At 50.3% G+C, this 70,115-nt stretch overlaps 2 protein-coding genes across 2 annotated transcripts; one reads left to right on the top strand and one right to left on the bottom strand.

Moving 5' to 3' along the window:
* The first annotated feature begins 168 nt into the window (after window positions 1-168).
* On the top strand, window positions 169-9,008 carry ELK4 (ETS transcription factor ELK4). Its single transcript, XM_011223635.3, has 4 exons — window positions 169-1,745; window positions 3,073-3,951; window positions 5,221-5,337; window positions 6,712-9,008. Exons 1-4 carry the CDS (start codon window positions 1,539-1,541, stop codon window positions 6,808-6,810), a joined length of 1,302 nt encoding a protein of 433 aa, XP_011221937.1. The 5' UTR covers window positions 169-1,538; the 3' UTR covers window positions 6,811-9,008.
* Window positions 9,009-17,459: 8,451 nt separating this feature from the next.
* Window positions 17,460-47,823, bottom strand: MFSD4A (major facilitator superfamily domain containing 4A). Its single transcript, XM_002918209.4, has 10 exons — window positions 47,525-47,823; window positions 36,989-37,187; window positions 36,064-36,324; window positions 32,815-32,983; window positions 32,261-32,376; window positions 30,840-31,013; window positions 26,323-26,470; window positions 22,670-22,740; window positions 21,319-21,439; window positions 17,460-20,169 (listed from the first exon to the last, which is right to left on the bottom strand). The coding sequence occupies exons 1-10, from the start codon at window positions 47,821-47,823 to the stop codon at window positions 20,114-20,116; spliced, it is 1,614 nt and encodes a 537-aa protein (XP_002918255.2). The 3' UTR covers window positions 17,460-20,113.
* Between the last annotated feature and the right edge of the window lie 22,292 nt (window positions 47,824-70,115).

Raw genomic sequence — 70,115 nt, 5'->3', positions numbered from 1 at the left:
GATCCCAGGGTCTTTGGATCGAGCCCCACGTTGGGCTTCCTGCTCAGCAGGGAGCCTGCTTCTCTCTCTCCCTCTGCCTGCCCCTCCTGTTGCTTGTGCGTGCTCTCTCTGTCAAATAAATAAATAAATTCTTTTAAAAAATTCCTTTATATATTTCTGATGCAAGTCCCTTGTTTGAAAATATTTTCTCCCATTGTGAATATTGCTTCTTACTTGATGGTATTGTTTGCAGCAGAGAAGTTTTAAATTTTGTTGTAGCCCAACTTACCTATTTCTGTAGTATTTTAATGGAATTGATTTAATTTGTTTCCAAGTCCTGTTCTGGTCCATTGAGATCTCATTCCTAGATAAAGAAAGGAAGGTTTTTCAGTTTTTATGTGTCTATAGTTCAGTTATAGGCTTCTTAGGATGTTCTTTTATATATTTGGCCAGAGTTTCTGCCCTAGAGAATTCTTCCTAATAAATGGGGTATGGTTTTGAAGTTTTATAAGGAAAATAACTTTGTGAGAGCATTTCTTTGCTGCTCCGTTGCCTAAACCAATGGTTATCAACTGGGATGATTTTGTCTCACAGGAGAACATTTGGCAACGTCTAGAGACATGTTTGATTGTCATGACCAGGCAGGAGGGGCTACCGGAATCTAGGGGATCAAAGCAGCTACGGTGCACAGGATAGCTTCCAGGAACAAAGAATTCTCTGGCCCAAAATGTCAATAGAGCCAAAATTGAGAAACTCTGGCTTAAACAGGGAGATCCTAAAACCCGAGATCTTGAATGATTTTTCATTTCATGTCTTGATAATCAAATAAAGGCCACTAATCAAATAAAGAAGGATCTATGGGGGCATCTGGCTGGTTCAGTCGGTAGAGCATGTGACTCTAGATCTCAGTATTGTGAGTTCAAGCTGAGCCTCCTTTTAAGAAAAAATTTAAAAAGGAGTAACCCTGTGGGCAGAATGGTGACAGAACTTGTAAATTAAATCAGGGAGCATTTTCTGAATTTTCAGTGCTGCCAATTTAAATGTAAATTAATTTATGAGAACGGAAACGATTTGGAGGAGAAATACCCATGGAGCAAAAGTAGATTATTTCCTACATCTTCGGGCCACCATGAGACACACACATACTCCTGGCAAATAAACCAAGTTGCTTGATTTAAATGCTGGTCTATGAGGAAAACTCAGTAAAAGCGGTACACTCTGGTGATCAGCAATCATCAGACTGCTCCTGTGACTAACTTTATCTCCCAGCAAGACTTTTCTTAAGCAGTGCAGCTTGCTTAAGAGTTTGGACTCTGGGTCTAGATTGCCTGGATTTAAATGTCAGCTCCACCATTTACTTGCTTGGCCTCAGACAAGTGACTTAACTCTTTTCTGAATCAGTTTTTTCAAATGTGAAATGAGGCCTCAGCGGCGTCTGTTTTGTAGGATTGCTGTGGGAATGAAATGAAGGTAGAATTTGTTTGGAGCACAGTGCCCGGCATGTGGTGTCCTGTGAGTGTTGGCTGTTAATACTGTTGTATGTCTTTCAGCTCATTGCTATGGACAGTGCTATCACCCTGTGGCAGTTCCTCCTTCAGCTCCTACAGGAGCCTCAGAACAAGCACATGATCAGCTGGACCTCTAATGATGGGGAGTTCAAGCTTTTGCAGGCAGAAGAGGTGGCTCGGCTCTGGGGGATTCGTAAAAACAAGCCTAATATGAATTACGACAAACTCAGCCGCGCCCTCAGATACTATTACGTGAAGGTAATACTCGTCCACCTCAAAACAAGAATTGTTCCTGTCTTCTGTTGAGGTTATAAGATACTAATATCCTGGTTTATTTTTAAACCTTTTTTAATGAAGTATGATTATTAGTTTTGGGCGTACAACATAATGATTTGATATTTGTGTCCATTGCAAAATGATCACTGTCCTGGTTGATTTTGGGTTTTTTTGGGTTTTTTTTGTTTTTTTTTTTTTTTTTAAAGATTTTATTTATTTATTTAACAGAGATAGACACAGCCAGCGAGAGAGGGAACACAAGCAGGGGGAGTGGGAGAGGAAGAAGCAGGCTCACAGCAGAAGAGCCTGACGTGGGGCGATCCCATAACGCCGGGATCACGCCCTGAGCCGAAGGCAGACGCTTAACCGCTGTGCCACCCAGGCGCCCCTGTCCTGGTTGATTTTGATCCGGTTTATTTCGTCACTTCAGCAGTTGGAAATTAGGATGAAACATGTAAATGTTCCAGCCCTATTTCTGCAGGCCCACTCCTCATGCATGTGGTGTTCCTAATTGCAGTTGTCTTTAAAGAAAAAGTGAATATAGGGTTGGAATAAGGAAAAGAGAATTTGAGATTCTTGAGGATGAAATAAAACATTCTCGTGTATATGGTAATTGAAAAGTTGTCATATATATGCTTGTTTTTTAGGTTTACTTTTTACTTTTTAATTTTACCCAGAGAACACAAACTAAGGCTTTAAAGAATAGCTGTTAATACACAGATTTGATTCCTTAATTAAAATTTATTTTTTAATTTCTTTTTATTTTGGATACATTCTTGGGCTCTGAGGTAAAATGAATGGCTCCAATGGATAGAATGAGAATGAGAAGCTGAGATCTTAATTTCTTTCACCTTTAAGTGATGGGTCTTATCAGTTTTCCCGTATGGGGGTGTGAGGTAAGAAAGAACTGGAACTTTGGAAGCAAGTAGAAGGCCCAGCAGAAGTAATGTTCTCTTCTTTTGTGCTTACTGAGGATGCGAATGGCTGGTACCTTTGGAATAGTTTGAGACTGGAGTTCAGTGATCTTTGCCTTAATACAGATAATTCGGTTGAGGATGTTAGGCAATTGAAACCTCTCTTTTATGTAACATGACATTGCAGCTGTTCCTAACACATTTAAATATGCTCAACTTATGCTCCGTAGTGCTAGGACCTGGGTTTGGCATGGCTAGATAAATGTAGGTGATTTTGAAGCTCTTAGAAGTAAACCCCTTGCCAAATAGAGACCCGTATCGGGTCAGCGTCTTCATGGGCTGTGGGAGGTACGTTTACGAGAAAGTATAAGCATGCTTATTTTATTTATCTACAGAATATCATTAAAAAGGTGAATGGTCAGAAGTTTGTGTACAAGTTTGTGTCTTATCCAGAGATTCTGAAAATGGACCCACTGACCGTGGGCAGGACTGAGGGAGACTGTGAAGCCGTGGGCTGCGGGGAAGGGGGCAGCAGCTCCAGGGACCCCGAGAACGGGGGCAGAGAGAGGCCCCCGCAGCCCGGGGCCCGGGCCTCCAGCCGCAATGACTACATACACTCCGGCTTGTATTCTTCCTTCACTCTCAACTCTTTGAACTCCTCCAATAAGAAGCTCTTCAAACCTATAAAGATCGAGAGTCCAGCTGAGAAGCTGGCGGAGAAGAAGCTGCCTCAGGAGCCAACACCATCTGTCATCAGATTCGTCACAACACCTTCCAAAAAGCTGCCCGTCGAACCTGTTGCCGCCGCCCTGTCGGCCGGCCCAAGCATTTCTCCGTCTTCAGATGAAACTCTGCAAGCGCTGGAGACTTTGGCCTCCCCCAGACTGCCTTCCCTGGAAGCCCCGGCCTCTGCGGCCAGCGTCGCCCCCGTGTTTGCTGCGCCCCCCATCCCGTCCACCTCCCCTTCTGGGCAGGAGCCCCCCACCCCCAGGACACCTTCGCCGCCGCTGAGTCCTAACCCTGACCTCGACACCGACATCGAGTCAGTGGCCTCGCAGCCCATGGAACTTCCAGAGAACTTGTCACTGGAGCCGAAAGACCAGGATTCAGCTTTGCTGGAAAAGGACAAAACAAGTAATTCCTCAAGATCCAAGAAACCCAAAGGATTAGAGCTGGCACCCATCCTCGTGATCACGGGCAGTGACCCGAGCCCACTGGGAATCCTGAGCCCGTCTCTCCCCACGGCTTCTCTTACGCCAGCCCTGTTCTCACAGGTAACCACCTCTTGCTTTCTGGTGCCGCCGATGGTTGCGCTGACGCATCTTTAAAACAAATCCCGAAACGATAACCTCCCGTCCTCCTGTGGCTGCTTCGGTCTGTCTGAGAAAGGCGGGCTGTGACCCTGTGAAAGGAATCCAGTTCTGCACCCGATGAGAACTGTGGCCGCGCGAGGCTGGAGGAGCGTGGGCTGCACAAGAGCTCATGGGCTCTGCAAGCCAGAAGTAGTTGTCCGCTTCCTCCTAAAGCAACTATTCTCTCTCCTCTTTTTTTTTGGCGGGGGGGGGGGTCTTATAAAACTCACTGGTATCTTATAAAAAAAATAGTGATAATGTCAAAAGCTAGAAAACAGTAAGTCCTGAGAACCTTAAGAAAACCAACTGGTGTGATGTTAACAAGTTTGTAGTTACATTAGCTATTTCTTAACTTGCTCACCTATAACATTTATTTATTTATTTAAGAGAGGGAGAGGGGGGTGGGGAGGGAGAGGAAGAGAGAGAATCTTTTTTTTTTTTTTAAGATTTTATTTTTTTTATTTGAGAGAGAGAGAGTGAGCATGAGCCGGGCGGGGGGGGGGCACAGGCAGAAGGAGAGGGAGAAGCAGACTCTGCACTGAGCACAGAGCCCAACGTGGGGCTCGATCCCAGGACCCTGAGATCATGACCTGAGCCGAAATCCAGAGTCCGAGGCTTAACCGACTGAGTCACCCAGGCGCCTCCCCTGTAACATTTAAATAGATGGCTCCCAGACCTCCCATTACTAAGGAGAACTGTGTGTGTGACTTCAGTTACCCATTATTTCTCTGCACTTGACCAGGTTGGTTTCTCTATTTGGGAAAGACCCTATAAAACACAGGTTAGAAAATACTTCACCCTTTATCTTTCTTAGGGTTATAAAAATAATTTCTGAGCTTTTCCTTATGATAAAATTTCAGACATACTTAGCAGAGAAGAGGACGCTACTTGGGTTCAGGGTTGGGGTGCCTGGGTGGCTCAGTCGGTTAAGCGTCTGCCTTCAGCTCAGGTCATGATCCTGGAGTCCTGGGATTGAGCCCCGCATGGGGCTCTGTGTTCAGCACGGAGTCTGCTTCTCCCTCTCCCTCAGCCCCTAACTTTCCCCACTCGTGTGCATGTTCTCGCTGTCTCTGTCTCTCAAATAAATTAAAAAAAAATATTTGGGTTCAGGGCTATTGGTGTAGTATTATAATGTGGAAACATAACTCCTGGTGAGTCACTTAGTGACCGTTTTTGTTTTGCGTACTGCAGACGCCCATCTTACTGACGCCGAGCCCCTTGCTCTCCAGCATCCACTTCTGGAGTACTCTGAGCCCGGTCGCTCCCCTGAGTCCAGCCAGACTGCAAGGTGCTAACACACTCTTCCAGGTAAGGCACCTACCAGCCTGTCTCTTGCAACTGGGGCCTGGCACATGAAGAAAGAGGCCAAAGGCAGTGTCTTCACTCCTCAGTCTCATCATCATAAAACTTTGGTTTAATAAATGTGCTTTCTGAGGCTTAATTTGCCAGGCGGCAAACAACTGACGGATATTCACAGCCGTGCTTCCCTTTCATTCTTTACTGTTAGACACATTTCAGTTACACCAAGAATTGTTCAGGACTGTAGTAGATTTTGAACCCACCCAATTTCTTTGTCATTTTAAATGCTAGAAATCCTCTTTTTTTGTGTTCTTTTTCTTTTTGGAAAAAAGGAAAATAGTGTGTGGGAAAATTTGTGGGAAAATCTGCACATATATCTCCTCTTTTACCTGAGGATTTTTAAAAAAAGAGAAAACTTTTGGGAATGTTCTGTCAGATACTCCTGTTTCTCACTCATTTAGAATTGAGACTTATCAACATTTAAAATATATATTTTAAAAAGTGGATATTGTAGTATCCCTTAACTGAGATCATAGGAAAGGTCTCATAGCTTTTAACCATTCTTTTTCCCCAAGCATCTAGACTTTATAACTTACAGAGTTTATTTTGGTTGATTCATTCACTTACTCAGGGGTGACTCACTGGGAGATTTTCTTGTATTTTGCAATTTAACTTTTCGTTTTTTCTTTTGAAAATGAAACGACAAGGATAAAAGAAAATTAAGTCCTTCTATGTTTGTTTGTTTTTTGCAAAAAGTTCTAAATTATTGAATAGAAAGAGTGTTGAGAATGTTTCATATTTTATTTTTACATTTTTCTTTGCCTCTCACAGATAATTGAGTTCTAGAGTGATCTGAGACCTTAAGCAAAGCCACAGTGCTCACACAGTTTCAGCTTGGACTCTCCCTGTGGAACTGGTCTTAGAATACAAGACGGGGAGCTCTGTTCTAGGATGAACACCCTATAACTATTTGCATTGGTTATAAATAGAGTTCATAGATGGGCATCTCTTTCTGGACCTCTTTTTTTGACGGTCTGTGATTTGCTTTGTAATTGAATTATACTCTAGTTCATGAACTTTGTAAAACCTTTGTGTGAAGTTAAATGTAAACCTGTATACCTTAGGCTATAGAGGGAAGGTTTTGGTTTGTTCTTTCCATCAAGGTAGGCCAGAGAGTGCTAATATTTAACATGCAGAACAAACAGTTTTTTTCTTTAAAGTTTTTGCCTTGGCATCATATTTTTCCATGATAAATGGTTACAACCTTTGTCCCATGAGCCACTGCAGGTGGCTTTCACGTTCTGCCTCGGACTGTAGCAGGGACAGAAAGTGAAAGTTGGGGTTGAGTAATAGGATAATAACGTGTTTTATTTTCTTTCTCAGTTTCCTTCTGTACTGAATAGTCATGGACCGTTCACTGTGTCTGGCCTGGATGGACCACCCACCCCTGGCCCATTTTCCCCAGATCTACAGAAAACATAACCTATGCACTTGTGGAATGAGAGAACCAAGGAATAAAGAAACAGAGAGACATTCAACATGATTACATTTGAAGTGAGCGGTTAATAGTTTTACAATGCTAATAATAGACTATTGTGATTTTTGCCATTCCCCATTGAGATGCCTTTTTAAGATTCCCTTTGAATATGACTGAAGTTGGACTGTATATAAAAATGCCTTAATTGGAGTTCAAACTCCACCTGCCTCTTCCTTCCTTCACTCCTTCCTTCACTCCTACCTTCCTTCCTTTCTTTCTAAATATTTTGAGCTTTGTGTTAAAGAAATTTTTGGTGGGGTTTAGCAGCTAGCTATGCTTTGCAAGAGTAGTTAAGAACAAAGTTACTCCTTCTGCCTTATTGGGACCCTTTGGCCAGGAAAACAATTAATGCTTTGAGTGTCTTATTTGGAGAGATGTGAAATGCAGTTGGCCGTATCTTCAGGACTAAGTGTGTTCTGTGGAATAACTAAAAGTGAGCTGTATACAAGCAGTGAAGGAAAAGGAATCGTTCCTGTTCACACAAAGTAAGATTGGAGGAATATTATTGGAGAGATTCTATTTTGCTGTGAAGGGTAGCATACTAAGCAACTCCACAGAAAGACTCTTACTTACCTTTATCACGGTGGGTTTTGTAGCCATAGGTGTGATTTCGTCTGAACCTGTGAACAGAGCGTGGAGCCTAGTCTGTTTCAACGTAGGAAGATGTTTTAAACCTGGGGTTTAAGACAGTGTTTGCAACAACCAGTGAGATTAGGGGACCCCATCTCTAGCACAGAAGTGCCGCCGACTCTCTGGGTGGTATGATTACACCCCCGTGGTACACAGCCTGGTAAGTGATGGCTTTTAGGATGAAGCTGGGTTTTGAAATCTGGAGGTGTCTCTGAGTCAACATGCAGCTGAATGACTTGAAACAACATGTGGGGCTGTCCCAGTTAGACTTTTTCTTTTCTGTTCATTTTACCGTTTTCCACTGCATTTTTACCTTCTTTTAAATTTAAGGTTGTTAGGGGTTGTGATAGTTTTAAAGATGTTATTAGGAAGATGAAAAGCAAAGCAAACCCTCCAAATCTGTGGTCAGGTAGAGATGTGCTTATTCCTTTGACAAAAGTTTTTTTTCAGAGAGCAGCAGAATTTGTTTGGAAATGCTCACACGCAGGGATTGGATTGTTCACATCAGTAGTGAGAAACATAGGCCTTCATCTCTGCGTTACCACATTTATAAAGTATTAGCGTATGGTAATCAGTGCCAGGTGTGGGTGGAGTTGTGAAGCCTCCAGACTGAATTGATACCAACATCACAGTGGAATCTTCTGAAAACTTGGCTTTTAAAGTCTAGAATTTATTATATGCCCCACCACCACCACACTGCCCATTAACCTCATCTTTTAACTCTAGAAACAGTTCTTGTAACTGAATCCCATCCACTAAATGGAATGAGGGAGTAAGGATTTGTGGGCTCAGATTGACGCTGAGACAAACCAGCATCTCCCAGACGTGTAATGCTCACTCTAGATACGTTTCTGTGCAGTGTAGAGAAGCTGTAACATGAGGCGTCCACGCTAGGCTCGTGGCGGCGGAGGGCGGTATTCAGGAAGCTGTCTTTGTATTTGTGGTGTTGGAGCCCTGTCAGCGGTTCATTCGTGGTCACCAGCTGGAAGACCTGTTCTTGAGGGGGGCCGTAGCAGTGTCGCAAGTCCGTGTTCCGAGCGATGGGGAGCAGACGATGGCACTTGGCTCCCACATGGAGTCGTTTACTCTGCATGCTTCTTCAAAATCGGACCTCTCAGCAGCACTTGGGAATAGTTTTATTAGGTTAATGAATATTTTGTACTTTCAGTGTAAGTATTGATGGCTTGGTTTAACTAGATATTTTAAATTTTGAAAGCACAAAAGTATTTTATCTTTTTAAAGTAAAGGAGAAAAGCCATTGGTCATTTTCATAGACAGTATCTTTGAAGATTAACTGTCGCAGCACAGGGGTGCCTGGGAACCAAGGGCGCCATTAAAACTCAGTCACAGCAGCTTCCTAGGAGTGAGTTTTAGTGAGTCCTCTGTCTGTAAACCAGCCCCGGAAGCCTCCAAGAGCGCGGGCCTCAGGAGACTGATGATCTGCTTTCTCTTTGAGAGCAACTGACGTGGAGAAGTGTGTGTGTGTGTGTGTGTGTGTGTGTGTGTTTCCTTTTTTAAATGAAAGTTTACAACCTTAGCTCAAGGGTATGAGGCAGACCATTCTGTTTGTAAAACTACCTCCTTCCTGGAAAAGTCTCAGCTTCATGTTTTTTGGAACATCCAGAGTTGTTCTTAGCGTCAAAAGCTGACAGACCACTTCAGATCAGTATTCACTAGAGAGACTTCTGTTTGGTATCTGTAGCTGGATTCCATCACGAGGCACTTTGCCAGGATGATGGCTGGTGGGCAGAAGTAGCCCAGGTTAAGGTAAGGGAGCAGGTTGAATGAGTTTTTGAGACATCTGTGATTATCTTATTAGCTTTTCATCTGCTCTGGCCCATATCTACTCATTTGTATGCTGGGAACATACAACCAGGCTCTCTAAAGGGGGAAAAACGGAAGTCCTGAAATTGGAGCATTTGCTGATTCCATGATGTAAATGACTCCCCCTGTGGCTTATTTTAAGCCACTGCCTTAGAATTGAGCAGGGGTGAAGACAGAGCTGCACACTCAGCCGGCATCATTCCATCCCAGGGGTGGATTTTCACATAATTTCTAACATCATTTTTTCCCTCATTCATATGCTGATTTTTTAAAATACAAAATTAAAATCACATGTCTAACTTCAGTAATCTTTTTTTTTTAATGGTTTGTCAGTGCTTTTGTAATATAATATTCCTCGTGGCGTATTCTGTGTGTTCTAACAAAGGTGAGAACTTCCACCGGTTTTTAAAAATACATATGTAAGGGAATAATCCAGAAATCCTCAAAAAGTCAATGTAAGCTTCTTAGAATTAAAATATAGTTTAACTTTTCCACATTTTGATGGCAAAATAAATTTTGCCTTCAGAATATAAATTTTTTCTTCAGATTTTGATGGGGAAAATAAGCCCATGAGCCCATCTATATATACACATGTATATATGGTGAAAGGGTACTGGATTTTTTTTAACTGGAAGAACTCCTTGACGATTTACATACTGTATTAGATCCAAAAAGGCAGGTCTGTTGAGTCTATTCACCTGGCACAATTTCTAGTTTTCTCCATACTGTGTGTCACTGTGGGCTTGGAGGGGAAAGGAAGTCAGAGGCTTGGGATGCTGTGGCCGTCACAGCAGGCTCTTGGTCACAGTGTCACTACAGGCCCATTCATAGCTGGCGATGTGTGAGGTCTGGCCTAGTAACCTTGTTTCATCCTGATCTCAGAATATTTGTTAGGATTGTGAAGTTCTGAAGTCAGTTTTGTATGTTTCCGGGGAACATAGCACCTGGAAGCACCCCCTGGCATTGCAGAAAAGCGGTCTCCAGCCTTTGTGAGCACACAACTTGCTCAGTAAAAGTTTTTGAACACCATTTTCCTATTGCAGAATCAAACGTGTGTAAGTTAAGTTGTGAACCGCTGTGTGAAAGTCATGTACATTATAAGACATACACAAAAATCGGAATTAAGTATGGTATAAAAAGGAAATCTTGACTGGAAGTTCTAGTATTTTCTTCTTGCCCCCAGTAGATTGTGTTGTGCACCTTCTGGCAGCATGCACTCTCTACCTTAAAGACCCCTGGCTCGGTAATGTGTCTAGTCTGATCTTGAAAACAGAAGGTGGATGCTTTTGTTGTGATATATGGAGGAATGCTTTACATGTTTGATCTGATTTTCTTGTCGTATCTCTAGAAGTTCAATTTGGAAATCTTCAGGAAAGGTTGTCTTCAACTTCCTGAACTGTGTTAATTCTTTTTCATACATAACCCATTACCAGATGTTCTCCAGAGCTTCATGCATAGTATTTTTTTTTTAAAGATTTTATTTATTTATTCGACAGAGATAGAGACAGCCAGCGAGAAAGGGAAACACAAGCAGGGGGAGTGGGAGAGGAAGAAGCAGGCTCATAGCAAGAGCCTGGTGTGGGGCTCGATCCCACAACGCCAGGATCATGCCCTGAGCTGAAGGCAGACGCTTAACCGCTGTGCCACCCAGGCGCCCCAATGCATAGTATTTTTGACAACCTGTTTCTTTTCTCTCCAAATTAGGTATGACTCTGTAATTGACTTCAATTTGACTAGTCTGCCTACAAACTTCTTTTAGTCTTATTAATATTCTATTTTACCAACAAATTCTGAATTATTTTAAGTTGCTTTATGCAAAACTCTATAACCACCTCCATTTTCTTTCTGCATTCATAAGTTTTGATTTTTTTATTTGTTGGAACATTTCAGCATCTGAAGAAATACTTTCCTTGATGGGCCAGTGCTACTTACCACTTCACTTACTTGTATATATTTTAGTTATACCTGCCAGAAATCTAGAATGGTGCTCGGTGCCGCTCTTAGGCGTGTAGACCAGTCTGGAGACGAGTGCACGTGTCTTTGTGCAGAAATCTAGAGCTCCAAATGAATCACCAAACCAACGGGAGAGTTAATAAAACTACTCACCGTGTTATCTGAGGGAAGGACAGAACACGTTATTTCTGAATGGAGCTGAGAAGTGAATTGTTCACCCCACAGTAGGGAAGTGGAGGTCAACATTAACTACCTTTCTTTAGCAGGTACCCTGACCAGAGAGTGGGTTCTATGGAAAACATTTTATGAATTACCTTCTTGGTTTTGGGTCAACAAATAAATGTGGTTAGTTCTAATGCTGCATTACCTGAAACAAGGTGCCTGTTATTCCTCTTAGGTCATCAGAATTCTGCTTACCGAAGTTTGAAGTTTTTAATCTTAGAATCTAGAATTCTTGTGGGTGGTAATGTATTAAGCAAGAAAAGAAGGTGGTTTGATTTCATTTCTCGTACTTGGTGGAACCTGTTAGCACAAAAGTCATGTTTTGACCTGTAAACAGGGAAGTCTGAAAGGTGAGTTGTTGTTGTGGTTTAAATGTTCCATTTGAAGCTGCCAGTTTCATCAGGCTTTTCTGAAAAAAACAACAAAAAAAAAACAAAAAAAACCAACTTGCGATAGATTGACGGCCTGCCAGAAGGTGGCAGTCGCTGGGATGCTGCCATTCCTCATGAACGCGGGACGCCCGGAGTGGCTTGTGTGAGAGGGAAGGTGTTGGCTTTCAGGCTTTCCAGAGAAGCCAAGACATTCAAGCTGTTATTAACATCGTTTTAAGTGAACCCCCTAACAAAACTCTTGAGTGATACAATCAAACATAGTAACGCTCTTGAACTCTATGTTTTTTTTAGTTCGCATCAGAAAGTTTTATGAGGTTTAAAATTTTATTTTTAAAGATGTAATTCGGAGACTAGAGCATTTCCTTCCAAGTCATTCTGGTGTATCGGCTGAGTACCTGTGTACGTGTGGATATGCTGCTGTCCTGAGTGTGTGCGTGTGCGTGTAAGTAAATCTTAGAGGGAACATACAGTTTTCATCCTTTAGGATGGCTCCTAGGCTATTTAATATAAATCTTAAAAAAAAAAAAATTGGCTGCACTTTGCAGTTGCCACTTTTAAAAAATGAATGCCCTGCACATTTATTTTTAAATCCCTAGAATCATAGACCTTAAAGACTAATTGTTGCCACCATTTTAGAACTAGAAGGCTGCACGTGCCATGTGCTGAACGAAGCCAAGTCGATCCATTCTCCTGGCGTGTGCATCGCTGTCCTTTCCTAACATTTCTACGCTTTCACTTTTGTGTAGAATCCTCATTCTGGTGGGGTCGTCTCAAGTTTCTCAGGGGTTTATACTAAGAATAGTATTTCTAAAGTACAGATTTGACCGTGAATTGATGAAATGGTGGGGGAGTTCGGGCATCGTAGCCTAGTTTATCCTTCTAAACTGTACCTAAAAAGCATTAGCAGAAACCTCAGAGTATCTTGGGCTGAATGTTCTTTTCAGCTTTGCCTTGTTTCCCATCTCATAAGGGCCCATTCTGACTCTTGTCTCTCCAAGGATCATGAGCCCTGCTAGGACAGGCCTGGGACCTTCTGGACAAGGGTGGGCGTGCCCTGTGGCTGGGCCAGAGTTCTAGCCAGTAGAATCATTCAGATAGGCCTAGAGTAGAGTTCAGGGGTGGGAATGCCACGTACTGGTATTAAATCACTTGGCACTTTTTGGGGCACCATTATTAGCACTGTTTTGTTATTAATAACTGGAAGCACTTAAAGATTTTGTTTAATTTTGACCTAAGGATATTGAGGGTCAGAGAACTAATGTTTATTTCTCATTTATGTTTTCTGGAATTAAGACTCTTTGGAGAAGAGACAAATAGATTACCAAATGAGCCATTCTTTCAGGCTCTGGAAGGTATGATCTTTCGGCTAGGAAGTTTTAAAATCATTTACAAGCTTTGAATACTGTGCTTTGTAAAAATGTATGACTTTTAAATGATTTGCAGTTGATGGAGTATACTCAGCTTTGTAAACTATCCACTTTCCTGTTTACTCGTCGTTGCTTATTGTCCGTTAGGCAGGGGACATAGTCCCTTCTAAGACATTTCATATTTTCTGTTTTTGAGGGCAGTATTACCAAGGCCTTTATGTGTACATTACATTCAGTGCTTATGTGAGAAGTAGCAATGTCTTACGAACTTCCCTGTTCACGATTAGTGAAATTAACTAATACTCATATATGTAAAGATAGAAATTAATACAATTAAGTTTTTTGATCACTCGTGGCCTATTTATTCGGTCTGGCCATTTGATTTTCCTAATCACAGTCATGTCGGTTTCTGCACTTTTGCCTTCATGTAGTTTCACTGACCTCTGTGGGTAGGGAAGATTAAATATGAAACACTCAGTTCAGTCATTCTGCTACTGGTAGCTTTGGTTTGAGGTGAATACAATTTTTGACAAAATTAGTTTTTTAGAATTCTACCCTTTATTGGACAGATAATCAAGTTGGCTTAAAAACAAAAAGAAGTGTACAATTTTGCATTTTGAAGAATAAACCAATAATTTTCTATGAGCTCTACTGGATCTTCAGGTGTGGTTATCACACGGAAGTTGAATATTATAAAATAGTCAACATTTGATTTCCATCCACACCGTGTCTGATGCAGAAGAAAAGCATATGTCTGCTGTGGCATTAACACCGGAGAGGAGAATTCTTTTACGTCCGCATCTTACTTTAGGAGATGCGGGAAAAAGAACTTGTCAAGGGTGCTTTTCTCCAGCCTAGATCAACTTGACTGAGAAGACCGTTCCTTCGTTGTTTATTTTCCCCCTCGTTTGTTGAAATCGATCTCTCACAGTATCTAGTACCCACCCCTTCTGTGTCCGTGGAACGCTTCTGTGTAATGCAGGTGCACACCTACCCAAAGCAATGAATGAGGGTAACGCGTCACTACTACCTTGTCTTAACGTCAGTGTAATTTATGTTAGGGAGACTTTCAAAGTATTAAAATTGCTTTTTTTCTTCTTCCCCAACACCGCAGTTAACATGATGGTAACCGCTACCATTTATTAAAATCATACTGATCGTTGGTGCAGCTGGAGAGAAGCAGCCGTGTCTCCTAGCTCAGCAGTCTGACCTAGCCTGTCGGGAAACAGAGGGATGATGTTTTAAGGCTGATTAGGATTGACCGTAGCCAGAGTCTCGAACTCTGTTCGAATGCGGCAAAGAACCTTCACGCAGAGTGTAGGTAGGCGAGGACGACGTGCTAGCACTTTGAGGGCTTTATGATATGCTGCTTTTAAAAGAGAAAAGTGTAGCTGATACTCAGTGCATCTCCAGACGTAGCAAGGCGTTGCTCTGATAACCAATCAGGTGATCGTTTTTTCTATCACTTCGAGTTTTATGCAAAAATTTTGTTAGATTCTGTAATGGTGATGTACGCCTTTTTAGAAAGATGATGTGTTAAAAAAAAAACTATTTTTATGCAGGAACTGACAGAGGAATTTGCTTTGTATAATGGCAAGCTAGCTTTAAGAAAGCACTGTAGCAGATTAACTGAAGTCCAAAACTATATAGATATGTTAATAGATATATGTGCAACTAGATATGGACAACAATTGTATTTTTTTAAATAAATATTTTTAACAAAATGACTTTCTGAATTGATCATTCCTCTCACATCCATTGAGGTGGTCTCTGTGGATTCTGTGTTCATCCATGCTAATAAATACATAAGTGTAAGTTCAAAGTTCAGTTTCCCAGTGGTTATCATTAAAACCTGGTCTTCAACTATTTGATGCATATCTACATTAAAATAGTTAAGGCCTGAGTTGGGATATAGGTGGTGGAAAGGGGAGACTGTAAAATGATCATGGATATAAAAAGGAATTAAGAGAACTTGATGGGCTAGAGTTACTCTCCATGTGAAATCTTTTTACTTCTGAATTTCACTTTTTAATTTTAAAAAATTTAATCAGATTCATTCTAGCCCTTGCGAGAATCATGTTTTGCTTATTTCTGCTCAAGGCATTGTCTCTTCGTGTAGTTTTCAGCATAAGAAACTGAAGACTTGAGTTCATGAAGTAAATGAAATGAGGCTCTTTCAGAACTGAGTTGATCCAATATCCATGGGGAAAGTGGAGTTAGTAAGTGGCACACATTACATCACAGACGTCTGTCTCCTGTCCCTAGGTATGGATGACAGGATAGTGTCACAGAGGGTTCTTTGGGGGCCGCAGTGAAGAGTCCCTTCAGGTGGTGGGTAAGCCGTGTTCAGGTGGTTGGGTAGGAACCACTTCCGACGACTGCTGGATCCTAAGCCACTGTGGTCACAATATTACCTATAACAAACAGCAGTCCCATGAGGTCGAATAAGTTTGGGAAATGGGGGCACCACCTCTTGGAGATTCAGAATGCATTATTAGAATATGGAAAGCTCTAAGAAATCCTTCAGTAAAAAAGCTTGACCCACCATTCTCTAACCTTTCTGTGGACACATCCTCCTGAGAGGCATAAGGTCCATTTTTCAGTCACTTTGTGTTTTTTAGATGGATCGAATGACAAAATACTAGCCCAACATTGGGTAATTTCCCAGGGCTCGCGTTACCAGGTAGGAGAGCATCATTAACCTTTGGAAGCTTTCACACTGACTGTCACTAGAAAGCACAATACTTGTGATACGCCCCGTAACTGGAGTCCATGAAGGTGACTTCCTTTAGGATAACCCAAGGACGGCATGTCATGAAAAATGAAACTGGAAAGATCATTTCTACCAGATGGGAAGCAGTGGTGTTAAGGCGGCTGCTGGAGCATCACGATTGATGTTAGGATTCCCATGTGCTTTGAATATGTCATCATCATCATTGCCAGAAACCCCGCTCTCATCCAGGCCACCATCCATGTTGCCCAGTCCTGCGGTTGATGGTCAGCCCTCATCGGAACTCCTGGTGGCGTTGGTTACTTCCTCCTCGAGATACTCTTCACGATGCTTTCTAGGAAACCACGGTCCCTCCTGAACTTCCTCCTCCTTCCCTGGCTTCTCTTGCTCTGCTGGATCATATTCTTTCTTCAAACCTCGAGGTGTTAACCCCAGGGCTCAGCCTTCCAGCCTCTATGTTCTCTCTCTCTCGGTGGTCTTCTTCAGTCCCAGGGCTGTAAGTGCTATGTGTATGTGATCACGAAATTGATACCTTTGGGCTTGACTTTGAAGCTCTCAACTTTGAAATTTACCAGCCTTCTTGATATCCAAGATGGCATCAAAAAATGAACATGCCCGAAACAGAACTGTTGAGCACCGCCCCCTTCATCTTCCAGTGGTCAATGGCCTTGTTATAGGGCCAGTAACTCAAGTCACATGCCTTGGAGTCATCCTACATTCCCCTCTTCCTCACACCCACGCCCCATCCATCAGCAAATTCTGACTTTGGAAATATAGCTTGAACCCAATCACATTCACTACTTCTGATGCTACCAATGTTGTCCATCATCCTGTCTTACATAGTCTGGGCAGTCGTGCCCTTGCTGGTGTCCTGGTCTCACTCCTGTCCCACAGTTTCTCCTCCACACAACAAAAAGTGTAAATGAGGGATGCCTGGGTGGCTCAGTCGGTGAAGCGTCTGCCTTCGGCTCAGGTCACGCATGATCCCAGGGTCCTGGGATGAGTCTCGAGTCGGGCTGCCTGCTCAGCGGAAAGCTTGCTTCTCCCTCTGGCCTACCGCTCTCTCTTCCCACCCCTCCTCTGACACATAAATTTAAAAAATCTTAAAAAAAAAAAAAAAAGCGTAAATGAGACCATGTGCCCTGCCTACTCGCAACTCCCACTGAGCTCACATAAAAACCCCAGAATCTGGGCTCCTAGCTGCCACTCCCACCTATTTCCTTCCTCTGTCCCACCGTCCCCACTGCACTTCAACCCATGCAGGCCAACGCCCCTGCACCCCTGCCCCTGCTGTCCCCTGCCCAACAGGCCCGACAGGCTTGTTCAGGTACTAGGTACTCGGAGTCCCTGGCCGCTAGCACTGTGTCTAGGTTCCGGCGCAAACGGCACTTCCTCAGGAAAGCTTTGCAAGAGCATCACTTGGCAGTCCCTCCTCCAACCCCCTTCCTCCAGCTTGATCTTCCTTCATCCCGCGGCGTGTTCTTGCTGTCCATCTGTTCTGCTGCAGTGTAATCTCCAGGAGGCAGGGACTTCTGGCTCTGCTCTATCTCTACACCTGAGCAGTGCCTTGAACACAGCAGGTACTCCGTCAATCTTTTTAAAATGAATGAAGGAATCCTCTGAAAGACCTCTAGGTCACTCCATCTTCCTTTAGTGAATCTGGTGTCCAGATGGATCAGATTCCCACCTTCGAGTAGCAGAGGGACACCTGGGCACAGGGTGATAGGGCCGCACTCTGAAATGTCAAACCTCTTTAAAGGAGGACGATCAGGTAAAAAGCCTACTTGCTCTGTAACTGATTTTGAAGTGTGGTAGAGAAACCTATCTGCCTTCCCTTATTCTGATTATATTTAAATTTCTTCTAAAATATCAGCCATGCGAACCTCTAGTTTGAGAGAGACCGCTCTTTGGGAAATATTTGGTCATTTGTTTCTGAGCTTCATATAAAAGAATCCATTGTCCATAATGGATAACACGCTTATTAAATTTAAAATATTTTATTTCAGGAAAGATACACTTAGATTTGTTTCAATCTTGTTTTCTATATTCTTAAATTAATCATGACACCTTAGATAAAGTCAATGATTCTTCTTTCTAAATCTGTATAAAAAGGAAGGGTTTTTTGTTTTGTTTTTGAAAAACCACAAGAAAAATACAACTTTCTTTTTTGTCCAGGTCAGTCACTCACTCCAGTTAGATTGCACATTTAAGTCTGGCAGCCATCAAATACTTTTAAGTATTTACAGATCTGGTTAAAACGACACCCCTAGACCATCAGCTTTCAAAAAAGAATTTGGATCTGTTTGACCTACAATAAATATGTACCAAACATAGGAACAATTTTGAAGCCGCTAATGAGGAGGTTTTAAAAATAAAAATTGTCAACATTGATTAAGCAGTTTCTGTCAGGCATCCAGTCCTTGCTTCGAACAAAGTCACTTAATTCTTTCAGAAGTCTTTTGAGGTAGGGTACGTGCTTTTAGAAATGTCACTTAGATCTAAAAAAAAAAGAAGAAAAAAACCCAGGCCGGAAGAGCATCTGTAATCTCTCTGCCTGGGGCCACAAGGCTAGAGGGGGAGGCCACCGCTCCCACCGGGCTCGCTCCCCCCTGAGTCCCATCAGCACACAGGATGCCGGCAGACGGGACCAGTGCCACAGATCTGGGAGACACCGGTCCAGACACCGGTCTGTGTGGGGCCACCCCTTACACCTGCTGCTGAGACCCTCGATCCACCTTCCCTGTTCATACAGGTACATTTGTACCTACACGGAGAAACTGCAGGTAATAGCCATTTCACTACTTACGGAGCCTCAGTGCTCTTAACTCTTTCCAAGTGGCCGGCTTGGGATTCTCTCTGGGTGACTAGGGGACACTCTCTGGGCAGGAGCGCTTCCTCCTCAGTGTGCTGCCCCGTGTGTGCTCGGCACCCCCAGCTTTTTGTTAAAGGAAACAACTTGACATGGTATAAAGAGCTTTTTTTCCTCTATAAAAGATGACAAGTTTAAATTAGATAGTTTCGAGAAATTCTTAGTGCTGTTTCTACACCTTTTATATGCGCAATGTTAGTCAAGAAAAACAGACTCTTCATCCCATTCTCCCAGAAACTTCGGGCCAGTTGGCATTGACTGTTAGCAGTGGTCCGCTGATGGATGTTTAACAATGGGCTCTGGTGGGGGCGGGGAGGGGGGAGCAGAAGAAAAGCCAGGATGGAGAGCCTTTGCTAGTTTCTGTGGAGTGACTATTCCCACGTGGCCGACCTCCAGCCGCCAAACACATGATCACTGAGAGTGCTGCTGGAAGGAGGTGCTCAGAAGCACACTTTCCACTACACAGACACAGTACAAGTGAAAAAACTTCAAGGAAGTGATGAGTTTTGAGTGGTTATGACCTTTGTTTTTAATGTAATTGTAAGTTTCTATAATTTCATTTTGAATAATGGCTGTGTTTAACAACCAGCTCTCGAAATGAAATTTTAACAATCGGCTTTTGGAAGCGAGTCTGAGCTAGCCCAGCGTACCATCGAATTAGTGTCCCAAAGATAGCAAGAGTCACTTTTCCTTACGATGTTTGAGATGTTACATGAACTACTGATATCAGCAACTGGAATTTGAGGGACTTTGGACTCTCAAAAAGTAAAAAGCATATACATTCTTTGAGCATGCCAGGGAATAACTTGGAGTTTGTTTTTGACCAATTTAAAATATATCTACATCTAGCAATGATCATTGAACTTTACAATTTCAACTTATTCTTCCAAACTTCAACTAGATGTGATCTTCAAACCCAGGCAGGGTGTGGTCCATGCAAGAGGTGGCCGATGGAGTGAAGCATATGGCTGTCTTCTTCCTTCCCATCTGGGTATCCTGGACAGCTCTGACCAAAGGTCCAAACCAGGGAAGAGGAAGGGAACTTGAATATCCTTCCGGTAAACTTCTAATGATTTGCGCCGGGAGGATCCAGGTACCAGAAGTCAATTTAATCTCTTCTACCAAGCAAGGATTAGTGGAGAAGACCCAAGCCAAGGCGTGGAGAGATGGCCTCCATGCCTCCCCCAACTGTCTCGCACACTTCGGTCTGTGCTGGTTTCCAAGAGTCTGGCAGTCTTCGCCGGCCCCCTTCACCCAGCTTTACCTCTGGTAGCACTCTGAGCTTTCCATTCCTAGGGCTTTGTCCTGGGTAGGAACTACGAAAGAAAACACAGGGAGCGTGTTCTAGCAGCTCTGATTGCAACAGTTCCTTCTGAGAGCTTCCCCAGGCTTTTGTTTCTCTACCATTCTAAGGCTCCGCAGGGAGCCAAGTCCAAAGTCAGACTTACTAGTTCTGGCAAACCACTGAAGGGAGTTTGTTAAGACTAGTGTCTAGGGCTTGAGGAATAGAGGTTTCTTTTTGTCTCCCATGAATAGGGAGCTCATTAGGTGTTACTCATGGCATATTCAAACATTTCTCGAACCTCAATGAAGGTTCTCGAACCTAAATTAAGGCTCCGTGCTGAGTGCTAGGCTAGGTACCTGCCACCTCGGCGAGCAAGGCTACAGGTAGTGCGGACTCGGGGGGGCCCCCATTGTTCTTCTGGGCCTTTAAACTGAGTGGCCACCTGAGCGAGAGGACTGCAGATAACCTGTTCCTTCCACTTTTTTTGGTGATTGTTTTGCTCTTACGGAGAGTATGAGGGCTCTGCCTGGGCACCTTCTCTTAAGAACTGGCTCCAAGAAGAGCTGATACGCTTGCTGGGGCTTTGAGCTCTCTGGGCAGAAGGGCAGGGAGGCAGGGAGGCTCAGGGGTATGAAAATAGCTTTGGGACTCCCCTTCCCTGGGGTCTCCAGGAACGAGACTATTCTTAGGAGGCATCTTTGCCCTGAAGGAGCTTTCCTTTGCCACTTGGCCCAAAGGACCTCTTTTTGAGAAAGAACTCTGGACTAGAGTCAAAATCCTAAACTGCAAAGAGATGGCCAATTAGGCTTCTGGGCCTCGTTCCAGCCAAGGAGGCAGAATCTGCCTTTCAGGGCCCCACACGGGCTGGAAAGAGATTCTTGGCCCGTGGTCCCATGGCATGGTGGGACGCAGGAAGCCAAGTTCACACTCCATGCCCCTCTCCTAACGGAGAAACTATGAGTCAGCCTATCCCATTCCCTCCTGCCCTAAGAGACCAGTGCAGACAATCGCATGGCAAAGCAGGAAGAGGGGAAAAGGAAGCTGTAGAAAAATAAACATTTCCTTGCATTTTACTTGGAACAGAATAGCCTTTGTGGCGTGCTAAGATCGCCAGCATCTCCCACAGCCTCCCCCCCGCTCTGTTTTCCTCCTCTTGTGTAGACATGGATTCTTTCCTTACCTGATGAGAGTCCAGGGTGCATCCTGTGGAAAAACAGGAGCAAGATATAGAAGGTGAAAGCCAAGCAACCAAAGATCACGCCGCAGACCAGGAAACTGTAGCTGCCCTGAGCCTGGAATACCTGCCAGAGGGGAAGACAGACACAGACCATCAGAACTGCACACGAAGGCGTACTGCAGGGAGCAGCTTCCTCCGACCCCTGGCCGGTTCCTCCGTCAGGTGGCAGCCCTCCTGGCACACCGCTGGGCAGGACCGCGGGTAGGAGGGCCGTCTTGGCTTCGCTTCAAGGCTGTGTTTCTGGAGGAGGCAGAAATCCTGCTCTGAGGCAGGGGTTGCACCCCATGACCCCGGCCGTCCCTGCTAGCTCTTGTCTGGAACCTTCTGAAAATCTCCATATCTTCCTTAAAACTCTGAACCCACAAGGCCTAAGTAGAACTTTGCAAAAGATTTTATACATATCCTTTTATCGTGGGAAATGGAAAGCACAGGCCAAGGTGGTTATGGAACTCCCAGGGACCCATCACCTGACTTTAACATTTAGCACCAACTTCCTCTGTTACCCCACCCCTACCTCCACCCCCCGACTTCTTCCCTGCACTAGATTACACCGAAGCAAACCCCAGACATCACGTCATTTCGACGCAGCCCTTACCCTTCCGGGCAGGGCACCAGCAGAGGGAAGGAGGGTTGTGATTAGGGGCATGTGGGAGACTGAGAGACCTGGGTTTGAACGTCCTGTCACTTATTAGAAGGAGGACTGACCGAGGGCAAGCTGCTAATTTACCCGACTTTCAATATCCTCCTTTGTAAAAAGGGGAATGACAATGTATGCCTTAGAGCCTTCAACAAAAAGCAGATGTATTTTTTTCTCCTGGTGAACAGATGACACATGGATCTATCTGAAGAGAAGTCGGAGGGCTGGCCCTTGATCGGGGCAGGGCAGCTGGGCCCCGTGGAGGGTGGCCAAAGGCTAGGAGAGGTGGGGTGGGGATGGTCGGTTGAGAAGGGGTGGGAAACGAACTCCCGTCCCCCCTCAATCCCATCCCAGGCTCTGGGAGCTAACGGACATTCTCACGGGGCCCTGCTGGCCCTGCTCCCAGACAGGCCTTGTGTTTGCGTTGGACTGTACCATACATCCCTTCACATTTCCAAGTCCCACATTCGGAAGCTCAGCTTTCAAAGCTGGCTCAGAAGCAGAAACAGGTAACAGATCATGGGGGCCCTGCTTGCTGGGCGGGACCCTCAGGGAAGGGACAGCATGGGTTCAGAAGGTGGCTGGCTGCATCTTCCCGCCTGCTCGGAGGGATGCTCCCCAAATGCCGGCCCCTTCCCCTAGAGTTTCCCCACATACCGAACCAACCAGCATCTGGAGGACCATCTCGCCAATTCCTGCCCCCGTCACCAGCACTGTGGTCGCACAGCCTGACCCCAAAGAGAAGGATTTGGGTTAGTAAAAGCAAGTTAAGGAGACCCAAGTCAGCTGGTATAACCCCCATTATTTCCGGGAAGACTTCGGAAAATGGTGTGATGGCTAAGAGGACTACTTCGAATTCCTCGGACTCAGAATTCCTCAGATTTCTCAGACTCTAGTCCTTAACTTTGCTTTGGGAATGCTTAGGTCCTGCTGTCACTATGTTTTCACTGTTCTAGAGCCTTCAGTACTCAGGGTTGTCTTCAGGGTAGATTCCAAGTTGCTCAGCCCGGCATTAGGAAGGATCCTTCCCAATCTGGCTGCCACCTGCCTTTGCAGAAAGCTTTTCTGACCTGCTCTGGCCAGCCCTCTGCTCTGGGCAGACCCATGTCCTCACTGCCCCTGTGCTGCACTGACCGGCCACAGCTCTGCCTGCTCCGGCAACATGGCACAGACCTTCTGAGTCCAAGCTTCTGAGTCAGACTCGGGTCCTGGGCCCAGGCGGAGTCAGCTACCAGCCGTGTGACCTGAGGCCCGTTCCCCCCTTCTCTAGGCCTCGGTTTCCTTCTGTAAAATGGGCACAAACACCCTCTCCACAGGGTTGCCCCGTGGGAAGTCCGATGCAGTACAGGGCACTGCTTAGCCTTGTGTGGGCACACCGTGAACCCGCGAAACCCCGCCAATTGTCTGCTTCACCCCTTCAACGCTGCCTGCAGGATAAAGACCCCAGGCTGTCACGTGGTTTGCAGGGCCCTTTATAACCCGTCCCTGCGGAGGGCTCAGACGCCTCTCGCCCCTGCTCACAATCTACCCTCCAGGCCCTCCAGACGGGAGAAACCACCCGCTTCCAGCCCCTGCGCAGTCCTGCGCCAGGCCAGGTTCCAACGCATGCGTTCACCGCCTCCTGAGCGTGCCCCCCGTCCCCCACCCGCCCCGCATCTGCCAAGCTCCTCTCATCTTCTAAGTTCCTCCTTCAGACCTCCTCTAGGAACCTCCCCCAGGCCCTAAACCTGCGTTTCCCTGGGCCCCTCCACCCTTCTCCTGGGCCCCCCACGAGACAGGACCGAGCCTTGAATTTTAGCTCAGTGGCCAACATATGCTTAGTGTTTTTTGAAAAAACAGGGATCATCATTGTTGACTATGGGTTTCAAGATCTTTTGGACTGGCTTACATTTCTCTCTCTCTGCCTTTGCTGTTACTTTGTTCACAGCCCCCGCCCCACCCTTCCCTGGAATGCTTTTCCTTAGTCCTTCTGCCTTTCCAAATCAGGGGCCAGCTCCCCGTCCCATCAACTCTGTGAAGCTATGTGTGGATTCAGCATTGGTCACTCCCTTCTCTGAATTCCAGTAGCATCCATGTCTATGCCACTCATTCCTTCAAAAACCTTCCAGTACTTTCTGCGCATCAGGTACTGAGCTGAACGCTGAGAGTACTCAGATGACCAGAGTTAACATAGACAGAGCACCTGGGAGGCAGTTAAGCAGCTAAGTCAAGTGTTCATTTCCCCTAATGCACCAACAACCCTACAGGTAGGTGTGTGCATCCCATTTTGTAGATGGGAAAACAGGTTCAGAAAGGGGAAGAAAAGGGAATTGTACGAGGTCACAAAGCCAGAAAATGTGCAGGCAGGACGGACATTGTGGTGCCCGCACGTCGGGAGCACGTCGTTGAGGAGAGGACACAGATAACATAGGTACAGAAGTCTTGAGGAAGGTACACCTTTCCAAGGGGCTTCAGAGAAGCTTCCAGAAGGGGTGGAGAGGGAGAGACAGAGGAGAGTGGGCACTCTGGGCAGAGAATAGCAGGTCATTCACCATGGCTAGCATGCAGGCCCAGTGGCAGCGGGGTGAGAGGAGGCGCGAGAAAGGAAAAGAGCCCCACAGGAAGTCACGCAGGCTGTGACCGGCTCCGTGTTTCACAGGAACCCCTCTGCAGCAGTGCGGGGGACGGCCTCCCAGGTGGTCCTACCTGGGCTGCACTTCAGAACCCCCAGTAGCTCCGGACCCGTTCTATCGGACGTTGTGGAAAGAAAGCCCAGGACTTGGGGTTTGTTACAAGCGCTCCAGGTAATTCTTTTTTTTTTTTCCCAAGATTTTATTTATTTATTTGACACAGAGAGAGAGGGAGGGAGAGAGCAAGCACGAAGGGGAAGCGGCAGGCAGGGGAGAAGCAGGCTCCCCGCTGAGCAAGGAGCCCAATGTGGGGCTCGATCCCAGGACCCCGGGATCATGACCTGAGCTGAAGGCAGCCGCTTCACCAACCGAGCCACCCAGGCGCCCCACTCCAGGTGATTCTAATGTGGGAGCAGCACTGAGAACCACTGAGGGAGGCAAATGGGAAGGGGACAGGCCAAGACCTGCCAAAGCAGAGATGGAGGTGAAAGAAACTGGGAAAGGCTGGGCACCATGAAGCATTCCAAGCAGGCACGTGATAGGAAAGGCCTGACCTAAGGCAGGGATGGCAAGAGAGGAGACGAGGATGGATTTGAGCGATCATTTGCAGGCAGAATCAACCAATACCAATGAGTGTTATTATTGTTATTATACTCTAACATTTAGCTTAGTTCATTCATTAATTTCTTTTTAAGTAGGCTCTACGCCCAAGGTGGGGCTTGAACTCACGACCCCGAGGTCAGGCGTCGCATGCTGTATGGGCGGAGTCAGCTAGGAGCTCCTATACTCTGACACTAGTTGACCACTTAGAACTCTGGGATCTTCCGTGTGACATGGGACACCAAAGTTACTTCACTGCTTCCCTTACTCGGGGTTTGGAGATCATCCTTAAATTTCAAGGATGCAGGCCTCCCATCTCTTGTTACTGTGGGTAGCTGAGTTGGTTTTAGCTCTAACAGCTCGGGCCACCTCCACACCTCCTACACCCATTTCCCCACTACTCCCCTAAAGAAATCACTCCCCTGCAACGCTTGTTTTCAGACACCCTAGGGCACTCTAGTGACTTCTAAGGGTAATGTTAAATGTTCAAAGCATAATTATTTTTAATTAACTCATTTTAAAAAAAGATCTTTGCTATATGCCGTTGGGAGGCTACAGAAAGGGGAGAGAGATTACTGGAGAGAATTTGAGGTTTCTGACATCAAAGAACCCCATGCTCACAACCCCAAATCGAGTGTGGAGGCACTGTTTTAATCCTCGGGGCTTCCAAAAACCCCCACAAGCACAGCGAGGCGAGGAGGCACTGTTACTGGTAAGTGATCACCCCTTTCCTAGGCCGTCACTTTTCCTGGGCCACTTTGCTGGTCTGGACTTGGAATTTCCAGCACACCCACGTTACACAAAATGCCAGCTGTGGGTCAGGAGACATTACCACGGGAAAAAGAAAACAGGAAAGAGGAGCTTACTGCTTCTCAGGGGGCCTGAAATCACATGACACAGGTGTACAGCTGATGGGGGAAAGCCACGTGGGTCAGAACAGCCACACCCACCCCCCCCCCCACCGCCAAGAAGTTGGCCCCAGAGTCAGGAGGGGAGCAGGCATTTCTGGGAGGGGGCAGGGCAGCGATGGAGCTGGAAGGGGAGGATGTGTCACCCAGCCGTGGGGGGGACGCGGGTGGCTCTGCGCCCCTGCACACCCACCTTTGTACTGCAGAATGTCCTCCGTGTAGGCTAGCATGCTGGGGAAGGTGCTGCTGAGGAACAGGCCCAGGCTGGCTGTCCCCACGAACAGGAAGGCGACGTTGTAGGAGAAAACGAGAAGCACCAGGAACGTCATCACCACGCCGACCTGTGACGGCAGAGATGGAGGGTGTCAGTAAAGGGGAAAAACTGGGCCTCAGGCTCCCGACTTGGAAAGGTCCGCCCTGAACCTAGAGCGGCGCTGTGTGACCAGGACGCCTCCCTGTGGACGACCTGGGAACTGCACCTTCCCCCGGCCTGGTCTCCGCCAAGGAGGCTCTGGGAACGGAAGACAGCGGATGGGGGGGTGCGGTGGAGGGATGGGGGGAAGGAGCCACCCAGACAGGCAGATGGCCTGCCGTCTACACTTAAGAAGCGCTTGGCGAGGCAGTACTGCCTGTCCCCAAGGTCTCATCTGTGAGCACGGGGAATTCCAGCCAAGCCATCAGCTCTCCGCTCTCCACTGCTTTTCTTGCCTTAAAAGCCATGAGTTCACAGAGAAAGCCCAGGGGTAGCAGGAGAGGCTGGCAGGGCTGAGGGTGGTAGCGGGGGTAGGTGGCGGGGTCCCCACTCTCTGGCATCCAGGGAGACCTCCCAGGGAGAGGGTTGCTGGCTGTGGCAGTCTGGCTAGCCCAGCTTCAGCTCAGACTCCCATGAGCAGATTCCAGCCTGTGGTTAAGGGCCCTGGGATGGGCTCAGGCACCAGAGATCTTTCTGGTTCAGAAAGGGTCTCTGTCACATGGGCATATTTTTGTTAAGTTGCTCTTTTTCTAAATTCCTTAAAAATGCTTTTATGTCAACATTGAGTAATTTTGATGCAAAATGCTGCTGGGAAGAAACTCAGGCAGCTGGGGTCTGAAGGCAGAAGACCCAGGTGTAAGTACCAAGTCTGGGGCTTTGAAGTCCTCGGTCTCTCTAATTCTAGCCCCCTAGTCTGCAAAATGGGTTACCAGAGCTACCCTGGAGAGCGCTGCAGAAATGATAGCCACGCAGAGCCTCTTGAACTGGGACTCTTTACACAACGATCAGTCCTACTATCTGTGTGTTTTGAGCTTTCCTTAATGTCCAGACATAAGGGTCTTCCACAGAAAACCAGGGCTTTTNCTCCACCCCCACCCCCCGCCCCGGCCCACTGACAGATGAACTGAGCCTGTGTGGTGGGAAGGGACGGTCACCCTCCCAGGCAAATCCCAGGGACCTGCTCCAGCTGGAGGAACGAAGCCAGCGATTGCAACCCATGAGCCCCCAACTCTTTACCTTTCTTTACCAGCCCCTCAATTTCTGCTGCAAGGTCTCTCTGTCTGAGCCCGAGACTCAGAGGCCTTGCCTGCGAGGAGTTGCTGCCCTAGAGGGGGTCCACTGCAAATGGCGGCTGAAGGAGACACCTGCTCTTCACAATGGAGAAGCAAAGCGAAAGACTTCTCTCATGCAGTAAAAATGCGAAAGCAGAAGACACATTTAAGGTTCCAAATATAATGTATTTCTTTGGCACAGAAAATGGCCCCACAGCCTCACTGCTCTTTCTTCCTCCTCTGCTCAATCTTTAAAAGTTGGTGCGTTCTTTGTCTGCATTCCCTGTTGGTCCAGTGCCACGGTTTCAAAAATCTCTACGCCCAGCCTCTTAAATCCATCCCTCCAGCCACGACCTGTGTCCGGAGTGCCAGGCTTGCACGTAATTCCGCCCCTTTGATAGGTGACTGGCTGACTGACAGGGTGGTCCAAACAGAACTTGGCCTTTCCTCCCCCAAACCGACTCTCCCCCCCCCATGTCAGTGAATGCCATCCCCATCCACCCAGCGGACAGGCCCAGTAACTAAGGTATCCTTGGCTCCTTATTCCCTCCCCTCCTCCCTTCAGGCCAAGGGCAAGTCCTATCAACTCCACCCAAAACACGTGGTCGACTCTTGTAGCTCTCCAAACCAATGCTGACACCCTCATCCAGCCGCCGCCTCTCATGCCAGGACTGCGAGAGGGGCTCCTCACCGTCTCCCTGCTTGACCCTTGCCCTTCCCAGGTCGACTCTCACACAGGACAGGGGAGTGTGCTTTTGAAACACAAAGCAGAACATGTCCATTCTCTGCTTAACACCTTCTAAAGGCCTGCCTTTCTCCCACTGTGAATAAAACCCCCAACCTGGCTTACAAGACCTTGCAGGATCTAGGCCATGTCTGCTGCGCCAACCCGTTCCCTCTGCTCCCTGTCGCCGACCCTGCCCACCATGCTTTCCCCCAGTTAGCTCCCCCCTTGGGCCTTTCAACCAGCAGCGTCCTCTGTCCGGAACACTCCCCCACCTTGGCCCCTCGTGGCGCCGGCACCTTCTGGAGAGTCAGCTCCCAACTTATATGCCTGGCGTGGAACCAGTGTTTTGAAGATGCTGCCCTCGCTCCCCTCCTGCTGCCTGGCCACCCCATTTTCAAACCAGACATTTCTAGGCAAGCCTTGAAGAGTCGCCCTGAAACTCTCCAGACTTGGGGGAGTTTGGAAAACACCTGCGCATGCCCAGGGCGAACTAGCAACTCCACCAAGCAGCTCTCCTCCCACTCGGCCTGCTTCCCACCTGCCGGCCAACCGCATCCTGACCCTCCTGACCCTCCTGACCCTCGGGGCCCGGCCCGCTCTACCCCTCCCCTGCCCATCTTCTTCCCCAGCTGGCTGGGAGCTCCTGAGGGAAACAGTCCCCTGCAGCTCCCCACAGGCCCTGCGCGGAGTGCGTATTCATTCACCAGGAAGTGGTTGTGGAGACCCAGGAGAACAGAGGGCAGGGTGACCGTTCCTTCAAACATGAGAGGACTGCTCCCGAGAAGTCGCAGGGAGTATGACAGTCATTGGGCAGGTGCAGCGCCAGGGAACTCGCTCAGGGCTGTCAGACGGTAATCCTGACGGGGTGCCCACCGAAGGCAGCTGAAAAGCCCTGAAAACGATCCCAATGGCAAGGCTCCTCTCCACACCCTGCATCAGACTCTCTGGCGGAGGGGCCCGGGAATCTGTATTTTCCAGAAGCACGCCTAATGTGTTTGGAAGTCATTTGCTCTTGGATAGTGTTTTCCCAAGCTTGCTTGACAACATGAAGCCCCTGGGGTGTAGGTTAAATATATAGATGGCTACGTCCCCTCCCCTCGACACCCTGGTTCATGAAGTCTGGGCTGGGCCCGGGAATCTGGGTTTCCTTTTAAAAACCAGCAGTCCAGATGCATTTTTGTCCTCAGTGCCTAAGTCAAGTGGGAGCTTTGGCCGCTCTCCTTCCCCCACCGTCCTCTGTCTAAGCGCTGACCTTGGATCCCGCAGAGGCTGGCCACCAGCAGCACGTGTACCCCGACTCTTCTCCACCCAGGATTTGTGGAGTCTTGCTCCTTCCCTGGGGCACCTCCTTGGCCTCCTCCGCACTGAGCTTAACTCTCCCTTCTCCACTGCTCTCCATCCCCATTCCCATCCTAGGGCCTTCCTCTCTGACAATGAGATCCACCCGGACCCCTCCTCACAGGCTTCCTCCCTTTCTCCTCTGCCTCACACAGGCTCCTGTCAGACAGGACTCTCTCCAGCTCAGAAATATTTGCAGTAGTCACACCTCCACTTGCCATCTTCCTCTCCCTCTTGAGTTTGGTTTCTACCGACACTACCTCCCATCTATGGTGAATAGAAATTTCTTTCTTAGAGGTCATCGACCAGCACAAGGCCAAGTATGAAGGCCTTTCTTGGAGCTCATGGTCTCCGATCTCTGTAGCCGCAGCAGTATTTCCTGACCCTCTTTCTGCTGGAAACTCAACCCAAGGAAGTACATTTTGACAGTGGACTGGGCTCCCTGGCAGGTATTTAAGCAGACTGTGGACTCCCTGGAAGGGAGGTTAGAGAAATGGTTGGAGCCCTGGAGGGAGGGAGGCTGGGCTAGAGAACCTTACAGGAGTCTGTAATCTAGACCCTTTGTCATAGATGGTGACATGGACGCACATCAGGTCGAGGGTCTGACCCTACTGCTTGAGCCTTGCAGGCAGGCCAGTTCCCTGAATGCCATCCTACATTCTAGAATGGCTACTAAGAGTCATCTGATTCTGAGGCTCTAGCCCTGAGATGGTGGTTCTGAAGGCCAGGGGATCCTTGGCCTCTGCTGGCCATGGGACTCTGACCAGCTGGGCATCTAGGTGACACAGGAGGACCAAGGCTAGCACCTGCTTCGCCTGTATCTTGGCAGACCATGCACTGGGATCTGCTCCACTCAGTAGTAACCACCTCCTACAGCCCCCTTTCTTTGATGGGCACAAAATCAGAGAGGGAAAGGGACTTTTCCAAGGTCACATGGATAGGCTCCACCTTCTGGATTTCCGTCCCTTCCTCACCAGCATCTCTCGCTTCTGTTCTCCTCCTCCTACTACCTTCCCACCCTGTTGGCAGAGTCCAGTCCGGAGCAAATGTCCTGGGGCAGCAGTCGGGCCAGGAGGGAATGGTCCTCCTCTGTCTCCAAGAAGTGAAAGGAGGCCACTTACCACGTTGATGAAAACCATGGTGGCTGGCTTCACTTTGGAGGAGATGGGAATGGAGATGAGCCGACCCAGGGTGATGAAGCCCCAGAAGAGGCTGGGGAGGTAACCAGCCACCTTGTGCCCCACGGAGAGTGGCTTCTCCACTGCATAGCTGTACACGAAGGCTGAATACTCCCCCTGAGGAGAGACGGGCCTTGCTGAGCACACCGCAGGGCCACTGGACCCTCAGAAAAGGAAACCCAGGTTGGGGGCAGGAGTGCTGAGGGCTGAGGAAGGACTGGTACTGCTCCTAGAGGCTCAGTGAAAGGGGGGTTTGGAGCCAGGATCACATGACACACGCAGGCCCGAGCTGAGGCTAGGACCCACGGAGCCAGAGCATACAGACTGCACCTGCCCAGAGGTGCAGGCCTCGGGATGCCGTGGCGGGGGGCGGGGGCGGGGGTGTCTCGGGTCTCCACAGGGGGTCCTGAGAGGTCTGGGCGTATGGGCACTGCTCCCCACCCCTCACCCACAGCAGACTTCCACCACATGTGTTATTTATGAGGATTCCACAGAAGGGTTACTGGTGAAGGACGGTGCCACAGCGGTCTCATTTTACAGATGAGGGGGCAGAGAGAAGTGAGCTGCCCAAGGTCACACTGAGTTGGAAGTCAACCAGGGCTAGCACTGGGTCATCTGTTTCTTAGGGACTTCTCTTTGGAGAGTCCCTGATACGGCAATCAGTTAATCAATCAGCCATTCGAAAGGATCCTGGTCTACTCCTAAGAGACTTCTGGGAAAAGACACTAGGGTAACAGAGGTCACTAGCAGAATACAGAGCTGGGCTCACGTCCTGCCTGTAGCTTGTTTACAACGTGGCTCGAGAAGCCAGGTTTTGGAATGTGTTCCAGGAAGCAGTGTGCCCTCGAGTTTACATGGCATGACCTCTACCTGGAGGAATAGGGCCCTGCCCCTTTATTTATTTTTTAAAAAGATTTATTTATTTATTTGAGACAGAATGTGTGAGCACAAGCAGGGTGGGGGGAGGGATAGAGGGAGAGGGAGAAGCAGGCTCCCCACTGAGCAGGGAGCCTGACATGGGGCTCAATCCCAGGACCCCGGGATCATGACCTGAGCCAAAGGCAGATGCTTAACTGACGGAGCCACCCAGGTGCCCCTGGGCTCTGCCCTTTTAAAAAAATGTGGGTAGTCCGGCCTTGGTAACAAACCAGAGAAGCTTCTAGCCACAGAGTTAAGGAAAATAAAGACAATGGCCTGGGGCAGAAGACCATAGTACCAAGGGGCTACGAACAACTCTGCAGACAGTCTCCCCCAGGACTTTTATTTAGCGTAACTGTTTGAATCAACTGTACTAGAGGTGAGGCCTCTAGGCTCTTTCTCTTGCTACCCCCAGCTGGAGTCTCAGGGGAGGGGGGCAGGCTCACCGTCATCCCATCGGTCATGAACAGGACCAGGGCCGCAGTGACGTGGATGGCGAAGAAGGAAGAAGGGGCCCCTTTGAAGTTCTTCCTCTGGCAGCAGCTGAACAGGTCCTCATGGCCTGGGTGACACACAGGACAGGGGTGAGTCTCAGCTTCGGCTCCTTCCCCTCTGTAGGCCCAGGGGAAGCGGCTGGCAGGTAGAGGGCCTGGCAGAATGGGGACCCCATCCTGCCTCCCACCTTCTACTAGCTTCCAACCACCTGTTAGGGACAGCCCCTGTCCATCTCAGTCCTGGTGGACGCAAGACTCGGAGAGATCCAGTAACTTGGCCCAGGTCACATGGGCCGGCTCAAGCAAAACGGAGGCTGGAGCCACAAGCCTGCCTTCCCCACGCTTTTGGCTGGGTCGCTCCAGCTCCTGCCTCGCAAGACCATCAGTGCCCACGGCTTGTTTCCAGCCACCATTACCTGGGATCTACATTCACCCCCTGGGGGAAGGGGTTACCAGAGAAGCCTCCGTGTGGGGCTGTGGGCGGGAAAGTTCATCAGAGCCCCCACCTGGGTGTGGCTGAAACTTTGGGGGCAGGGAGGAGGCATCTTCCTTCTCAGGAGGCTGCGTCTCCAGGGCGAGCTCATCTGCAGACAGGAGCAGCGGCCTCCTCTGAGGGCAGCAGGCCAGCAGCCGCTCTTTGGACAGTAGAAACAGCACAGCCATGGGCACCGGGAGCTGGGGGGTGGGCAGACGGTCAGGAGAGCCCTGTTCCCATCGGGCTGGCCCCTTCCCATGCCTGGCCCACTGCAGACACCTCCACATCATCCAACGGCATGTGTCCGCACATCCTGACAGAAGACAGCTCTTTTCCAAGGGTGTCCACTTACGCGCTATCCCTGGCTAATGCCGCCAGGTGTATTGACCCAGGGCAGACTGGTTTAATTGCGGCCCAACCTTAACCACATCCGTTTTCCTGAAGACAGCTCCTTGTCACATGCAAAACTTGGACTCACACCAGGCCTCTGGTACAGGAGAAGTGCCAGAGATAAACTCGTTTTTAAGATCCTTATCCTGAACAGTGCCCCCACACTCCTTGGTGCTGGTGGATCACGTGACACTTTACAAAGACAGTTTGCTTTTGTTTATTATCCCCATTTTCCAGACAGGGTGACTGAGGCTCCAAGTTATCACTCAGTCATAACCTGCTACAACGGTAAGCTCCAGGCCCAGAGAGCGTTAGTGCCTGGTCACACGGCTGATGTCGGGCAGACTGGACAGGAGCCCGGGCACCCTGACTCTGTCTGGGGCCAGTGTCCCCTCGGGGCTTGCCTGGGTGATGTCACACCCAAGCAGGTGCAGAGCCTGTCCTCAGGGGCCTTGTGTGCAAACTGGAAAGCCGAGACTCACGCTGCTGTTGATTGGAAGAGGCGTGCTTCCAGCCACACGCACACACACCCGCCCAGCGTTCCGTGCACTGCTACTGACACTAAGCCACTTGGGTTTTGGGAACCCCCCAGAGCAATGAGCAACATCTCCGGCCTCTGCGGTTGCCTGGAGAAGCCGCCGCCGCCTCCCTCAGGTGCCCTGCCTGCATCTAAGCACCCCTGCTGCCGGGAAGCTCTTCATCCAGTCCGACCTCTGCCCTTCCTGCCGTAACTTCATCCCAGGTCCTTTTGCTCAGGAAAGAGAGGAAGCCCGGAGCTGCGGAAACTCCCCAGAGGCCCCCGGGCCCCCTGGCCTGACGGGCGAAGCCGCTGTCACCGTGGGAGGCAGCAGGGCCCGTGCGGCTCTGAGGGCCCCCCCCATCCCTGGAGGCAGGCTGGTGTACTGGGGCATCTTCCCCGGGGCCCCCCCGGAACACCGGCTCCATGCTGACACCTCCCTGCAGGCACCTGGGAGCCTCACTCCCTGCTGGAAGATGAGTCCAGGTCAGACACGCCCGGGGAGCACTGCACATCAGGCCCGAGTGGGAGGAGATGACCCCTGACCTCAGGAGTCCAGGTCTGACTGGGGAGACAAGCCCTCCCTCCAGTCTGATGGGGGAAACAGGAAACCCTCACACAGAGGTCTGCAGCGGCAGAAAGCCTGAGTGAAGGCCAAGGGGAAACAGCTGGAAAGAGCCTGGTCACTGCAGGTGGGGCTTTCCAGGGAGGCGAGTGGTGGGAAGGACTTCACAGGGGATTGGCGGCTGTGGCCGGTTAGAGTGCACCCTGCCTTTATAAAAAGCCCATTCAGAGAAGGCAAGCTCCACCAAAGTCAGAGCGTGCGGGGTGGGCTGTGCGGGGTGTGTGTGCGCGCGCGCGCGTGTGTGTGTGTGTGTGTGTGTGTATGCACACCCACAAGCATGCACGGCCCCATCCTCTTCTGTGGTGTGCTGTTTATCTTCAGAAACAAACCAATATAAAAAGTCCGGACATCCTGCAGCAAACAAAGTGCCTCCAGTCTGCACCTCGTGGGGCAAGAGAAAACAGACCTCCACTTCAACTGGACCTTCCGGCTTCCTGGTCCCGGAGTCTCAGCTTCGACATTGTACGGACAGTGCTCCTGCCCCTCGCAGGTCCCCCCTTGGCAGCCACAGGCCCAAAGCTGGACTGTTTCCAAAGCAATGATCAGCAGGGGCAGCAAACAGAAAGAGCAAGAGAGGGGCGTGGGTTTTTGAGAGCCCCGAGGGAAGATTCTCGTAAAAGGAAAGTTACAAAGGAGAAGAAAGGAGAAAGAGCATTGACTGGCGGGCAGCAGGAAGGAGGCTGGTGTGGGGAGTCAGGGTTCCAGCCTGGCCAGCGTCTTGCTAGCCACTTATCAGGCTCTTGAGCCAGGGACGCATGTCACCCCCGCTCTGCCGCTCCGTGGGACTGGATAATCCCAAGGCCCCTTTCAGTGCCATATGCACCGCATTGCCTTGAGGCCCCACGGCAGCTGGGTGCCTGAACCCAGCCTGCCTGCCTCTGGAGGGGTGACAAGTCTGCTTGCAGCCAACTGACGCCCTAAGTCATGACAAGACATCCAGTGCCTCCCACCCACAACCCAGCAAATGTCCCCTCGAATACTCTGCACCCCCAGCCCAGGCTGGGCCCAAGCCAGGAAACCAGGGCTGCTGCCGGTGTTCCTGGCAGCGCTTCCCAAGCTGCAGAGAGGGCAGGGGTGTTTCCCCACCTGGGCCTGTGGCCCCAGCCTGGGCTACTGGCGGAGGGAGAAGACCTGTCTTGGATTGCAGAGCACCAGAGGTTTCCAGCCAGAGACAGAGTCAGGCTGCTAGGGGACGACAGCTGGGGTATAGAGCGGCCTCAGTCACTGGCCCAGTCACAGTGAGCGGTCTCTCTGCTCTGCTCCGTCGCAGCCTCGGTGTAGGCAGGATCCCTCAGAGGTTCTCCTGTCCATCCCCTGGCCTCCACAGGAGCCCACCTCACATCAGGGCACAGGAGAATCCCACCGGCGATTAAGGACCCGGGGGAACAGCCCGACATGTCCTGCAGGGCTCTGTCCCAGGATCTACTTCATGTGGCCTTGGAGGAAAAGAGCCGGTTTCCTGTGGAGCCTCAAATGGCATGAAAGTTGACCCTGATTCCATTGTGCTAAACCCGCTCACGGCTCTATCTCCCTTGAGATCACAAGCATGGATTGTCACAATCGAGGACCTTCGAGACGATCTCCTGTGACCCCTTTGCATTCAGTTTTCCCATCCCCTTGCCTTCCTCGGGATGCGCGTCAGCCAGCACATTGCCCAGAATCAGAAGACGCCGCACTGGGAGCTGGTATGGGCTGGCAGGTGTGGCGGTCCACTTGGCCCCACCCAGCCCTGCCCTTGTGGCACTCACATTGATCAGGGCCATGATCCAGAAGGCGTATGACACGCGGGTCCCTGCTCCATCCTGTGGAGGCAGCCTGGATAGCGACTGGTTGGACCAACGCCACGCCTCAGCATGGTGCTGGCCCAGGACCCTGGACGCGTGGAATAGGTGGCTGCCGGAGGTGCTGTTGGCTGTCCCATTGGCAGGCAAGCAGTTGGCCTCAGACAGGAAGGGGTCGGCAATTAGGGGGCTCAGCAGAGCACCGAAGCCCACGAAGAAATGGAGAACCTAGGGAGCAAAGAGAAGTGGTATGGGTGGGGGGAGGATGGCTCAGGCTTCCTGCCCCATCCCCACATTGTGTCCCATCTGGGGAGCCCCTCCTGGCCCCAAGAGTGGAGAGCAATAGGGAGCAGAAGAGGTGAGGAGAGAAGTTCCTCTCAACCATCTTCTTGGCCTGGGATAACTTGGGTGACAGTGGCCATTCCCCTCCCTCCCACTTCCTTCTTTCCCAAGTCTTAACCACAACTGGGGGTTGTCCCCATAATAACATCTACCAGCTAACACCCCAAAGGGGAGGGGGTTTGATAAAGAGGAGGGCTGACAGAAAGAGAACACAGAGAGGAGGAAGGAGCCGAGAAAACAGCAAGCCCTCCCATCATGCCATCATGGCACTCTCCAGTTCACAGAGAACCTCTTCTCCGGAGCGCCTAGATTCCCGTGGCCACCCTGCACACAGGGAGCATGACCCCATTTTAGAGATGAGGAGACCCAAGTCCAGAGATCGTGATCCAGTGTGTCCCAGCTGGAAGTGACCACACTGAACTGAATCTCGGGGGCTCTTTGGGCATCACCACCAGGTCTAAAGTAAGACACCCAGCCCCAGGGAAGGGAGAGGGGGCCAGGGGCCAGGGAGCTCCCCGCGGCCCAGCCCCCTGCCCACGTGTGGGCTCACCTGGAGGAAGACGGCCGAGTCCTTCTGATAGATCCTCACCAGCTGCATGTTGGCCACGGTGTCTATGCAGCCCATGGCTAGGCCCGCCAGCGCCATGACAGAGGCCAGCACCTTCACGTCCCGGCATAAGGGGATGACGGCAAACACCAGGGAGATGGCCAGGGAAGACGTGAAGAGGGCCCATAACGACTGGGCCAGGCTGCAGTAGCAGAGGGGTGAGGTCAGTGGAGGGGCCCAGGGCCTTGGAACACAGAACCCCCTCCTGCCCTTCCCTGCGCTGGGCAGCCTCAGGGAAGCCTCTGGTAGGAGAGGGGAGGGGCTGCGGAAGAAGCTCTGTTGTTAGCTAGGGGCTTGCAGGCGAGATGCTTCTGGTGCCCCAGTCTTCTCAGGTAGCAACCCCTCCATCACAGAGCGGCTGTCAGAACTCGGGAAACCATGAGGGAGCACACAGCACACGCCAGACAAAGTGTAACCGGTACTGGTTTACGCACAAGCAATTGGAAACTGTTTACTCAGGGGCGCCTGGCTGGCTCTGCCCATAGAGTCATGGGATGCCTGATCTCGGGGTTGTGAGTTCGACCCCCACGTTGAGCGGAAAGATGACTTAAAAATAAAATCTTTAAGATAATAAATAAATAAATAAATAAATAAATAAGTTTACTCATAAACTATTATATATGTATTTCTGTCCCTCTCGTGGGGATGTGCGAGGGGCATCTGCTTTGAGCATTTCCAGGGTCCTGTGCCATATACAAGGAACTGTAGAGATGGGACCTGGGGTGGAACCCGACCCCCTCCCCTCACCAGCTGGGCGCAGTGCCCTCTCCCCACACAGGAATGGCAAAACGGCCAGGCCCTTCACAGGCGCCAACTAAACCACCTGAACCAAAGCCCACAGCCAAGGTATTTGGGTAATTTGGCACAACAACCCCCCCTCCGGCCCTCGGGCAGAGATCTTGGCTCTGCAGTTTCTGGAAGAGAGGTCCTGCGGTTGTCCCCAAAGAGAGGTGTCTGGGAGGTGACCTTTCCCACAGAGGAGCCCACAGCAGGCAGGCTGAGGGCCTGTTCCCCCATGAGCGAGTCAGTGAATGGAACATCTAGGGCTCTGTCAAGGTTTTGTTGGTACACCCTACCTAATAACCAGACTCTGACAAAGGAAGGATGCCCTGTGTTTTCTGGAACCACCCTGAAAGGCTGATGTGGGTGAAGGACACTGGGTAGCAAAAAGGTTCTGGGGAAGCCTGGCTCTTGATACATACTACTCTTGATCTCAGAGTTGTGATTTCAAGCACCACATTGGGCATGGAGACTACTTTAAAAAAGAAAAGAAAAGAAGGTTCTGGAAAAGAGAGCTTATAAAGGAAAATTTTCAGATTTTGAAAAGTTGTTGTGGCAGCCAGAACTGGAGAGGTGGCAGGGGCATGTGGCAAGAAGACCCGAGTTTCCAGCACGTTAAGGAAAAGAGGGAAGCCCCCAGCAGAGCTCTTAGCTACGTCTTTTCCCAGAAGGTCTTGCTTCTGACCCCCATGGCTCTCTGCTTCTCCTTTTGGCTCATCTTTGATTAAATCCTTTATCAGAAGGCCTCTGCTGATAGAACTAGTTCGTTATTTTCTCTTTTCTTGTTTCCAGGCTGATCTGCTGGGGAGATCACTGATCATGACCCCTGTTCCCAACTCTGTGTGAGCAGGGAGGGGGCACTCCCTTCACCCTTCACCCCAGACACGAGGAGGGGGACAGGGAGTGTGCTGTCGTGGGGAGGGTCTCTTCTGGCCCCTGGTTCGCCCCGGCACCCCTCCTCTGCGGGCCCCCAGAGCTGACAGCCTGGGCTGCCCGCTGAGCTTCATGCATTTCTGCCTCCTGCAACCTGGCCTCGAGTCTCCCTTTGCTCCCTGGCACCCAGCACAGAGGGGGTGCCCACATCTCCACGAGTGATGAAAACGGCAGGCTTCTCATGATCGCTCGCTCTCTCTTTCCCGCTCCTTTGCCTGCACAAGATGGACTGGGCAGCCTCCTAGCTGGCCTGACTTCAGGGATAGCAAGAGGGTGCCCTCTCTCTCCCTCAACTGTTCTCCCCATAGAGCGGGCACACAGGATGGGGTGACCTTTCCACCCCCTCGCTCATCACTCTGCCCCAAGTCAAGTGCACGGACTCTCTTGAAGAGTTAACACATTATCATTGTTGCCCTGAAAAACCTAGATGAACAGTTCATGATCGGCCCCATAGGGGCGCCTGGGGGGCTCAGTCGGTTAAGCGTCTGCCTTTGGCTCAGGCCCTGGTCTCGGGGTCCCGGGACCAAGAGCCTGTGTCAGACTCTCCGCTCAGTGGGGAGTCTGCTTCTCCCTCTCCCTCTGCCCTCCCCACCCCCCGCCCTGACCCCCTGCTCGTGCCATCTCTCAAATAAACAAAATCTTTAAAAAAATAAAAATCAGCCCAGTAGCCAAGTCCTGAAGGAATGGGACCTGGGATCAGCAAGTGAGAGCAGGAAGGAGATCTGTGAGAAAAGAAAATGACAAGTAACATTTGTTTACAGGCCCAAGGCGGTAGGCTTTGCCACTGTGCCTGTTGGACCCACAAGTAAACTAAGGCTGAGAGAGACTAAGAAAGTAGCCAACAGTCTGGACTCAAAACCAGGTCTTCTGTTTTGATAATCCCTAGGCCATGCTGCTTATCCATGGAGAAGGGGGGGTGCAGAGGGAGGGAGAGTGCGTGTGCGTATGTGTGTGTGTGTGTGTGTGTGTGTGAGAGAGAGAGAGAGAGAGAGAGGAGAGAGGGCTGGTGCTGGGCCATAGACTCAGCCAGGCCTGAGACAGGGGCAGCCAGATGGGAGCGGGAGGCCAGAGTCCTTAGAGCCTTGAATGCAGGCTTACAAAGCAGTGGTGAACAGCTGTGCTCGCTGGAACATGAGCCCCCAGTGGTCCCTCTGCGAGTATTTGGCAGCTCCAGACCCTTCCTATGATCACTGCTGGCTCCGTGGCAAGCTTCCCAAGACGTCTGCTGCAGCCTGTTCACTGCGGGCCCCCGTGCCTGGCACCGTGCTTGGCCCTGAGCTGCTGTTTCATCCAGGGGTACTGGCTGCTGCCGGTCAAATGAGGACGGCTTTGCCTTGTCACCCCACACGGGATAGCCTGGAGACTTAGGAGGCTGATGCGGGAGTATTAGTGTGTGACACAGAGAGGGAGAGAGAGTCAGAGACAGAGACAGAGAGACAGAGGCCAGAGAGAAAGCCTGAGGCAGGGCTGGGATGCCAGCGGGGCAGCAGGAGGCTGGGGAAGGGATGGGGAAGGGCGGCGGTCTCGGTGGGCTGCCCTGACTCGGCCTCTCCTCTCTCCCATGTGTACTTTTTTACCTTGTTGTTCTGGAGAAGGACACTCGATGCCCACAGGGAAGAGTTTTGTTCCCAGGCTCAGGGACAGGCAGGAAGTGATGAGAAAACAGAAAGAAGAGGCTGGAGGGAAACTGGCCGGGGAAGGCCCCTTCCCGCATCTCCTGCCAACCCCTGGGGCATGATTTGAACCTGCCGCTTACCAGCCGAGGCTGGGGAGGGCAAAGCCTATCTTGGGCCTGTGGTTCCTGGGCACGGGGGATGGAGACGTGTCCCCATTTCCTGCGAACAGCTTCGGCCCAGGAAAGCCTGTGTTTCCATCCCAGCAACTGCCTGCCCTCCCCAGTTGCTTCCGCCGGGCTGTGCCTGGACATTCCAAAACTCAGCCTGGACACATTTCTTTAGAATGGCATACAGCTGCCAAGAGAAAAGAAGTCCCAGATACATCCTAGAGCCAGGCTGAAATACGCTAACTGGCTTGGTCACTTAATGGTTTGGTCAACGGCCCCTTCCAGGAATGTGGGTAATTGGAAATTATGGAATAATAATGTCAAAACAGCTTTGGCAGCACAAATGTAGTAGGATGTATAATCAGACCGGTCCTAGCGTATAAAAATGTCAAATCACTATGTCGTATGCTTGAAATTGATATAATATGTATGTCGACTACACTCAATTGAAAATTAAAAAAAAAAAGACTGGTTCTAGAACCTAACCCTGCCACTTCCCAGCGGGCAGCTCGGGGCAAGGCATTGACACACAGCCCCTCTGAGCTTTTAGGGGTGAATACTTAGCTCCTTTATAAAATGGGGATAGTAAGCTCTGCCTCCTGAGGCTGTTATGCGCAANGCCCCATGCCCACCCTCCCTACCAGCAGCCAGCCCCCCCCCCCAAGTAGGCTCAGCAGCTCCCGGATTCCCCAGCCAGGCCCTGCCTCTGTTCCTACTGCAGAGCCTGCTGGTCTGGGGTGACCATGGGAAGTGGGTCCAGGAACTGCTACAGGGGCAGCAAGGACCTACCCCTATTTCATAGATCAGGACCCAAGCCCAGGCAGGGGAAGAGAGCCAGGATCCAGTTTTTTGACTCCCAATTCAAGCTAAGGCCAGCACTGTGTCATTGATCTTCACTCCCCTGGTCCTGGGTTCAGAGGTTAATTAGGCCAGCGAGAGAGGGGGCCCCATTCCCCCAAGGCCTGGGGAGATGCAGAACAGCTCAGTCTAAGGAACCCTTCCTCGGGAAGCCTGAGAAATGTCCAAGTTACTCATTGATGGCTCCACGTGGAAGGTGAAGTGGGGGAGGGAGCGCCTCGTGGTGCCTGCCCCACCAGTCTGCTGTGTGACCTTGAGCTTGCTGCCGACCCCATCAGCCCAGGTGCTCTGCTTTACCCAGAGGGTACACGTGATCACCTTGACTTGGCCTTGCCGGGGTGCTGGCTCTGGCCCTCCTGGTTCCGTGATAAGAGGAGGGGCTGCTTGGCTCCACACCAGGGGAAGGGCTTAAGCAGTAAGATGTCGGCCAGCCTGTCCTGCCCTCCACTCCCCGGGGTGGCGAAAATGCTGCTGAGAACCAGCCCCTTGCCACCTCGACGTGAGGGACCCCAGGGTGGGCACTGACACGCTCACAGTCTTGCCTCAGGACATCTCCACCCTGAAAATCTTCTTCCTGGAGGGGCCAGGGAAGAGAAGAAGGGCCCAGAACCCAGGAAGAGTCAGAGGCATTCCTAACCCTTCCCAGCCCCGAAAGGAGCAGGCAGCCTCCAAGAGAGGAGTGGGAGATTGGGACAAGAAACCAGGAGTCAGGGCACCCCCTGGGAGCGCGGGCAGGCTGGAGACTACGGCTTAAGCTGCCTAACAGAGAAGGGACAACTCAGACTGAGGGGGCTAGGAGGAGGCCCCCCTCTAACCGGTTACTCCCACAATGACCCTCTAGCTTGCTCAGGGCCCTGCGTTAAGGCTGGGGAGACTCAGAGGGAGCAGCAAGAAAGCCTGTCTTTGGGGAGATCCCAGCCTAAGGCAGGACTCAGGCCCTGTTACATTCAGGTTGGGGCTGCACCCTGTATGTGACCACACTCCTGGCCCACTGGGGTGCTAGCCTTGCAGGGAGCAGTCCTGCGCGTTGGATGGACTTGCAGCTCCGTCCGCCTGGAACCCCTCTCCTCCAGTTACTCGCACGCATGGTTCCCTCCTGTCATTCAGGCGTCAGCTCCAATGTCACCTGCTCAGAGCAGCCTTCCCTGCCCCACCTGGTGAAAGTACCCTCTCCACTGTTACTCTCCATCCCCCTGCTTTATGCCCTTCATTTCACTGACACGGTGCTGCTCCGGAGGGTAAGCTCCATGGGGGCGGGGACCTTGTCCATCGTGTTCGCCCCTGAAATGGGGTTGGGCTCAAAAGATACTTGTTGGTTGAGTGAATTAAGGGGTGGGATGGGTTTTGAAAATTTTCAGTTTTGAGATTCTTTTTTTTTTTAATTAAACAAACTGAGATGGGGCGCCTGGCTGGCTCAGTCAGTGGAGTGTGCGACTCTTGATCTCAAGGTTGTGGGTTTGGGCCCCACATGGGGGTGTAGAGACTACTTAAAAAAATAAAACCTTAACAATTTTTTGAGATAATTTACATACCATAAAATTCATCTACTCAAAGTGTATATAGTTCAGTGGTTTTTAGTATATTCAGAGCTGTGAACCCATCACTACAATCTAAGTTTAGAGCATTGCCCTCACCCAGAGAGAAACCCTGTACCCACCGGCAGTCACTCCCCATTCCTTCTCCAAATGCTAGGAACCTGCCACTCTACTCTCTGTATCTATAGATTTTCCCCTTCTGGACTTTCATAGAAATGGAACCATATGGCATGAGGCCTTTTGTACCTGGCTCCTTGCCCTTAGCATGACGTTTTCAAGGTTCCCCCGTGCTGTAGCGTATATAAGAACCTCGTGGCTTTTTCTGGCTGAAAGCTATTCTACTGTAGCAGACATTTTGTTTGTCCATCCATACATTGAGGAACTTCTGGTTGGCTTCCACTTTTTGGCTATTATGAATAATGCTGCCGTAAACATTCTTGTGCAAGGTTTTGTGTTGACATGTTTTTGGTTCTTTAAGGCATATACCTAGGAGTGGCATTGCTGGGGCATATGGTAACTCCCAGGCTGAGATGAGTTTTTAAAGCAAGAATCATGTCTGGGGCCAGACCCCCAGCAGGCTTTCAGCCCAGGTTTGTTGCATGCCGAAATGTGGACAAGCTGCTGGAGAGGCAGAGTCTTTCTAGATGGGAGACCAACCGGGGCTCAACTCAGAGGACAAAACTGGCTTTTGTACTGTGTTCCAGGTACTTCAGGGGGCCAGCGTCTTGGGGAAGCAGGTTTGACAGTGGCCTGGGCAACCTTGCATGGAAGGAAGACTGGGTTTCATGCAATGGGCAGGAGGGAGTCAGAGCTGGGTCTTGGGCAGGGCAGGACTTGCAGGAATGGGGAAAATTAAAGGTAGAGAAGGAGACAGTGAGTGGGGTAGAGGGGAAGGACTCAAGCCTTCAATTAAGAGGGTGCATGCAGGGGAAAGGCCAAGGTGAGGCTGGGAGAAGGCGGGGGAAGGTCTGAAAGCCATTTATCTACCCTGATGCCTTTGAGATAAAGGGGTCTCCCACACTGCCCAAGGTGGTCAGACAGGTCCCCAAGAAACCAGGAAAAAAACAAACCCTAACCTTTTATCTAAATACCCCTTTCTCTTTCCTATCTGACAAAGCGTATGCCTGTGCACCCTGCCAACCAGGGGACTGTGTTCTTCTCTGAACGACTCCCTGCTCCCGATAAGCAAGATATTTCTTTCTTTCTTTTCTTAAGTTTTTTAAGATTTTTATTTCTTTGTTTGACAGAGTGAAAGAGTACAAGCAGCGGGAACAGCAGGCAGAGGATAAGGGAGAAGCAGGCTCCCACTGAGCAAGGAGCCCATTGTGGGGCTCGATCCCAGGACCCTGAGCCGAAGGCAGACACTTAACCGAATGAGCAACCCAGGCGCCCCAAGCAAGATATTTCTAAGGGAATTCTAGTCCAGATTCTTCTGACCCTAATTGCACTTATCTCCCTCTTGGCCCCCCACATGGTGGCTTCCTTCAAGATTTCTCTCTGCGCTAGAAGCTGGGGGCGGGGGCAGACCCTCCAACGCGTGTCCCTACAAAGGCATCCAGAAACCCTCTTCAGCCCCGGTCCTCAGGCTGGGCCAAGCAGTAGGCAGGGCTTAACTTGGGCTGCCCCATGCCTCTCCCTAGAGTCTGTCCGCAACAGCTGGCTCTCGCCATTCACCATTGGTTAAACCAACCCCCCACCCCCACCCCCTCACAAGCACCAGCCTGGCGCTCTAGTACTAGTGGGTAATCACTTAAGCTGAAAAGCTTGCTGGGTGTAGGGGGGTGGTATTAGCATTTGAACTTGTAGTGAGGTCCCGAGGAGTCAAGCTTTAGCGGCTGGTTTCAGGGCTACTGGGGTTTCTGTTTGTTTTGAGAAATAGGGGATTCTGATGAGCTGTCCAGTTCTTTTTTTTTTTAACTTTTTTTTTTTTAAGATTTTATTTATTTATTTGACAGAGATAGAGACAGCCAGCGAGAGAGGGAACACAAGCAGGGGGAGTGGGAGAGGAAGAAGCAGGCTCATAGCAGAAGAGCCTGATGTGGGGCTCGATCCCATAACGCTGGGATCACGCCCTGAGCCGAAGGCAGACGCTTAACCGCTGTGCCACCCAGGCGCCCCAGAGCTGTCCAGTTCTTGCTGGTAGTGACTCCCGATGACGCACAAGCCACCCCTGTTGACACATCCTCCATTCCCACTGAAGTCCACTTTGCTCTCAGCCAAGGGAAAGGGTTCCTTCTGACATTTTGTTTTGGGGGCAGGAGGATTGAGGTTCCGAATTTAAATGTGAACCTGAACTGATAGGACTTATGCCCTCCACCCCATCCTAACCCCACCCTCAGATCCCAGCAGGAAGCCCCAGAGGCCCTCAGTTTGGTTTCCTTCCCAGAAGTGTCAGCTCAGGAACCCACAGCCCGTAGGCCTGTGCCTGGTGAGGACCGGGTGTAACTTGTACCCTACCCAGTTCAAGCGGACTACTCATAAAGCAAGAGCCATTTCCCACGTATCTAGTTCTAGAGACAAATGCCTGGGTTCCAATCCTGATTTAATAGCTGTGTGGTATGACCTCGAGCAAGCGTCTTAACCTCTCTGGACCTCAGCTTCCTTATGCGCAAAATAGAGATTAAAATGGTACTAATCCGTAGGGTTGTGGTGAAGACAGATGAGTCAACTCCAATGAGGTACTAAGAACAGCGCCTGGCATTGAGCAAGAGCTCAGTGAAGTTAGTTGGTACTGTTACCAGTATCATTTTTCTTTCCTCTGAGCCCATGTCCTGCCCCAGGACCCTTTCCACTGCCTGCTCAGAGCTCCTGGCTAGGTAAGGAGCCCTGAGAGAGGCGCAGTGCAAGTGAGGAAGACAGGGTCCAGCTAGGTGTGGATCTCTGTTGTTTTCACAAAACCTGGCTTGCCAACCTGCCATTAGAATTATCCTCATTGCCCCTTCCTGTTCTTTGCACTACACACGTTCCTAAAAAATTCCAGGTAAGGGAGCTTTTGTAAGTCAAAATACTTTTTAAAAAGAAAGAAATAAAACAGAAAAACACCCTGCTAGCTTTCAAGTTAAACCTCTAGGCAGAATCAGGAAGGACCTCGAGCTTTTTCCTAAGATTTTCTGAATCCCACATGCATCCAATCCTATATGGAAAACCAGTGTACACAAGACTTGCTTCTGAAGAGGAGAGTCTTCCATTAATAAGAGAATTTGATAACGGAGCTAATCACTCCCTAATTGGTAATGTTTTGTCAGCTGGGTGGCTCAAAGTGGGGTCTATCTATATGACACCTGTGTTCTCTCCATCAGCTCCAGAAGCAAGGTGGAGAGGAAAACCCACCCTCATGGATAGGTGGAGGAGTGAGCCAAAGGGGGAGAGCAATTGGCTCAGAATGCACCCCCTCAACCCCCAGATGTTTCTCTGGGATAGCCTAACTGTGGTTTCGTTCCTTGGGCCCTCGGCTTGCTTGAGTCCCTGCAGTCCAGAAAACCACCCAGCGAGGAGCTGGAGCTAGGGAAATCTCCAGCAGCCTCCAGCTTGCAAGTCATCTATCCCCTGCTTTGGGTCTGTTTTCCCAGCTGCGCTAGGAGAGTGAATCCTGCTGCCTTTCCAGAGGGCTCTGCGGGGGCGGCCCCGTCCAATTTAAGCCCGGAGATCGAGGCTCTGCAATGATACACAAAGAGGCATCTCTGGGGCCGGGGCAGGCAGACGCCAGAGCCCTACCCTGGGGGCAGAGGCTAAGCAGGAGTAACACGGGGTGGGAGAAGTGGAGGGGGCCCTGGCACCAGAGGTGGACGGTCACCGTACCAAGCCGTGCATGAGAGGCCCCACGCCTCCCCCACATGGCCCTAATGGTCAGGTCCTGAGTGTCTCAGAGACAGAAGGGCTTGGCCTTCAGGGGCCAAAGCAGAAACCCTGACTCTCTGAAGCAGGACCACACAGACCCCGGCGGCCCCGTAGCCACCCGTGGGGAAGGAATGGAGTGTGTCAGCTGAAGTCGAGCTGACGGTCTGAGTGGAGCCTGCCCCAGGGCGCTCTGTCAAGCCGCAGCCAGCTCTGGCACCTAGCACGGCCCCTGAGGTGACACTCCCAGTCTCCTTCCACCTCACTTCCAATTCTGCCCCCCGCAGCAGGGGCTACCGACCCACCCCGAGCCACGGAGCAAGAGGGAGACGCTCCCACCGCCGCCAACTCCATCACCCCGGCCGCGCGGCGCGCGGGCGGGGCAGCGGGTGCAAGCCGGGTTCAGCCCCTCGCCCGGGGGAGCGAAGGCAAATAAATAATCCCGAAGTCACCTTCAGTCCCTGGAGAGACTTTTCCGGGGAGAGCCGCGGTGGGGGAGGGAGGCAGCCCTTCAGCTAAGGCGCGGCGCGGCTGGCGGCGCTGGGAGGGGTGGTCGCCGCCGGCCTGAAGGCTGGGGCGCCGGGCAGCCTCAGCCCCGCGGGGGCAGGGACGCCGCGGCGGGAAGGGGAGGGAAGAGAAGGAAGGGAAAGGAAGGGCCGGGAAGGAAGGGAAAGGAAGGGTCGGCGTGGCAGTGCCCAGGAGCGGCGGGGGTGGGGGCTGCGGGGCTGCGGGGCTCCGGGCGGGCCCGGCACTCACGTCCTCTTGAAGACACCCCCGAGGGCACTGCCCAGCAGGAGGCAGAGCTGCTGCGAGAAGAAGACCCAGGAGATCTGCGGCAGCGGGGGCGCGTGCGGCCGGCGGACACCGCGTCGGGCCCCGCGCCCTCCTAGCGCGGGCCGGGCGCCGGCCTCCCCCCGCTTCCCGAGCCCACGCTCACCCTCCCCGGCTGCGGGAGCCCGGCCGCCTGCCGCTCTTCGCTCCCACCCCCTCTCCAGCTGCCCGTCCCACCCGCGTCCTTGCACGGCCCCACGGGGGCGGAGGGGCCCGAGCCCCATTGCAGCGCTGGGCGAAGCGAGCCCCAGGTGTCCAGGACGCTCAGACAGGCTGGAGGGCGGGCTCTTGCAGCACTGCGCCTGGGCTCGGGGAGCTACAGTTTCCCCCCAAGACTCCAGCCTGGCCTGCGCTTTGCGGTGGAGGAATCGCCGGGCACAGCCCCCTACGCTTAGGGGCTTCGTGGACTTCGAGGGTCTGGCAGGGCCCCCATCTTCCCCCAGAATAGAAGACAGAATCACCTACAGACATTTTTTGGGAGAGCACGCATGGGTTTCGTTAGCATCTCACGAGGGTAAGCACTTTAGACAGAACACCTTAAAAACATCCCATCTTCTCGCTAAGCTCCGCCTGAGAGCGGGTCTTCACCCGCCGCATCTCTTCTGAGCGCTGGACAGGTGTAGGAGGGAGGCAGATGGAGATGTTCTGTCCGGTCTCCATCTCTTTCCTTCTTCCTGGTGGGGAGGGGGGAGGAGGCGGCTGGAAGGAAAGGGCAGCGATCTGGAGGAATCCCAGGAGAAATTGGGAAAGCATTCTCTAGGGCGCCAAAGAGTTCTGAGGAAAATTCCTTTTTCTTTTCTTTTCTTTTCTTTTCTTTTCTTTTCTTTTCTTTTCTTTTCTTTTCTTTTTTTTTTTTCTTTTTCTGGAAAAATCCGGATGGGGTTGTGGGGTTAGAGGTGTTAGTCTCCAGACTGGTAGTTCTTGGAGGAGCCTGCGGCTGACACAGCCTTTCCCTACCCCCAGGTGGCCATGGAATTGGTGAGTCCTGTGTGGGCCAGCTTCTGAGGGGGCCAGGGTTCCTGCATTAGCCCCTGTAGGCGTAAGTTCCAGAGTGTCACCCCCCCCCCTCAGCTGTTGTAGTAGTGGCAGGAGCTATGACGTCATGGCCACTGGCCCTCCGGGGAAACCAGAGCTGAAGGGGCTGAGGAGATAGGAGGGTGGGTGCTCTCATGACAGCTTGGCAGGAGGACAGGTAACCAACTTCTCTTGCAGGTACTGGTTGCATCCCACAGTGGCACTCCAGCTCGGCCCCCTAGACTCTGAGCACCTGGGAGCAGAGCCCCACGGGCTCTCTGGCTCGGTGGGCTGCGAGGTAATAATAATTACTTATTCAGTCGTGGTAGTGGTGAGGCTCCAGAGGACTTGTGATTCAGTAAAAAGTTATCCTCTGGAAAACAAAAGCTGAAATAAATCATAACAACAAGCGTTTGACTGGGTCCTCTCCACCATTCTCGCAGACTTACTTCTAGAACCACAGAAGCTCAAAGTTGGAAGGAACAATCTCCAACTCGAGTCCCCTCTTCCCGCCCCATCATTGCTGATAAATGCTTGTCAGTCCTGTTCTTGACTGATACCTCTTACTGTTGGGGACCTTACCTATCATTTCCTGTGAGTCCGCTTCCAATGTGAGTCAGCTCCAGTTGTAAGGAAGGGTTTCAAGCTCAACTGATGCCCCTCCCTGTGGCTCCCCGCAGCCACCCACAGGACAAGGCTAATGGCTCTGGGCATGTGAGTCCTTCACACACATGACCTGACCCCAGTGCTTGGCTTCTTCACCCCAAACGCCCGAAATTCTTTCCTAATTTCCTTAGGTGGTACTCCCTGGGTGTATCACCCTCCTTGTTCAGCTCCTCCAGCCACAATGGCAATGACCCTGGTACAGTGAGGCAGCCCACAGTGTCTGGGCTGCTAGAAGCATTCTATAGCTTGATCTGGGTGGTGGTTACACAGATACAAACATATGTAAAAATTCATTCATGTACAGACATATATAGGCTTAGGACTTGTGTCTTATAATGTAAGCACATTATGTTTTGATAAAACAGTGAAAAGTAAAAAAAGTAACCAAAACCAAAGTGAGACCCTCTACTGTGAACACAATCCCCAGCCTCCTTGGAGTCAAAGCCCTCCTGCCTGCCTGCCTGCCTGCCTGCCTGCCTGCCTTCCTTCCTGGTGTGCAGGGCCCTTGAGCTGGGACAAGCAGGCAGGGAAACAAGTGCTGCAAGGAGGTTCCTTCTGTCGTGGGGGTCCTTTGAGAGCCCGTGGGGGGAAGCATCTCATTTTGCCTGGGAAGGCTTCATTACTGGACTGGGTGTGGAAGGATGAGTTATGGGAAAAGGTGTTGCTTATTCTCTCTTCTTACTATTTTCTGTCTCCTCTATTTTTCAGTATCATCACCTTGTCTACCTCCTTCAGGAAACTTTTCTGGAAAAATCCTATCCAACCCCCAAATTCCAGCAAGCCCCTGAGCCACTCCTTGCCCCCTACAATCTCCAGTGTCAGCTGTTATATCCGGGGACTGCCAGCTTCCTCTTCCTGCCCTCCTGCCTCCCTTGCAGCCGTTAAACGGTGAGTTCTTAAGGGCTCGGACTATATTTACCACATTATATTGTATTTACCAACTCTCCCCGCCCCCGTCCAGGTGCCTCATAGAATGCCTTGCAGATAGCAAGTCCTGGATAAATAGCTGGGTACTGAATTATTTGCACATTGCCTTTAAAATTATTTTTGGTTTTTCATTTACATATCTTATCTCCCAATGTTAACAAGTTCCCCAAGGACAGAGGCTGTCCTTTATTTCTTCTGTGTCGACTATCCAAATGTCTAGCCCTCGCTGGGAACCTTGTGGTCATTCTTCAGTTTTAACGACATAACCTTGTATGGTCCTTTAGCCACTCTCGGATTTCCCTCCATGTACATTGGAAGGAAATGATCCCTGTCCCTCACTAGCTCTGGAAAGCAGTCTGAGACCCGAAAATAAGGAAAGATGGACTAGATTGGCAGAAAAGATCTAGGGGAGTGAAGGGTCCTCAAGCTCTTGCTGACTGAAATCTGTTTATTTGCCTCAAGGGTCGCCTCCTCTGGGAAGCTTTCCCTGATCTTGCTAGAGCCCCTCCTTGGGCCCCATTAAGTCACTGCTAATCATCTGTGGGCCGCCTCTCCTCCAAGGAAGGGCCCTGGGCTTGGCTGTTCACTGAGCGCCAGGACTAGCTCCTTGGTGAGAGGTGTTTACATTCTACTGACTTCCACTTAACACCTGGAAGTTGATGAGCAATCTGTCAGTGGCCTGTCTTGGACCATCGATGGGTGGTCTGCATCCTGGAAATACTTGAGAAAGCAAACGAGATCTAACAGAGAGTGAAATAAGAGCCAAGTGCCCTCGCTACCATCCTTTTACATATGCGTCCAAGCTGCCCGAACTCCTTAGTGCATAGAACCAGGAGAACACTTTATCTTCGTTCCTGTTTCTGTCAGAATTGAAAACCTTAAATATTTTTAAAAATGTACCAAAAGAGGGGCGCCTGGGTGGTTCAGTCAGTTAAGCATCTTGCCTTCAGCTCAGGTCATGATCCTGAGGTCCTGGAATCATGTCCGCCATTGGGCTCCCTGCTCAGTGGGGAGCCTGCTTTACCTCTCCCTCGCCCCCCCCCACTCTGCTTATGCTCTCCCTCTCTCTCCCTCTCAAATAAATAGATAAAATCTTTAAAAAAACGAATGTACAAAAAAGAAAAGTTTTGATGATCACAGCCTAGAGGGGGTCACCTGGACTTGGGCCTGCTTTCATGTTTGGCAGAATCCTCTCAGTGACAGTGGGCCTGCTTTGGGTCCCCAGGACCCTCTTGTCTCTGCTTCCCAGACTCTGAGGAAGCCAGGCAGGGGCAGTAGAAGTCTCCAGCTCAAGGTCATTAAGCATGTCTGCAGTTCCTCTAGCCATTCTGGGGAATGAGGCCGCCCCTCCCCTACCTCTGGATTTTATTTTCGCAGCCCCACATCATTGCCTTGCTGGCCAGGGTGCACGGAGTGGATTGGCAGGCTCAGTCTGGGGCTGGCATGGGGTGAGTGGCAGACAGCTTGGTGCCAAGGACTGTACCCACATGACCCGTCCACCCTGCCCCACATGAATGCCAACAGCGGAGATGGGTATGTCTATAAAAAGTCTCCTTTGCCAACTATCTGGATGAACCGAGTTATCAGCCTGCACGGAGGGCTGGGGGGTGGTTACTGCAGGTGCCAAGAGGGACTGGAGAGACAGGAGCAGGTGAGATGGCCCAGAAGCATCTTAAGACTGAGACCAACGGCCACATGCACGCTGGAAAGAATACTGCATAATACCTGGCATTTAGCTGGTGCTGAATGTGCTTCAAAGAGCTAGTTGAAGCTAGACTAACTTGGAGGGGGTGGAAGGACCCTCTGAAATTATCCTTCCACTCAGAAACCGAATCCCATTTGCAGCACTGCCCAGGGAGCCAGTCAGTCTCAGCTCTAGTATACCCAGGCTGGGAGTCAAGCCGTGAGATGTGTGAAAACCTGAGCCTTGGTTTCGTTCTCTCTAAAATGGGGAGGATGGGACACCTGGCTGGCCCAGTCGCTAGAGCGTGAGACTCTTGCTCTCAGGGTCGTGAGTTCAAGCCCCATGTTGAGTATAGAGCTTACTTTAAAGAAAAATAAAATGGGGGGAGGGGAATAATACCCCCCTTACTGTGAGAAAATGTAGACAGGGTGTGATATAGGAGCTGGTATACCAGGTTTTCAATACGTTCTCCTCCTGCCCCTCCTTCTTCACAACACCAGCACAAATTGCTCTCCTGGGTTATACAGTAGTCCAGTAGCTAGCAAAGTATGTCCCTGGACCAGCAGCATCAGGATGTCCTGGGAACCTGTTAGAAATGAAGATTCTCAGGGGGCACCTAGGTGGCTCAGTCGGTTAAGCCTTCGACTCTTGATTTTGGCTCAGGTCATGATCTCAGAGTCGTGAGATCGAGCCCTGCATCGTGGAGCCTGCTTAAGATTTTCTCTCTCTCTCCCTCTGCCCCTCTCCCCACCCCTGCTCCTACTCTCTCTAAAAGAAGGAAGAAGGAAGGAAGGAAGGAAGGAAGGAGGAAGGAAGGAAGGAAGGAAGGAAGGAAGGAAGAAAGAAAGAAAGAAAGAAAGAAAGAAAGAAAGAAAGAAAGAAAAAGAAAGAGAGAGAAAAAGAAAGAAAGGGAGAAATTCAGGTTCTCTAGGGGTGCCTGGCTGGCTCAGTCGGTAGAGAATGTGACTCTTGATCTCGGGGTTGTAAGTTTGAGCCCCACGTTTGGTGTGAGATTACTTAAAAATAAAATCTCCAAAAAAAAAAAAAAAAGAAAGAAAAGAAACGCAGATTCTCAGTCCTGCCCCAGACCTGCTGGATCAGAAACTCTGGGGGTGCGCCTCCATACTCCGTTTTGGTAAGCCCTCCAGGGTACTGAGCTGCAGTACGGTTTGCAAATGACTGCTTTAGAGCCACAAAGGAAAAGTCTAATTCCCGTTCTACAGAGAGCCATTCACTATTTGAAGACATTTTTCAAGTTCTTCCTTGATAAGTTTCATTGTTTCCAGCAACATCCTCTCCACTTCCTTCGGCCATCCCTCCTTGGCCATGTATTCCAGACCCTTTGCCATGCTTTTCTCCAATCATGTCAAGCTCTGATCGTTAGTGACCTTCATAAAAATGGGGTCTCCCAGCACTCCACTCAGTGCTCCCGAGTGGTCTAAGCAGCACTTAGTACAACGGGTTCACTGCCTCCTCCTTTCTAGAAACTTTGACAGCTATTTATTGAGTGCCCGCTCTGTGCTAAGCACATGACATATAATTTTTGTGTACATTTTTCAAAGTAGGTGCTATGCCCAACATGGGGCTCGAACTCATGACCTTGAGATCAAGAGTCACATGCTCTACCGACTGAGTCAGCGGAGGCGCCTTTTGTTTACTTTTTTTTTAATTGAGGTTAAACTTACATAGATTAAAATGCGTAAGTCTTAAGTGAACAAAGTGAATTTTTATATGTGTACAAACCCCGGTGACCACCACCCAGATCAAGATACAGAGTATTTCCAGCACCCACTCCGGAAACAGTAGGGCGCCTTCTCAATATTATGTCTGCGAGAGCATAAGTTCATTATTCTTCATTGCTCTGCGGTGTTCCCCCATATACATACACACAATTTATTTGCATACAATTTTATTACAGCCAAATGTATAGACGCACTATTTATTTATCCCATCGGCTATTGAGGGGCATTCAGGTTGTTTCCGGTTTGGAGCTATTATAAACAAGGCTGCTGTGAACATCCATGTGCTTGTGTTTGGGGACATAAGCACTCATTCTGTTGAGGACATGCCCAGAAGTGAAGTTGCGAGGTCATAGGATGGGTTTAGCTTTAGGAGCTGCTGGAAAACAGTTACCCAGAGGGATCGTCCCAGCATCCACGCGTCTGGAGTTCCATTTGCTCCACATCCGCCCTTCAGTCATGTTCACTTTAACCTCGTGTTGGGAGGACACTAGTTTCTTAGGGGTTTTCATCTGCATTTGTCTAATAACAGATACTGTTCAGCATCTTATATACTTACTGGCCACTTACACATTTTCTTTTGTGAAATCCCCCTTCAAGTTTTCTGCCTCCTTTTTTTTTTTTAAGATTGATGTATTTATTTTAGAGAGAGAAAGAGGGAGTGTGAGGTGAGGGGTGGGGCCAAGGGGGAGGGAGAGAGAGAGAATGTTAAGCAGGCTGCACACCCAGCGTAGAGCCCCGTGTGGGGCTCGATCTCATGGCCCTGAGATCATGATGTGAGCTGAAATCAAGAGTTGGTCACTTAACCGACTGAGCTACCCAGGCACCTCATGTCTTCTGCCTACTTTTAACATTGGGTTGTCTGTCCTCAGAAAAATTATTGAGGAGTTTTTATTATGTTCTAGGTATGAGTCCTTTCTCAGTTACATATATTACAAACATCTTCTCTTTGTCTGTACCTACATTATCTTTGATCTCCACAATGATCCTATGAGGTAGGCATTATCATCCCTTTTATATGGATGAAGAAACTGCGGCTGAAGAAGGCAGAGGAACTGGCCCAGAGTCACGCAGCTAGAAAGTATGGAAGCTGAATTTTGAGCCCACTCCAAAGTCTGGCTCCTCCCCATGACACCATCTGCCTCGCACATTCACCGCCTACTTACACACCCAAGACTTGTGCACAGGCGTAGAGCTGGCGACATTTTCCCCCAGGAACTGCTATTTTTTTGTTTAAGGTTTTATTTATTTATTTATTTGTCAGAGAGAGAGAGAGAGCACAAGCAGGGGGAGCAGCAGGCAGAGGGAGAAACAGGTTCCCTGCTGAGTGAGAAGCCCAACTCGGGACTCCATCCCAGGACCCTGGGATCATGACCTGAGCCGAGGGCCCACTGAGCCACCCAGACACCCCTCCCCAGCCCCCACCCCCTGGAACTGCTATTGAACTAAGTCTTCCTGTCTTGTCTATGTGCAGTGATTTACCGAAGTCCTATGCCATATGGGGTTTGGTATACGTGGGAATAACGGGAGGAATGTGGACGCAGGAACGGGACAGACCAGCACTAGGTCCTGGCCCCGCACTCGACTGTATCAACTCAGGACTCGACATCGTCAGCCCAGTTCTCCTCAACTGCAAAACATCACATCCTTACAGTGTTGTGGTGGGAAGGAATGAGAGCACCCTTGAGCCTCTGGTAGGACACCGAGTTCGCTGCCGCCTACACTTCTCAGTTGCCTTCCCCCACCCTGAGCCTCATGTGATTTCCATTTGGGTTTCTCATCCCCGCCAGCACCGTTTGCATCCCAGTTCAGCCACACTGCAGAAGGGCTATCCCTCCAGCTGTCCCAGAGTAAGGGTGGCCCCTCCCATTCAGAATGGATGGTTATTGATAGTCATCCTACTCATTGAGAAAAATATTGAACATAGTGCACCATTCTCCGCCCTCCTAATTAACCTTCCATTCAGAGCTCAGGTGAGCTATTCATCCTGCGGGAGCTCCCCCACCCATTGCTACCCAAGGTGCCTGCCTGTGTTCCCTCCATCTACACTTACCACATTTTCTTGTGATCACCAGCTGGGGTGTCCTTAACGGGGATCGGTTGTCAGCGCCCTGAGGCTGGAGATTGGGTCACATAGGAATCCTTCTGTCTCAGGCGCACAGCGGAGCACCTGCCTGGTACGCAGCAGACATTCGGGAAATATTAGTACACGAATTGGAAGTCTCATTACTAGAAGCTTGAACTTACGAATCAACTCTGAGGTGAGAAATCATATTCATGGAGGACTTCGTGAGGGATGTACGATTCCCCGATTAGTAATTCTCAGACCTGGCTAGATACTAGAATCACCGGGAAGCTGAGGACAGTCAGCCTCTCTGGTGGATGGGGTCCTGTGCTGGTATTTTGCAAAATTTCCCCAGGGTTTTCTAATGTGCAGCCAAGGTTGGAAACCACTTTCTCTAGAGAATTGCTCCCATACCCTGGCATACCATTTAGGCCCCGCATGAAAGCGCTCTTGTTGAATTCTGCCGGGGCTTTATGCCTAGCTTGAGCGACCCTGCGGTGTGTTATGGCACTTATGGTGGGGGTGCTGTTGCCAATAGACCCCTGTAGTTGTACAGGGGAGACTCCTGTTGGGCAAGAGAAACAGTGATTCTCCTGAACACCCAGTTCTTATTTATCTTGTGGATGCTGGGAATCATTTAATTAACACTTTTTCCAAGCTGATAGAAGCTGCTGGAAAGCTCCTGGCCAAAGTCATGTCCACCTTTATCATCTGTACAGAATTGTAGAGTATATGTATCACATGCTGACTTGGTTCCTCTTCATTTTCTGTCCTTTTATTCTCCTTTACTCATTTCCCCCCCCCTTTTTTTTTTCAGTTGAGATATAATCCCCCTACCATAAAATTCACTCTTTTAAAGTGTATGATTCGGGGCGCCTGCCTGGCTCAGTTGTAAGAGCCTGCGACTCTTGATCTTGGGGTTGTGAGCTCGAGCCCCACGTTGGGTATAGAAGATCACGTAAATAAATTAATTTAAAAAACCAAAGTGTATGAGTCTGTGGTTTTTAGTATAGTCACAAGATTGTGTGACCATCACCACTACCTAATTCCAGAACATTTTCCTCATTCCTAAAAGAAAGTCTATCCCCATTAGCAGTCACATCCCCTTCCTCCTCTTCTCAGCCTTTGGCAACCACGGTCTCCCTTCTTTCCTTATAGATCTACTTGTTCTGGACAATTCATAGACATGGAATCATATCATATGTGACCTTTTACGTCTGGCTTCCTTCATCGAGCACGTTCCCAAGGTTCCTCCATGTTGTGGCACACCTCAGTGCTTCACCCGTCTTTATGGATGAACAAGAAATTCCATCACATGGATGTACCACATTTTGCTTTTCCATTCATCTGTTGATGGACATGTCTCGGCTTTGGTGAATAATGCTGCTGTGAGCATTCGTGTACAAGTTCTCATGTGAATGTGCTTCAGTTCTCTCGGGCATATACCCACAGCGACTGGCCGCACGTATATGCCATAGCAACTCTATGGTTAACTTTTTGAGATTCTTTTCTCACGGAAAATTATTTTTTATCTTGTACTGTACGCCCCTCTGTAAGCCTCTACAAATCCTTCTTTCTGGAACAAGGCAGAGTATAAATAAATAAATCCCAAAGCACTCCCAAGCCATCTGTTTGATAATCTGTGCTAGAATTTTGCCAGGATTCTATATTGAGCCGTTTGGTCCATTGTTTCCAGAAATACCTTCTGTCTCTTTGTGAAAATCAGAACATTCTCTCATCTCCAATGTCCTCATCGTTTATCCTGGTTGCTTTTCAGTCCTACCTGCAAAAGGTATTTCATGACTCAGGTGTCTAATTCTCTTGAACGTGGCCTCCAGCCTTCACGGGCAGGTGCATGAGCTCCCACCGCCTGCCTTCTTGTCTACTTTGTGATACAATTAAGTGTTTGTATCCAAGTACTTCCTGCACTTGGTTAAAACTACTGAACAGAGGGGCGCCTGGGTGGCTCAGTCGTTAAGTGTCTGCCTTCGGCTCAGGGCGTGATCCCGGCGTTATGGGATCGAGCCCCACATCAGGCTCCTCTGCTGGGAGCCTGCTTCTTCCTCTCCCACTCCCCCTGCTTGTGTTCCCTCTCTCGCTGGCTGTCTCTCTTTCTGTCAAATAAATAAATAAAATCTTTAAAAAAAAAACAAAACTACTGAACAGAGGAGTGAACATGTTCACCTATGGGTGAACATCCCTACCTCATCCCTTCTCTCCCCTAGTCCTGCTCCTCGGAGGCAGCCACTTCCTACCTGTGTTATTCTGGGAGTGACTTTCGTGTCTCTAAATCATATGCTCATGCTACTGTTTCTGGATTTCTCCATTTTAGGCAACTTCTAGTGATTTGTTAACTGGAGAGGATAGGGATTAGTTCACATACATCATCCGTACAACTCTCTTCCCACCCTCCTCCCAACATGGTTGGAGAGCTGTTCTTACTTAGTTCCTCTCAATAAAATAAAAATAAATCTGTCAATTACCTTAGCTGTTTCAGGTAACATAGTTATATCTTTATTTCTCATCTCATCAGCTCTTGCTAGTTTGGACTCGCTGTTTTGCAGGCCAAGGCTACCATCACTCCTACCTTCCCCTTGGGTTCTCCTTCCCAACTTCTGTCTTCTGAACATTTCCTTGAAATGCTCCATGTTGCTAACATTATATTCTAACTTTCTAACCATAATGGTCTTCGTGCTTTGCCTATAGCTTACTTCTGAAAGTTTAAGTCTAATAAATAATTTACATTTGTGACAATGTAAAAACTGATTGTGGCCGAGCCAGCGATGTCTTATAATTACCTTTCACTTTATTTGTTTTAGTTTGTCTAGAGATTGGTTGCCTGTCTTCTCCTGCCTTCTCCTTGCACTTCTCTTCTTCTCTTCACTTGACATTATCATTTCCTCAAGTTTGTCTCCCAACTTTTCAGCCTATCAAGTATTCTATTTATGAGCTCCCCCTTTTCCCCAGGGACCCCGCACACAGGGTCTTGGCTCTTGTGCTCTAATTTGGGCAAGTTGCTTTTTTTGTTGTTTATTTATTTATTTAGTAATCCTTATGCCCAACATGGGGCTCGAACTTACAACCCTGAGATCATGACCTGAGCTGAAATCAAGAGTCAGACACTTAACCGACTGAGCCACCCAGGCATCCCACTCACACTGTTTTCTGGTTGCTTCTTTCATAGTGTCCTATCCTTATCTGGGGGTGCAACACCCCCTTAAATCTCCCTGAAAATACCTCTCAGTTATGGAAAGTTCTCTTGTGTCTTCTGAGTCTGAAGTTATTTCTCTTTCTTGTGAAGCACCCTCCCTGCCACGATGTACGTACCTTTGTTTCCTTTTCACACCAGAGACTTTTGTCAAATGTCTGATGGTCTTCGTCTTTCTGTATTTAAGAGTGAGGCTGGACTGGTCAGTTGGCAGACTTCATTTCCTTTGGGAAGGGAGCCTGGGTCACAAGGGCGGGGTGGGGGGGACTCTAAGTCACAGAGTTGGAAGCCCCTTCTTTGGGGTCGTTGAACCTTCCATTTGGGGATGGATCCCTAGCTGCCCCACATGTTGCTTAGGGATCTGCTGTCCCTGCACTGTTGGCCAATACTTCTCTTTTCAGCCACAGCTACGTCTCCTGCCCCCTCTACACGGTCCAACTCCATTGCCTCTCTGAGGCCTGAGCCCCACTGTGGTTGTGCTGGGACGATGTGGGGCCTTCTCAGCTGCCTCCCACTCTGGGCTTCCTGTCCTCCCCCTTCACTCTTCTCCATGTCCACCACTATATACTCGCTGAAATTGTTCTTCTGTGCTGGCCTCCCTCCTGTTCTCGTCCTCTCTAGGGGAATGTACTTTTCTTCGTTGCTTTATTGTCAGTTTAGCAGGGGTCATGGGAGGGAAGACAAACATGTGGCCAATAGTCTGTCTTGAAACAGAAATCTTCAATTCCCTCTTTTTTTGGTTTTGGTTTTAGTTTTATTTTTTTAAAGTAATCTCTACGCCCAGTGTGGGGCTCAAACCAACGACCCTGAGATCAAGAGTCGCCCGCTCCACTGACTGAGCCACCCAAGCACCCTTTCAATTCCTCCTTAATGTGTCTGTGTTTATGTTTTTCAGAACATAGGAGAATGCACCAAAGTCAGTTTCACACTCATCATAAATGTCTCGACAATTTGGGAACCAGAGGTTCCTGAAACCCGAGGGGCTCCTTCCTTCTGTCTGGCTGTTTTTATCCTGTGTCCCTTCCGAGTCCGATGGGGCTTCCCCACCCACCCCATCGCCCCGTCACCCCATCGCCCCATCACGGACCTCTGTACACTCACATCCAAATGCCCACTCATGTCTCTGTCCAGCACGTGTGTCGGAGCCGCAGCTCCAGCGCCATCCACCATCTTTGTGGGGTGCTTCTGACCCAGGCGGGTGTCTCCTGCTCCATGGCAGAGCCTCCTGGCCCACCCTGCCTGCCCCTCTGCCCAAAGCAGTTCCAGCCTTCTTGCCCTCCAAGTTCACACCTGATTTCATCCCTCATTTACATCAAAAGAGGGACATTTTAAAGCAATTGGTGTCACCTCTGCAGAGGGCTATTTGGCATCAGCCATGACACTAATGACTGTAACTGACCCCTGGCCTGTGATCCCATCACCATCATCATCATCATCCTCGCACTTCGAGGAGGTTATTCCGCAGGTGGAAGTGTTCTTATGCAAAATGACACTTGCTCAAAGCTATTTATTGCAGCGCTGTTGGTTTAGGCAGAAGATTGCGGGCCACCCGAATGACTAAGTAGAGACAGAAATTAGATACACCCATATTGTGGAATATTATGTAGTCATAAAAAATGAGAAAACTCTTTATATAGTTAGGAAATAGTATCAAAGATATATTTAGTAAAAACTGGAGGATTCAGGGTAAGTGGCTAACACTTGTGTAACATTTTTGTAACGGGGTAGAAGATAAGATGTTTATCCTGTCTATGCATAAAGTCCCTGGAAGTTTATATCAACATCACTGACTCCGAGGAGGGGAGCTAGCTGGGGGGGATGAGGTGAAAGGGACATTTTCACTATATATGCTCTCGGACCTTTTGAATTATGGAGCACATGAATGTGTTGTCTATTAAAAATTAATAAAATTTAAAACTCCCCCTTTGTGTAATCTCAATTTAGTTTTTTAAAAAGTGCACATAGGGGGGTGCCTGGGTAGCTCAGTCAGTTGGGCATCTGCCTTCAGCTTGGGTGTGGTCCTGGGGTCCTGGGATAGAGCCCCGCATCGAGCTCCTTACTCAGCAGGAAGCCTGCTTCTCCTTCTCCCTCTGCCGCTCCCCCTGCTTGTGCTCTCTCTCTCTGTCAAATAAATAAATAAATAATCTTAACAAAAAATAAATTATTATAAAGTAACTTGTATGTTAGTCTATACTCTCTGAATTCAGAAGATGTTCTAATATAACATAATCTTTTAATATGAGATATGCATTTTCCTATATTAATATGCCTGTATGTTACATATTATATTTATCATACATATCCTCTTTTTAAAATTCTCTTTATAAAAAAGAATCTGAAGGGAAAACATCAAAATGGTAACAGTGGTTATTTCTGGGTAGTTGGCATATGAGTGATTTTAATTTTCTTCCTTCTCCCTTTGCTGTTTTTCCCCCAGTTTATGATAAAGATACATTGCTTCCAATAATCAGGAAAAAGTCATGTACGTTCCTTCTCCCCACTGTTTGCAGGATAAAACTCAGTCCCTTCCACAGGCCTGTCGAAGCCCCTGCCTGCGTTTCCATCCTCCTCTCTGGTTCCCCATCCCTCCCGGACCCCCCTGGGACTATTCATGACCCCTGAACAAGGCCCCTTGGCTGTTCTCCCCTGTCCTTGAGTAACGCGACCCAGCCAGTCCAGCTCAGATGTCCCCCCTCCCAGATGGAATCGGTGGCACCCTCCTCTGTGCCCTGGTAACCCACTGTCTCCCTCTGCACCGGATACCTCAGGTGTGTGGCCTTTGTCTTATGAGTCACTGTGCTTCCAGGCAGAGCCAAGCCCCTGACTCACCATGAGGGCCGGGCGGGGAAAGTGTGGGCCCCACAGCTGCTCCCTCACTGCTCCTCCCACCTTCTGCCCAACAGAGGTGCTAAGAGAGTTACTATTGGCTGTGGTCCCCACTTCACTTTGGTGTCTCCTTTCTGTGTATCAGAGTTTCTGGGGTGTGAACTCGGTGTTCTGCCTGACCTGGCTGCAGTCCTAGCTCCCCTCCTTGTGGGGCCCCCTGCCAAAGCAGCGTTCTCAGATCCGGCCGCAGCTTCCATGCTAATGACGGGTCCTGGACCAACCCGCAGTGGTCCGAGGTGAGGAGAAAGGGCTCTCCAAGGACGGCCGGTCTGCAGGAGGCCGAGGAGACCCTTTTCTCATGTTCTTGGAGAAAGGGGGGCTGGGAGATGAGGTGGCATTTGTGGCAGAGACTTGCACACCTCCCCCCCAACTCCAGGAGCCTTCCAGTCTTCTTACCTGCCCCTTCCTGGAAGGACACTGGCCAGAAGGGAGGAGATGGGAGCAGGAGGAGTGGCTAGAGCAGGGCCCCACTGCCCATCTCTGTGCCTGGAGGATTTGAGTCTTCTTGCCATTTTGTGGATTCATGCAGAAGAAAGCTGCCTCCAGAGAATCCCTCTTGTTCACGGTTTCCCAGATTGCACAGACCCAGTGACTCACAAATGCCCCCCCACATAACTCCCATCTCTCACCAAGCCCCGGCCCCAGTTCACAGGGGAGCTGAACTTAAAGGAAATGGCAGAGCGTGGAGGTCAAGTTCCTTTCCTATCCGTTGATCAGGGATACTCTTACAGACTCGTCCCTAATCCAGCCACTGTTGCTTTCACCCTTATTCCCAAGGAGATTTCCCTCGAGGATGAGTCCCAGCCTGAGAGCGTGGACACCGTCTCCCTTTGCAGCATAGCCCTCTGACAACAGCACCAGGGCTAAGGCTGGATGTGGCAGGCACATGGCCCTGGGCAGACACAGGCAATTACCTATGAAGCCCAGTGTTTGAAATCCTTCCATTAATAAGCACTACTGGCCAATATTTACCCGGAACTTAGTATGTGCCCGACGTGTTCCGAGTGCTTTCTCAGTGTTAAGGAAATGGGTACGTTGACGACATCTCTCTTCGGTGCACAAGGAAACTGAGACAGGGAGAGGCAAAGTAGGTGGCCCAGGTCGCTTGGCCAGTGGGTGGTCTAGCCAGGATTTGAACCCTCCAGCTCCAGAGACTGTGCCCCAAACCACAGGGCTGAACTGCCAGGGGAGAGGCCCTCATCCAGGCTGACTGTGCCTCCTACTTGCTGCTTCTTGTGAAGTGCGCATGTTCCGGGTAAGCCTCGCTCACCTCCTGGCTATGAATTGGCTTAGAAATCCTTCCCCATGGGGCGCCTGGGTGGCTCAGTCCTTAAGCACGTAGGTCTTCTGCTCAGGGCATGATCCCGGGGTCCTGGGATCGAGCCCCACATCAGGCTCCTCCGCTGGGAGCCTGCTTCTTCCTCTCCCACTCCCCCTGCTTCTGTTCCCTCTCTCGCTGGCTGTCTCTCTGTGTCAAATAAATAAATAAAATATTTAAAAAAAGAGAAAGAAAGAAAGAAAGAAAGAAAGAAAGAAAGAAAGAAAGAAAGAAAGAAATCCTTCCCCAGGAAGGAGCTGGCTATGGGCCTGAGGATGGCCCCTGGGTTTCTTGCGGAGGTGGGTGGGGAATGGAGCCTCTAAAGAGGGCATGAGGGTCAAGGAAGAGAGGAGAGGGTCCTTGGAGCTGCCTGAGGTTGGCAGGGACAAGAGGGAGAACAGTGAGGCCCCCCAGCTCAGCAGGGACCACAGCAGGGAAACAAGATGAGGAACAGTAAGGGTAGAACGGGGAAGGGCTCAAGCTGACCCCTCAGAGCCCATGCTTCTGGTATGACCTCCTGAAGTGGAGTGAAGGGGCTTGAGAATGGAAGGACAGGGGAGTAGACAGATGGACCGGGAGTGGAGTGGGGCAACAGCCCTCCAGTCTGACTGGGGTTTCTGAGTCCTGCGGGCCATAGCCTGAGCCCTGACCCTCCCAGGATGCCCCAGGCCACTCCATCGGTGTCCAGAGTCACAATTCTGAATTCCAACCCCCCACACCCAACCCAGCTTTTGGTTCCCCAGTGGAATGAAGTGGGTCTGTGCCAGCCGGATGCGGGATGCTGCCAGGAGCCTTCTGTTGGCGTTGCCTAAAAACCTAGAATAAGCTTCTTCCAACCACACACCTGCTGCTGCCTGTTCAGCACCCACAGCACGCTCCGTGGGTCGTCACAGTGATGTGGGGAGGTGGCCCTGACGAGCCGCGCTTGGCCTGTGAGAGGACTTGAGCTCAGGGAGGGTGTCACTTGCCCAGGATTCAAACCCGGAATTGCACACAGCGAGGGCGATACTCCTTCCGCTGACCCACAGCTGTACCCCAGGGGCTTCCAGCCCGTGCCGGGGTCCCCCAGCCTCAGGGGCTCCTTGCCTTACAGACACTCTAGGCACTGCTTCCCGCACCTCTGTTTGCTTCCGAATTGCCTGGGGAGTGTGTTTGAGCTGCACATCCTCAAGTTCACCCCCAGAGCTTCTGACCGCGGAGGTCTCGGCTGGGGCTCAGGACTCTGAATCCTTAGCAAAGCCCAAATAATTCTAAAGCAGGAGGTTCCTGCTTGCACCCCGCTCTGAGAAACCTGTACCTCTTGCCATCTCTGGATCTCCGAGGGGTCTGTGCCAAGCTTTTTCCCATGGCAGGGGTCCACAAACTTCCTGGGGATGAACGAGGACCCCTTTATCCCTGATTCTGTCACACGGGTTCCTCTTGGGGGTTTAAAATGTTATAAAGGGCAACGGGAGGCTTTTCGAGGCTGCAGATTGGTTGTCTTCTTAGGTCCCAGGCTGCCTGTCCTGGGTTTCACTGCTCAGGCAAGGGACATGTGAGGTGAAAGGGCCACCCCTTGTGGTCTTGGCAGGGGCCTGGGGCTTCACCCACGTTTTCAGACCAGGTTGGGGCTCCCTTTGCCTGAAGTCATAGAATGGAGCCCAGAACCAAAGGCAGTGTTTCTCAACCCGTGGCCCAGCCACTTCAGAATCACCTGTGTTATTTGGCAAAAATGCAGATTCCTGCCACCCAACCCTGCTTTATTGAATGAGAATGGGGGGCGGTGGGAAGGGGAGGGTATGGGACAGGGCCCAGCACTCTGCATTCTTAGCTAGCACCCCAGCCAATTCTTATGCATGTGAATGAGAAATCCTGCTATAGAACATGGACCCTGCAGCAGCACAGACATGAGTTCAAATCTCAGCTCTGCCCAGAAATAGCTGTGTGTGTGTGGGTGTGTGTGTGTGTGGTCTGCAACGAATTCCTTAACCTTGGCAAGACTCCATTTCCTCATCTATGAGAAGTGGATTACTATGCCTGCCATTGGTCTTTTTTTTTCTTTTTTTTTTTAAGATTTTATTTTATTTGTCAGAGGGAGAGAGAGAGAGAGAGAAAGAGCACAAGCAAGGGGAGCAGCAGGCAGAGGGAGAGGGGGAAGCAGGCTCCCTGCTAAGCAAGGAGCCCCATGTGGGGCTCGATCTCGGGACCCTGAGATCATGACCTGAGCCAAAGGCAGACACTGCACCAACTGAGGCCCCCGGGTGTCCCTGCCCATTTGTCTTGCTGCCAGGATTAGATCAAACTGTGAGAGGACGTGGATACCCAGCGGCTGGCACTTAGGACCTCTCCAGGGTCACACCCGGCCTCGGGGCAGCCAGATGGGTGTGTGAATCAATGCCTTTCCTGGGAGTGGACACCCAGCGTTGCTCATGCACCGCAAACCCCGCAAACCCCGCAAACCCCGTGCTGCTTTAACACATTTCTGACCTCTCATTTCCTGGGGGGTGAGCTCAGGGAGGCTTTCCGAAGGCGTCTAGATGGGTTCCCATCCCCAAGTGTGGGAACTCCAAGTTGGAGTCAGGTGATGTAAACAAAATAACCATTCAATTTGGCTCCCCCTGGCCAAGCCCTCTGTCCACCTCCACCCACCCCACCCCGTTTCCCCTCCCCTTGACATTCCCAAACCCATCCCCCCACTCTATGCCACAAGGCCCTCTTGGCAAACGGCAGGTGGGCCAAGGTCCCCGGGACCTTTCACCTGGCTCCTGGCTGCCAGGCGCTGGGAGTCAGCTAGTCTTCCTTGCCTTGGCTCCCTCTGTCTGGCTGTTCCAGAGAAATGCCAACGCTTTTGAGAAGCTTCGGTCAGTTCCCTCCGGAAATGTTCCCCAGCTCTGCTGAAAGCCTGCCAGGCGACTTGGTGACGTCCAGCTCTCAGCCCACACAATGGGCACGGGCAGAACAATGTGGAGTAGGAAAAACATCCCGCCTGTCCTTAGGCTCACATCCTCCTGGGACCCCACCCCGCGCCCACCCCAGGGCTCCCAGAGCTAGTGGGGGGGGGGCGGGGGAGGAGAAGGAGGGGTGCAGAGAGGGCCCAGAGCAGCTGTGGACGAGGGAAGGCGAGGAGTGGCTGCGTTCTGAACCAGCTGGGCGAGTCAGATTAGAAGTCCCAGCGGCTTTTTCCGGCTCCCTTGCCAGCGAGTGTAGGGCCACAGGGCCGTAGGGCCGAGGGCTCAACAGTTCCACACTGGGATGAATTAAAGTCCTAGCTGGCAAACAAAGCAGTGCAGAGGGCAGTGAGGCAGGTAGGTGTACCTGCTGGGAGGCCTTGCTTTGTCATTTAACTAATCATGTGTGCAAGGTGTTAAACCCCCTAGGGCCTCAGTTTCCACATCCATGGAATGGGGTCATCCTGCCTGCCCTGTCTACCTCACAGGACGTTTTCAGAGCAAAATGGGCTACTGTGCATGCAAGCGGTCACCAACTATATCACGACCCTAACAAAGCAGTTAGGGTTGGGTGGTGCGCCTGGGGGAGATCACACTGAAGACCACCCGTGTAGCTGAGGATCCCAACCCTAGGAAGAGACCCGACAAACAGTGGGAACCTGAGTACAGAATACAGGCTGTGAGGGGCGCCTGGGTGGCTCAGTCTGTTAAGCATCTGCCTTTGGTTCAGGTCATGATCCCCCAGTCCTGCTCCCTGCTTAGCGGGGAGTCTGCTTCTCTCTTGCTCTGCCCCTCCCTTCTCATGCACTCTCTCTCTCTCAAATAAATAAAGTCTTTTTTTTTAAGATTTTATTTATTTGTTTGATAGAGAGACAGCAAGAGAGGGAACACAAGCAGGGGTAGTGGGAGAGGGAGAGGCAGGCTTTCGGCTGAGCAGGGAGCCCGGTGTGGGGCTCAATCCCAGGACGCTGGGATCATGACCTGAGCCAAAGGCAGACATTTAAGGACTGACCACCCAGGCGCCCCATAAATAAAGTCTTAAAAAAAAAAAGAATACAGGCTGTTAGACTTTCTAGATAGTCAGGCTTTGGGGTAGGACTGGTTGGAGGTGGGGGTGTTGGGGACTTACCTAGAGGTCACATTTCCATACTAAGCTCTGTTTTTACTCAGGCTGTGTATATTTGGGTGACCTTCTGGGCGATGGAGTTATGAGGGACTAAAACCCCCTGAGGCCCTTGCTCAGCACAGGTGTTGCCCTACTTGGTGTCAACAGAACTGAGCACATAAAAAGTGTTCATGGAGTTGATCAAGGAAGGCTTCCTGGAGGAGGAGAGTTTGAGGCAAGTTTGAAAGGAGGAGAGAGGGAAATGACTCCTATAAAACACTAAAGTGGAAACAGGTCAATGTGAAATCTGGAGCAGGGAGGACACTCCAGGGCATCCGGGGCCCCCCTTCATAATAGGGACAGGGTTACTGAGTCCCAGCAAGGGGACAGCACCTGCCCAAGGCCCAATGAGTCTGACTGAGCTGGAGCTGCTGAGGGAGGTGGAAGGAGAAGTCTGGACAGAGGGAACATAGACAGATACACTTCTGGGGTGCAGACGCTTGAGGGAGGAAGCACCTCAGGGCTAGGTGGGTCCTTGGCCAGGCAGCAGGTGAGCAGAGCAGGTGGCGATGGTCAGATACAAGCCGGAGAAGGAGGGTCAGAGCTGGGGCAACAAGGGCTCAGGAGCCTTGCTGCCGAGAGGACAGTAGGACAGTTGATGGCATGTTGGAGCTCCTCTGCACCTGGGGTCACATTCCTCTGGGCATCTTGGGCGTGGGAGTGGGGGCGGAGGGAGTAGGGTCTGGAAACATCTAGAAACAAGGCTGGCTTTACCTTGTGACTGTAAATGGGCACTTATGCCTAAAGAGGTCTGAGCTCAAGGCAGGGGTAGCTGGGGGTGGGGGGTTCCCTGCTGCTGGGAAGGGGAGGGAGGGACCGGGGAAGAGGGGATTCCAGCAGTTTCCTGATGTATCAGGTGTTTCATTTTTATGTTAATTNAGGAGCCTGATGTGGGGCTCGATCCCATAACGCCGGGATCACGCCCTGAGCCTAAGGCAGACGCTTAACCGCTGTGCCACCCAGGCGCCCCAATGTTAATTCGTTTTTATTCACCACCTCCAGCTGAACGGAGGGTGGAGGTGCAGCTCACTTTATGAGGTTTGCAAAACTCACAGGTACTGCAGAGGCCGAGGAAGGGGAGGGGAGGGAGGCTGACAGGAGCAAGGCCCCCCCACTCCTCACCGCGGGCTGCTCATACTCTCTGGGCTTATCGCCTGGCATCTGTGAAGTGCAGATTAACCAAGCCCACTTCCAAGCCACTGATGGTAATTTATGCAATCGGCTTATCTTTCCCTGACCAGACCGGAGTTCCTTGAGGAGAGAGCACTGTTTAGATGTTTCCAAATCTTCTGTGTTCCACAGACTTGCTTGGGCCAACGAGATTTTTAATAACTGTCTGTTAAAGTAAAAAAATGAATTTTGGTAGTTTGTTAAGTTTACAGCACTTTGTGTAACCCAGAAATGTGTTAGGATAAGGGATGTGGGGATTCTCAAACTCCGATGGCAGTTTGGGAGGACGGGTGGCTCCCCACAGACAGAAGGAGTTTTATTCATTCCTGTGCCCCGAACAACGCTTCCTCCCTCTAGTGAGAAACCTCTGGCCTCTGGTCACAGCAGTCGGTGAAAACAGGGGCTAGCGATGCCTGCCACCATCCTGGGAGACAGATAATAAGGCCAATATTTCTGTGGAGCTTTCTATGTGGCCAATACATTCTGAGTGCTTTCCATGTGTTAACTCAATCATCTCCATATTAATCCTACCATCAGCCTATTTTACGGATGGGGAAACTGAGGCCCAGAGCAGCCGCGTGATGTGGTCCCACAACCAGGGAGTGGTGGAGCCGGATCCAAGTCGAGGCAGCCACGCTCTTGGCCTCCGCACCGCACTGCTCCATTGCTCGTCCACCCCAGGCTTCCCCACTGCCTTGTACTGGGAAGCTGGCCGGTCAACTCCATTACCAAGGAACTCTCCGCCGGAGGTGCACAATCACAGGTGGCCGAGGACAACCTCTCAGGGCAGGTGCCCACGGCAGGAAATGGTACTGGCCCCTAACCCCTGGGCCCATCCCCTCTTCCCCAAGGAAGCGCTCCCACTCATCGGCTCCAGCTTCTGGAATCCCAGGTTTGTTCATTACCCACACCCCAGAGTCCCTCCCTGCTCTTGAAAGGCCAAGGTACTCTTATCGGTAAAGTGAATGACTTCACTGGGAGGGGGGCCCAGGCTCCCGGAATCCAGGGGGAAGGGAGTTTGCACACCAGCACCATGGTGTGCCGTGTTTTCCTCAGCTGCTCTGAGCAATGCTTCTCACTGTGGGCCATCCCTTGCTGCCCTGCCTGGCAAAGTAGAGACCCAAGGCATACGGTCAGACCAGGTACAGATCTGGCCCACCCCAAGATGGCGCCTTCCTCTGCAAGCTGGTAAGACTTCCCAGAGGCAGGGCTTGCCCCTGGGATTCCCAACAGGTGCTCCCCCAGCCTCTGCTTCAATGCTTGTAGGGACAGAGCACTCACTACCCACAAGGCAGCCAACCCACTTTGAGTGACACCTTGACCCAATGCTTTTATTGTAAACTCTCTTCCATGATGAGTTCCCCAGCTACACTGAAATCTCCATGGACACATAACGCTGGGTTGAAGTCATCTTCTAAAAGTCTTGCAAAAGCTTTTAGGTAGAATGTGCTTAATACATTCTTACTAATGATTGAGATTTTATCAAGGGTCAAGAAAGCAAGAAAAGAAAAAGTGCCCAGTTTTAATGCCAGGATTGGGATCCTTGGGGGACGGAGGGAGCCCAAGTTCCTCCTATCGGAGAAGGGGGGGTGGCATGTGCAGCTCATCGTGCTACCATTTTATGAGCACTTGGTGCCCGACCCTTCGCGGGCACTCTCTCATGAATCCTCGCCATCCTGCGGAAAGGGTGTTGTTGCTATCTCTGTTTTACAGAGAAGGAAACTGAGACAGAGAGGTTAAGTAACAT

The sequence above is a fragment of the Ailuropoda melanoleuca genome, chromosome 8 (genome assembly GCF_002007445.2).
Source record: "Ailuropoda melanoleuca isolate Jingjing chromosome 8, ASM200744v2, whole genome shotgun sequence".
Lineage (NCBI taxonomy): Eukaryota > Metazoa > Chordata > Mammalia > Carnivora > Ursidae > Ailuropoda > Ailuropoda melanoleuca.
Note: the sequence above shows the minus strand (reverse complement) of the source record. Positions and strands in the feature narration are given on the sequence as shown.

Coding starts and splice junctions, on each gene's coding strand:
- MFSD4A (XM_002918209.4), bottom strand. CDS start 47,823: ATGGGGCTCGGGCCCCTCCGCCCCCGTGGGGCCGTGCAAGGACGCGGG. Junction 36,325..36,988: donor ACTCGGCCGTCTTCCTCCAG/GTGAGCCCACAC, acceptor TTTGCTCCCTAG/GTTCTCCATTTCTTCGTGGG. Junction 20,170..21,318: donor GCACCCTGGACTCTCATCAG/GTAAGGAAAGAA, acceptor TTTCTTTCGTAG/TTCCTACCCAGGACAAAGCC.
- ELK4 (XM_011223635.3), top strand. CDS start 1,539: ATGGACAGTGCTATCACCCTGTGGCAGTTCCTCCTTCAGCTCCTACAG. Junction 1,746..3,072: donor TCAGATACTATTACGTGAAG/GTAATACTCGTC, acceptor ATTTATCTACAG/AATATCATTAAAAAGGTGAA. Junction 5,338..6,711: donor GTGCTAACACACTCTTCCAG/GTAAGGCACCTA, acceptor TTTCTTTCTCAG/TTTCCTTCTGTACTGAATAG.